This window comes from Ostrea edulis, chromosome 5 (assembly GCF_947568905.1).
Source record: "Ostrea edulis chromosome 5, xbOstEdul1.1, whole genome shotgun sequence".
Lineage (NCBI taxonomy): Eukaryota > Metazoa > Mollusca > Bivalvia > Ostreida > Ostreidae > Ostrea > Ostrea edulis.
The window spans coordinates 27,294,302-27,366,390 of NC_079168.1; the positions used below are offsets into that span (position 1 = coordinate 27,294,302).

Below are 72,089 nucleotides of genomic sequence, written 5' to 3' on the forward strand. Positions count from 1 at the left end.
TGTGTGTTATTTATCTTTGAACTGTACCATTTATGATGTCCTTGAATGACTTTTTCATTTGTTCCAGACCTTCACCCGACATACTAGTTGACGTATCGAGCAAGAAGACGGTTGTGACGTAATTTGCACATGTGGCGCCATATTGGATAAGACTTTGTCGGTCTACAAAATAGTCGCCAATGAGCATTTGCAGCAATTAAAACAGATTCATGGTGCTCTAATGTGTATCCATATTTCTTATTAAAAGTGCAAATGAAGTTATAATATGTACCTGTCCATTTCGATAAAAATTAGGAAATATTTGATAATTCATACGAAAATGTAAGTTTGTTACATAAGTAATTTTGATATGTTATTCAGGTTAAGGTAATATATACTATTCAATTACATCCTTAAACATTTTTCCAATGCATAATCAACATTAACATTTTTTTTTTCATTTTGTATAGTATGATATGATTTGACAGGAGCGTAATTGTAAACCTCTTGTAAAATTTATACCATCCTTAGATTGATTGATTGTACGTTGTTTAATGTCCGTCTCGAGAATTTTTTACTCATATGGAGGTGTCACCATAATTCTTCGAAGTATCTACATCGTACAATATGTAACCCGTTTATCTAACCTAAAGATTTTAACAATTAAGCCATTCAATGAATATACAAGAAGACGACTTACTTTTTTCTGCTTCTTCACGCGCATTATTTAACAGTTGATTTCGCGAGGACGCCGATGCCATGCCGTTTAGAGTGATGGTAAACTGTTGTTTAGCTATTTTTTTCCCTTTTTATTTTTGTCGGCACTATTTTAATCACATACCACCAAAATATGTTTTCAGATGACACAGCAAGATTTTCCGTGTAATGGAAACTACAAATCTCACGTTTCCTTGTCGGATATCATATATACATTCATTACATATCCGATTAGCATGAATGTTATCTACAAAAAATGTTTTCTTCAATGCAAAGCATTCGTAGAACTTCACATTCTTATCAATTGTAACAGAGGACAATTCTCGTAAAGCTTCTAAACTCGTTGGCATGATGTATATGATTGTTGTCCCTGATCACAATGAAATTACTGTAAAGCATTTTGTTTCAAACTACGGTTTTGAACCAGTTTGAAAACCAACTTTATTTCAGTTTGATATATATTATTGAAGTATAAAGTACTCATTCCTTTCCCATATAACAAGTGAAGATAACAAACAGTAATCAATCAAAGGTGAAGATAACGAACAGTGATCAATGAAAGGTGAAGATAACAAACATTGATCAATGAAAGGTGAAGATAACAAACAGTGATCAATGAAAGGTGAAGATAGCGAACAGTGATCAATCTCATAACTCCTGTAAAGGTGAAGAAAACGAACAGTGATCAATCTCATAACTCCTATAAAGGTGAAGATAACGAACAGCAATCAATCTCATAAATCCAATAATGAATACAAAAATTAAGAGCTTGGCAAACACGGGCCCTAAAACATTTAAGAGACGGGATCAGGTGTCTAGAGGGAGTAAGCATCCCTTGTTTGCCGGTAACACCGATTTTGAGCTATTTACTTTGATGAGGAAACCGGAGTAATCCGCAGTCAAAATCAATGTGTAACGAACAGCTTAACAATTCATGTGAAACATATCAGACAGCACTCGATCTAACGGCAGGTTGTATTTTCAAACTAGAATAGCCATATAAATTGCAAGAAATGGGGATGTTTTATCCGTGCTTTCAAACGTAACAGTAACTAGAATCTTTAAGTAAAATTATAGTAAAATTATTGGCAGTAGATACACCCCTGTATCCATGACACCCCAAATCTATTTTAGCTCTCGGTCATTGAATAATTGTTGTTGAAAATTAGCACTTTTATTGACTTCCAATATCACATGCATTTTCATTCTTGTGTCGATTCGATATATCCCTGTGAACTCGAAAGAAAGGACACCACAGAATCGTCAACTTCTGCTTCATACTTAGATATTTTATTTGTAAATACATATTAACGGCAAACTAGCAACTCTACTTTGTGACAATCGGAATGATTTCAGCTTCTCCATCGTCAACTTCCCATCTTTATGTAGCAATGTTCCATTTTCCCTGATTCAATACGCAAGAGCTTGTTTTGCGTATGATCAGTTTTTAAATCGAGGCAGGCTAGTGACAAACACGTTGATGGTGCATGGGTTTCAACAGTCTCGTTTAAAGTCAGCATTTCGCAAATTCGATCATCGTTACAACGATCTAGTTTCCCAATACAACCCATGATTGTGTCAAATGTTGTTTCATACCGATTGTTAGACCGTTCATGGCACACTGATTGAAATATAGGGCTCATAGCAGGTGTGACCGGTTGACAGGGGATGCTCACTCCCCCAAGGTACATGATTCCACCTCTGGTATATCCAGGGGTCTGTGTTTGCCCAACTCTCTATTTTGTATTGCTTATAGGAGTTATGAGATTTATCACTATTCGTTATCTTCGCCTTTCATTTAACCATCGAACATGTATTTCTGATGGTGGACAGACTGTACCCGAGGATACTTGTTGCTAGATATATGTGCTTTAATGAATAAAAACAATAAGGATAAAACACTGACACGTCGCCCAGTATCAAAAGGTGTCATTCTGTAGAGTCTAAAAGGAGCGCAAGCTCTAACACATTGATTGATGTCCTTCAGATTATCCTTCGAGATATCACAGATTTGTCATATGTACAGTCATCTAATAATCAGCTTTGGTACACAAATGAAAATTCGTATACCCGAAACAAAATGAGTGTCATGTTCCTTTTCAGATCTCATGTGCTCGATCTCAAAATGCTCTGTAAAAAGATGTAAAACTTGTGATATATTGATCACCAGAAATTCGTGTAGTAATAATCTCACCGGACGTAGTTTCTATGCCAAAAACTTTTGATATTTGACTTGTAAATCTTCTAACGTTGTCTACTCTATAAAGTATAACATGCAAGGTGAAGATAACGAACAGTGATCAATCTCATAACTCCTACAAGCAATACAAAATAGATAGTTGGGCAAACACGGACCCCTGGACACACCAGAGATGGGATCAGGTGCCTAGTAGGAGTAAGCATCCCCTGTCGATCGGTCACACCCGCCGTGAGCCCCATATCTTGATCAGGTAAACCGAGTTATCCGCAGTCAAAATCAATGTGCCTAAATTTATGTGAGAGAAACTAAGGGTTCACCTAATAAAAGAATATCGGGACAAAGACTTGAAATAAGTAATGGTGGTAACCAACTTTTCTATAAACACTTTAATTCCACAGACCACTCCATTTTGTCCATGAGGGTCAGGATTGTAGAGGGGGGAAATACCATCATACAAACAATTCAACATTAAGTACCCCTTTTCGTAGACAACGAGAAGATCACTGGATCAAGACTCTGGGTACTGCATTTCCACATGGATGCAATGATAATGTACATGTACGTGATGTAGGAAATTTGCCTAGTCCACAAGGAAATACGTGAATGTGATGGGATTCTTTTCAAAGACGGAAACGCAGTCGTGGGCATAGTTCATATACCGGTAAGACCAAGTATACATGATGTCACGCTTAGTTCACTTTAGCCAAGTATGTCAACAGATAATTAGGTCCACATCATATTCGCACACAACTTTACTCTGTTTCATTAAGGGTTTCAAAGGTCTAGTATATTTGGATTTTTTCAACACCTGGATATAGATTGAACTCTATGATTATGGTTGTTACCAATCACAGGCTCTTTAAACCACCGCGGGTCATGGATGATATTCCTTCCGAACCATGCCGCCAGTTCCTTAAGCTCAAATTTACAAACAAAGGAATAGATGTCGTCAACATAAGCAACATTCGTCATAAAAAAAATTTAGTCTTGTATTCCAACATATTTCAAGTTCAAGTCTACACCCTGCATTTCCTACAGATATACTTCTACTATTGCATCCAAACTATTCAATCATGAACAAACTTTGCAGTGCCTAGATATAAACCATTTTATACTTAATCCAACTACATGTTCGTCTTCTTGTGTGTGGAATCAGAGTGGTGTTTCACAAAGAATTTTTTAGATGACTGATCTCTAGATACGAATATTTCCTTTCTCCATTTTTGTTGAAAGAGCAACTGTCTACGATGTCAAAATCCTAGTCTTTAATTCATCATAAGGAATGGTTCTGTAAAGTGTTCAAAGGTCATACGTTTTGATGTTGCTGATTTGAGGGAAGTTTTGCGATTTAAAATTTACTGATTCGATTTTTTTTTTGAATCCACATTTCATTAACACTGCTTCTGACATATGCAGTGCCACAGCTATTAATATTTCGTGAGGAACAATAAAAAAAAAAAAGAATTTCTGTAACTTTGGTATATATCAATGAATCCATGACTAACAAATATGTCCGTGATTCTTCCGGGTTTTGTATGTAATTTCCGTGATCTCGTGTTTCCGTGATTGTCTGTGTCTTGTCAACAACAACTCGCGCATGTCACGATTCAAACTGACATAATTATGTACAACGAAATAAAAAAAATCATCTTCTCTCTTTGTTATCAAAAGTTTGCTTCTAAATATAGTTGATCTAAAAATTCTTATTTACGATTTACGACATGTACTATAGAATATATATCCCAAAACCCGACGATAATATCTGTTCACAAGCAAAAGAAGGTAAAATTAATTATGTTTAAAAACTTTCGATCATTCAGGAAAACGACACAAAAATATTACTAAAATCCGTATCAATCATCAACAACCGCAGAATATTGATTTTGAGCATTTTTATTGTAAATCAAGTATGATTTTTAATCGATGGGTGCGCATGCGCCAGCAATTGTTAAGAGGGTACTGGTTGCATCACTCTATTTATGTGGAGGTTCACGTCGAATCATGGCTGAAAGAAAATAATTCCTGGAACTTTGCATGTTTTATGGGACTTTCCTTATGAGGTAGGCTCTCCAATTTTTTATGAGATGTAAATTCAAGTATTGTGTTTGAAATTTTGTGAGTAAAAACCATGAAAAAAGGATTTAAATATTTTTTTGAATTTTTGTTGTAGAGGTGGGTGATTTGGCTTTTGACCAGCTGATTTTGCACGTGCTTGACTTCGATGTAAACAAACTCTCACGCCTTGCTGGATGGGTATGTATTTTTTGGTATGAAAATGCTCATTAAGAACTGTACTACATGATGTGAAAGTACAACTTCTGAAAAGTTTACTTTAAGGCAGCAGGGTCAGGTCAAAGGTGAGTAATTTTGGTAAGAACATATAGGCAAAATTAATAGAGTGGCGCAACCTGCAGCGAGGCAATCCGGGAGGTAAATGTTTACATATACACGTGTTTGGTGTACTTTTTTAAATCGAGATGGGGAGTCTGGGTAATTACATAGACATATTTAAAAAAAAAACAATGGATGCCACGTGGCGAGAAGAGAAATTAGCAGTTTTATTAGAGAAGGTAGATAGGGGTAGGGTCAATGGGTTGGGGTGTAATTTTTATGATGTTAACTTGGCTACAAACAGACGGGGTAGGGGGAATATCTATGGCAGAGTTAAAATAACATTTCCAGAGGGTACACGTAAAGTTTTATTGGCACACAGGCTCATGTACATGTTACATACAAATGCATTACACATTCCACATAATAAACATGTATCACACATATGTCACAACAGTCTTTGCATTAATCCACTTCATTTAAGTTTAGAAGCACCACACATAAATAACGAAAGGCAAATATGTACACATTTAGTACCTAAAGTCTGTCTGAAGCACCCGGGATATCCAGATTGTCTTTTTGAAAGTTAAATCGAGGTAAGTCAAATTTCACTCGACACTATTTTTTTTCTGCTTACTGTAGGAGTGTTCGTTACTTGTCCTTGGGCTACACTGTGGTAAGGGGGGATCACTCATGCCCTTCAGATATCCTGTTTGAGTCTCGGTCCCTCTCTGGAAATATAGATTGAATTTTTCTCTCACAAGGACTTGTCTCCTGGTACGATAGGTCTTAGATCTTTTCCTCTGTTTGCTGTGTTCGTACAACTCTTGCTTTCTTTTCAGTTGCCGCGTAAGACGAGTGCCTTCAGGAATTGATGAACCGAGTGCAGCACACTTGAGGGCAGTCGATTTTCCGAGTCCATGATTCATCCGGTGTATAGAGGAGAAGATCTGAGGCTCAAAGTTCCGAGAACAGGTAACATTCTTTGGGTTGGATTTTGAATACCCGCGATGTAGTCCCTCAGACTTCTGAGTGTTGGTCCCATATCTGGTGGCTATGAGTGTTGTCCGGCTGAATCGGAAGTTGATGAGCTGGCGTAAGGTTTCCTCATCGTCATCAGTCGGGTTCAGTGTTCTGGCATGGGTTGGGAGGTAGTCTTTGGCCCAGTGTCTTTCGGGTGTGCCGCCACAGACGAGAGAGTGTTCGGCACAGGTCTTGCCACATCTGCCCGAGTAGCAGTGTATTATGGAATCCGTGGCATAACTCAGGGTGTTGACCAGCTTTCCTGCGTCTCTTCGGAACTTCTTGACTGCTACGTCGTACTCTGCGGTGCATCTCTTCATGAAGTCCACCGAGAATTTTCTTTTGACGGCCAGTTTTTGGGCAGCTGTACGTCCAGGAAACATTTCCTCGCTGAACTTGGCCTTGTCAACTGCTTTTTTCTGGGACTGGGCTAGATGACGGGTGTCCCTCAAGGATTCTACCGCTTGACCAGACTCGGCCATGGCCCTCTCGACGCCCCGGAAAGCAGCACTATCCCTGTCTGTGGTGAAGTGGCTGATTAGTGTGGGCTCTTGATCGTTGAGAAATTCCCGGCAGATTTCCTCTGTTGCCTTGTCCTCCCTCCCTATGGGATCCTGTAGTTGTAGGTTGGCTGTGCATTTTCCAGGGTGTTCCGGGCATGGGATTTCCTGTGATCTTCTCTTGCAGAGCTTGTTTTTGGTGATGCAGCCAATAATTTTTTTCTCTTCCGTTACATTTTCAGACATGGTATATGTTGCCTGGGTTGCTGGCTGAAAAGGATTTCTGTCTCGAGACCAGTACAGAGGATTATTGTACCGCCCATCACCTTCCACAGGTATTGGTGTCTCCCGTGGGAACCCACAGTTCTCGATGAGGTCTTCGAGGTGAGCCCTTTTTTCTTCGTAAGTCCTCCTGAACCATTTCCACAATCATGGGCCCAACCTTGTTTGCATTTTGTTGTAAACAATTGGCTGAGGGTGCTGGACAGTTGAGGGCATGGAAAATTTCCTGCAGTCCAGTTCCCATGATGGGATTGTCCAGGAGGGCTACCCACACAGATAGGTTTGGCTTTGCTGGCTTGGGTCCACGTTTTCCGGTGTCGACTTCCTCGTAGAGTTTGGTACTCTGGCTGTGGTAAGTGCAGTACTTGCACTTTAGGCTCTCTACCCAGCAGACTCCCTTTTGTTGTTCAGCTGGGTAGTCAAATTGAAGGTTGGTTGGGCAGTTTGGGCTCTCTAGTTTGTGCTGGTGGTAAGCTAAGTTGAACATTTCACACAGTTTTCCCATGTGAAAAAGTCTGTATGTGTTCTTCTCGTTGTCGGGGATGCAGGGAGTTTTGGTCTCGTCACAGGTGCCCCTTGGCCGCAGTTGCATGATGGTGCTTAAAGGCTGCCCACTGTCTGCATGGTCTTGTAATATGCATGCTCCCGTTTTACTGACTTCCTCCAGAGTCTGTTTCCTGGTGTATTTAATCTCTTTTCCCCTTCTCTCCCATCCTCCATGGGCTGACCCCCTGCGGCGGCCATCTTTTACTCTGAAATATCCACTTTTTGCCTTACTTTTTCCCTTCATTTTTACCAATTTTTGACTGTAATGCTAGTTTTGTCTTTCTCTTTCTGTTATCTGAAGTCTAATGATTGAGTTTGATGTTTGGATGCTTAACATCTCCCAAAGTGACAATATGTATTATCTTGTTTCTACAGGACCCCCTTGACAGCTCAACTTGACCATGTCCAGGAAAATCAGAATGCCTTGCTGGGTGCAGTGAGTAATGTTCTCCATCTTCCCATTACAATTAAAGATAAGATAATTCCACATGATACCAACTATATTTCAAAGGAATTGAACAACACATTAATTAAATTTGATAAGTTTAATCAAGAACATCATCACATTTCAATTGCAATTTTACACATCAAATCTCAATAAAATATAAGTATACCACACAAAATCACCAACAATTTTCCTATATACAAGGTAAGGCCTTCCACAACACTATAAAAAAAAATCACTGTCATCCATTTCAAACAAATAGGTGAAAAATCCTAATTTCACACACACACATTTTCTATCAGAATTGCTCAAAATGGACTCAATTTCATCCAAACACACCTCATTTACCCAAGGCCTGTTTCACATCATAAAGATCAGAAATCAAAAAAATGAATGTACAGTCACACACACATATCATTCAACTTCTTTTTTATGAAGTTTATTGAAATTTAAAGAAACCATATTTTTATTGCAGGTTGCATCACTCTATTTATGTGGAGGTTCACGTCGAATCATGGCTGAAAGAAAATAATTCCTGGAACTTTGCATGTTTATGGGACTTTCCTTATGAGGTAGGCTCTCCAATTTTTTATGAGATGTAAATTCAAGTATTGTGTTTGAAATTTTGTGAGTAAAAACCATGAAAAAAGGATTTAAATATTTTTTTGAATTTTTGTTGTAGAGGTGGGTGATTTGGCTTTTGACCAGCTGATTTTGCACGTGCTTGACTTCGATGTAAACAAACTCTCACGCCTTGCTGGATGGGTATGTATTTTTTGGTATGAAAATGCTCATTAAGAACTGTACTACATGATGTGAAAGTACAACTTCTGAAAAGTTTACTTTAAGGCAACAGGGTCAGGTCAAAGGTGAGTAATTTTGGTAAGAACATATAGGCAAAATTAATAGAGTGGTGCAACCTACTCAAGTCCTCCCATCAACGGCACCTATCGGCAAATTTATAAAGTATTAAGAACAAATAGTGTAAGGAACAATAACTCTGGGTAGACATTAAAAATGTCCTCATACAATGCGCTTCTGTCAAAATACCGACGCAGTGTCATATATTTACTAAAGTACTTGGAATAATCTTGTTCTGCAATAGTAAACAAATGTTTTATGACACGTTTTGAAACGCGTAGCGTAGGATATGAAAGAAAGAGATCACATGGTTTTGGCTGTTTGTAAACAATCATCGGGTGCTGCTAAAACGTGGAATGGAAAATGGAACGGATCGAACGTAAAATTCTTAGCTGACATTCTGGGGGTGATCGGCAATTTGTAAAATCAAAAGGCTTATTGTATTATGTACGAGGGCAGCAGAAATGTCATTGAAAACGGGAAGTCATCCTTATGTTCCACCGTTTCATATACTTCGTAAATTAAACATACACGTACATACATGTACTTACATGGTATATGCACATATGTATTTTAAAATCGTAATAACTTACTATTTAAGCAAGCACTTGTGTATACTACCCCTTTTCCCAGAGTTGTCATTTTTTGACATCCTCTCTCCCACCGATTGTGACAATACATGTATGTTGTTTCACAAATATAAAGAAAATTGAAAATGAAAAAATAAAATACCGAAAAACAAATAACCTTTCAAATCTTATTATTTCTTCTTTGGTATTCACCTTTAGAAATGATTTTACAAACCTTTCCAATTAATAAGAGATGTTCATTCCCCTGAAAACAACATTGAAAAGATAAAGTTACAATGGCAACCTTTATTTCTATTTTTCAGCTGTTGTTTTTGCTCTCTCCCTTTTCTTGTGAAAATGTGATCGCCATTGACAACTTATTCTTTCCATTATCTGCCCACATATATTGCTCTTATAGTGCCGCAATTATTCTTATTAATTGTATTCTTGTAATTTCTTGTAATATTCTTGTGACTTTCTAACTTTTATACAAACATTTACCTAATGCCTGGTTCACACGAAGAATTTAATTCGCATTAAACGTAAGTTAATGCGAATTAAATCTGAACCGCGTTCACGCGGAAATTTTAATACGCATCCGTGTGAACGCGGCATAAACTTAATCAATCTATGTTGCAGAGTATTTTAAGAGGAATTGCTTTTACTGCTTATAAAGAAATTCCTGAAATTTTGATTTTGATGAAATTAATGTATTTGCCCGATTGGAAAAAAATCTTATCTGCATCTATCATTTTAAATCCCCATTAATTATTTTTGCTGAAAATATCTCTAATGCATATCACAATGTATTGCATACCCCTAAAGTCCAAAATAACTCAAAATAAGCCTTTTTTTATATTGAATACCATTATATCCAGTATAAGGATATTTATAAAAACGGCTTATTTTGATTGATTTTGGACTTATGGGGTATGCAAGACATTGTTGATATGCATTAAAGAGATGTTCAACAAATATACTTAAAACTCAACCATGTAGCTTATTCGGGGGGGGGGCTGAACTCAAGCACCTGTGAACTATAAATTGTTATGTAATTACCGGTATTGATTATCGTGTGTTTAACCAGACCAGTAGCCGGCCAGCAATTTCAAAAAGGGGGAGGGGATGTGAAAAGTAACTGGGAACAAACCACCCATTTTAGTGTTTGGCCAAATATCCACAGGGACATGAAGTATATAAAAATTAGGGATATAGTATAGACACCCACTATTATTATATTACAGACAAAATTACCGGTTCCTGTGATTTTACAGACATGGTATAATATTCATGAATCAGTGAGGTAAGATAATTTTTAAAACGTGGATAGATTCTGTCGTAATGACACTCCTGGAACCTAGAAAATATAGAAAGATACAACATAGATCTGAGAGAAATATTTATTCATGGTTCGAATTTCCTCCATTGTTTATATATAGATGAGTACAAGTTTCTTAATCCATAAACCCACATCCTCGTTTAACGTCCAGGGCTACGTTCCTTGTCGATCTCATAATGAAAATAGAAAAATAAAATGGATTCAGATGAAAATAAAACGTAATGAAATTAAAAGAAAAAATAGGCCTACATGAAAACATAATAAAAGTGTCGCCTCTGAAACTCTAGCGGATGGAGTATACTAGTTCCATCTCGTAAAACCGCTACAAAATCATCGCACGTATATAGTTATGAGGCTGTACGACATATCATAAATTATTTCACCTGTTTTAACCCAAATTATTTGATTTTGAATCGATGTTTACAAATAACCGCGTCACTCTGCCATTTCAAGTGACAGTCACGTGACCAGTTCAAACTTTCAGATCATCGGTGGTCTTATCTATGTAAAGCTGTGTATTTTGTTATAACAGTACCGTACCATAAGTTTAATAGAAATATCAAATACCTCTTAGTAATTCGTTGTTTTACGCTCTTTCAGCCTGAAAACTAGACAGTTGCGTATGAGTTAATACATCATGTTGGGATTCCCCTGACGCGCGTGGGTCTATTTATAGACGTCTATTACATGTACGCACTATATTTACTTTCTAAATAACATTCGCACTGTTTTCTTTTACAGTCAGATCTTTTCAAGCATGTAATTAAGGGAAAGTTAATAACTTTATAAAGTAATTAATCTGCTTTAAAGTAATTATGTACAAAAATAATACATGAAAATCGGGGCATACAGCTTTAACCTATTGATCAGTACTTAACAGGAAAAAACCAAACTAGAATCAATTGTTGGAGGGGTATCATCGGTTAATAAGCTTCATATACTATTTCAATTTAGGTACATTATGAGGTGTATTCGTCATTATTTGACCTGGTTACCACACAATACGGAGTCAAATTAGTGGAAGCTGTAACAAGTTTTCTGCCCCCTCCCTTCCCACTTTCTACGGACCTGTCTGTGCATGCTAAGCATACATCATAACAAGAAATGCTTCGTTGTTTGGTAAACATATAAGAAGAATAAGCTTTCTGTCATATTTTAAGTTTATATGCATGCACCCTCTAACCTTTAATCTATTGTGAACTACATTTTCATTGGTTAATTTGGATTTTAAATTTCGAAATTCGAATCTCGTATTTAGAATTTAGAATCTCGTATCTTGAATTTCGAATCTCGAATGAGCCTTCTGCGCTTTCGTAGATTTGTATGAAATACACTACTGAAGAGAGATTAACAATATCAACTGTTGACTGTGCATGAAATGAATTTACCTCTGTTGATATGTTACATTATCATACATCATACATGTATTCACTGTATTGATAAGAAAATGAAAACAGTGATGAGGCCTGTGGACGTTGTTGTGTATTACACTTTTGTGCAAAGTGTGTTCTGAAGCTAAAACAAATTTACCGGTATTATACTATAATACCATGCAAACATATATAGACTCTAACTTTTAATTTAGAGATAACGTTATGTTATTTTCAAATTTAATACAATGATCCTACAAAGCCAATATTAAATTTAATTTTTTTCTTTGTTCTAGTAAATTGAGAAGAATGGAGTTTTATGTGAAAATTAAAGAAAATCACAATATTGTTTGGAATCATTTGAAAAACATTCAAAATTATATAGATCTGGGCCTAATTTTCTTTCTCTTACATATGTATTATTAAGTACCCCATTTTAATCCTCGCCTAGAGTGCCAGGGGCTCCTGGATTGGACACATCTATAGCACAGTAATTACAAAATCATATACAGGTGTCAATTATGACATGTATTAAAGAAAATAATGTTATATAGTACATTATTTTCTATAAATAGAAACAGGGAAAGATATTGGCTGCGATAATATTGTTAAATTCAGAAAGTTGATTCAATGTTTTATATAAGCAAAAAAATTCCCATAGCTCAAGGTATTTTAATTCTACACAGGAGAATTCATCGTTTACCCTGTGCTACGCTACTTGAGGCAATACACCTCAAATAATGGGTTTCTAGGTCATATAAAGGCGTTATTGTTACATAATATTATATAACATATATGAATATTCGCAGACGCATGTACAGTGGATGCAAAAAGAGGCTTAATCCTCACATAGGGCACCATGGATTGGATACTTAAAATATAATAGGCATAATTAAAAAATTGCTTGAGAAAAGGAAATTTACTTTCACATGTTTTAAGAAGTGTGATACTACTTCTTGCTTCATACTTAGATATTTTATTGAAAGTAGACATTAACGGCAAACTGACAACTCAACTGTACGACAAACGGGATGATTTCAGCTTCTCCATCGTCAACTTCCCATATTTATGTAGCAATATTCCATTATCACCTGCATATGGTGTTTATATGTCTCAACTGATTCGATATGCGAGAGCTTGTTCTGCGTATAGTCAGTTTTTAAATCGAGGTAAGCTACTGACAAACAAGTTGATGGTACAGGGGTTTCAACAGTCTCGATTGAGGTCAGCATTTCGCAAATTCTATGTTCGTTATAACGATCTAGTTCGTCAATACAACCTCGCATTGGGTCAAATGCTGTCTGACGTGTTTCATACCGATTGTTAAGCCGTTCTTGGCACACTGATTTTGACTGCGGATAACTCCGTTTACCTGATCAGGATATAGGGCTCACGGCGGGTGTAACCGGTCAACAGGGGATGCTTACTCCTCCTAGGCACCTGATCCCACCACTAGTGTGTCCAGGGGTCCATGTTTGCCTAGCTATCTATTTTGTATTGCTTATGGGGGTTATGAGATTGATCACTGTTCGTTATCTTTGCCTTGCATGTAACAAATTAAAAATTATAAACCATTTTTTTTAAAATACAGGATACATTATGTAAAAATCTAAGTGGAATTAATTCGATTTAACATTTCTTTAGAATGTGAGATATATTGAGATTATACACTTAGATTTGATTTAGATCATGAGGTATACTTTTGAGATTTCATCTGGCGAATGAAAATACCTTAGGAATCATTTAAGAACATTGGAATGCGATGCGGCAAATATGTCAGAATTTATCAAATGATTTAAAATTGTTTTCGAATCATTTGAAAACATTCTTGAGGTTGTCGAGAAATACAATTACATTTGATCGAGATGAAATGATGAAACATATTTCTAACATTTTATCAGAGGAATGAAAATTCTGTTGGGTTAATGGTTTTAATGTTTCTCTGAGTGGTATTGTGTGGTGACATTGTGTTGAGGAAAACCCAAATACTACTCTTCTTAGATGTCATTTAATAAAAAGGCGCACTCTTCACATATCAAAACGAGTTTGTAATTTATTCCAGCAAACGTTTTATGCATTGCTATTTCACTGCAAAATGCGTTCATTTCATTAATTTAACAGTCCCATTACGTTATAAATCATTTTTTTTAATAAGGATCGAACTAAATCGAACAACAATATGGATTACTACAAAACACTTTCATTTTTCCATTTCATGAAAAATATTTCATAAGGAAATCCTCATCTTATATACTAGTATAGCATGCATTTATAATTGTTTAGAAAAGTGTTCCAAACTTCCAATATTTTATTCTTTCCTTTACTTAGCAATTGCAGTAAATTATTGAACATTTTGTTTTGATGTGTTAATAGTATTATCATAACTTGTATATCCATACAGCGTCATTACAAGCCAAACCTAGCGATTCTCAGTACTTTCAGTACTTTGACTTTTATACCCTACTGTAACCAGGCTAAGTAATTGGATGGATCCTGAGGGATTGGTACAGAGTTGTAACTCCTTTTGTTTTAGTAAAAAGGGAGAGAGCATGCAACATAGCTTTTTCAAATTCTCGGGACGCCCCTAATGCACTACGTATACAGCTGCATGAGACAGAGACGTTCACAGTACAAACGAAAGGTTTTTATGATAAGCTGTATACATACATATCATAGAGAGTAACTATATCTTGGTCTCCACTGGCCCAACCTTCCCTTTTGAAAATGTTGTGACCAATTTAGTATATATATACCTATGCAATGGCTAGGAGCGAGATAGCGTGTTTATTGTCAACCGAGAAAGAAACTATTCCCAAGACAAAGGAAGAGCCGGTGGAGTAGTAAAAGGCGAACATAATAAGACTCTCTTATGAGTAACCATGAAATATAAGGTGATTCCACCCGAGGGTTGCAAAAGAGCTGTGAAACCCGAGGCTTTGCCGAGGACTTTGCCGCTTTTTTGCAATCCCGACGGTGGAATCACCTTAATATTTCATGGCAACTCATAAGAGAATATTTTTCTCTCATATTTCTAGAGTTTTCCGTTTTCCTTGTGCCTAGCGACGCCATTTTGAGAATTTTCCAATGAATTAATTTTTCGCTGTACATTAAAAATAACACCAGAATCGAATTCTACGACCTTCTTTCCTTCAAATCGGTCGACGAGTGTATAATTGAATTGTATTAAAGTTATTCCTCTTTGAATAAATCAATAATCAGGGTGATGCGTGACGACACGGCATGGCTAGACTTTCGTTTTCCACGGGTGCAAGGACTCGAGTCTCATGGACATTGTGGACACTTATTTGACCTGAGACACGGACAGTAGACATTGACAGAGTGAATGTGGAGGTAAGCCTAGAACTAATAGACCGTGTGGGCTGGGTTTCTGTGAACTGGCATAATGCACCGGATGACATAGATGTACTCGACAGCATTTGTATGAGGAATTTGTGACTGTTGTTGAGTGTGTAGTAATTGTTCAAGGAATGTGTATTTTTGTGTCCGGTCACATACACCTGGAGATTATCAGGGACATTACAATCTGTCATTTTTTGTACAAGAGCTTTGCAGACGCTAGTGTTCGTCAATCGAGGTAAGTTGCAGGATAGTTGTGTATTGATTATTACATCATGTGATATGAAAGATAAACGTCACGTGATATGAAAGATAGAAATATCTTTCATACCTTTCTTCCATAGAATATCTGTATCTTACATACGTAGATATGAGAGAGAAAGTCTCTCTCCGGTGACAATAAACACGCTATCGTCCTCCTAGCCATTGGATATATGAAGGAGTTTTATCCCGAAGCAGAATAAACTATCTTCCAACAACGAAGAAACTAGTTCCAGCTTATAGAAAATAAAAAGAAAAGTATTTCCTATAAATACACTTATATTATTGCCTCCGTTACCGAGTGGTTAGAGCATCACGCTCAAAATCACACGACCTCTCACTTCTTTCGGCGCGGGTTTGAATCCCGCTCGCGCTGGTAAGTGAGAAAGTTTCCCAGTTTACTTTCGGAAGGTCGGTGGTCTCTTCCCAGATACATTGTAACTGGGTTCTCTCTTCCACCAATAAAAACTGGGCGCCACCAGATAACTGAAAAAAATGTTGAGTGTGGCAGAAAACATCAATAAATCAACCAACCAATCAATCAATCAATCCATCCAAACTTCTTAATTGTAAACAAACTTTGCAGTGCCTAGATATATACCATCTTTTATTTTGAGTTCACAGGGATATACAACGAATCGACATATGCGGAATGAAAATTATTTTTGTTAATGGATAAAACGTTGTCGATATATCTAACTGTTGAATTGAAGGTCACATCAAAATATTTGTAATTCTAGTTTTTTGTTAAATTCTGCTTCATAAGATTATAAAAACAGTTTCCTCGCAATACAACTAGAAGTTGTACGCTGTGACGTATTTGTTCACCATGACGTCGTATTGTGCGAAGTACACAGAGGTACATTCATAACAGCACTGGGTTTTTTCGGACAGCCTTAGCTGTGTTTAAGATTGTGATTTTAATGGAATAGTCTGCCTCTCAACAGCCATCCAGAAGCGACAGCGTTTGAATGACAATGATATTCGATGTCCTATACTTTAGATATTGTCACTTATTTGTTTCTTTGCGCTCGAGTTTTCACCTTTAAACAGATAGTTTTTTGTGTGTGCTTTTATTAACATTAGCTCGTACATTAAATGAGGATTGGTGACGCATATAAAATACTTATGATTTCTGTTATCATTGAGATATCAGGAAGTTCAAAACAGGGAAATTCCATCTCAAAATTAAATTTGGGAAGTAAAATTAATCTATATTAAACCTGTCTCCACACACAGGATGTGACAATAAGGTTTGTTTTGTAAATTCTATTTACTTTATAACATGAATATTGATGGCATGCTCCAGTGAATTTTCTACGCATTAACATGACGTTAACGTCAACGTTTATGCTCATCACATCCAGAGTTTCCCTTTGCAGGAAAGATAGACCTAAAATCAATTGTTTATGTTCATTAATGTTCACTTGTAATGACCAATTGCATTTTAGGCTCAATAATTTGGTTAGTTTATATGCAGTGAAACATTTTGCTATCACCACGAATTGAGACCAAAGTATCAATTGAATAAAAGATTTGTCCTTAAAAAACCTAAATGGAAAAGTTTAAGGTTTTTGGACTGAATCATTTAATATGCATAGCAGCTATTTATTGGGCTTTTCTGTTATGTTTGTGTCGTTGTTTTTGAAGGAAATAACAGTTCCTTGTTGAAATACTCACAAGTAATATAGATTCCTCTCTACTTAAACATAAATAAATCATGCATCATGGTAAATGAATAAATCAAGACAAGGACAAGAGAACAACATAAATACGTTCCTGTTCGAATTGTTTAGGAATGATTACGCCCCAGGAATTTAAAGCGGGCATTTTCTGAAAATTGCGATACCGTGTCACATATGCTTACATTGAGAAATACAATTGATGCTGCAGCAGACATCTGACCAAATATGTTTTGGTTAAAGCCAAATAGTACTTCTCTATTTTCTGTAATTATTTCCTTTGTACAAGGTTTTAGGTGGAGCTTAGATGGCACTAGATTTCCAAAGAGCGCAGAAACTTTGGAATGCACAAGCCCAGATTGAAGCTGCAAATAGTAAGGTGTAATTATAGACATATACATAGTAGCATTTTTAACATCCATGAGAAACAATCACTATAGTCTTAAAAAGTGAAGATAAAGAGCAATGATCAATCTCATCGATCTCATAAATCCTAGGAAGGGGCCTCTGTGGCTGAGTGGTTAGAGCATCGCGCTCAAAATCACACGATCTCTCACCTCTGTCGGCGTGGGTTCGAATCCCGCTCGTGCTGGTAAGTGAGAAAGTTTCCCAGTTTACTTTCGGAAGGTCGGTGGTCTCTTCCCAGGTACATTGTATCTGGGTTGTCTCTTCCACAACTAAAAACTGGGCGCCACCAGATAACTGAAAAAATGTTGAGTGTGGCGGAAAACATCAATCAATCATAAATCCTAGCAGGAATACAAATTGAGCAGAAGGCAACGCCTATTCCAGGGTATAATAGAAATATAGAATGAAGTGAAAGAGTGTTTATTTTATAAGCATGCTATTTCATTAAGAAATCTTATAATTTTATCATCCGTTTATAACATATTTTCATTTGCATAAAGTTTGCTTTCTATATCGTCTACTTTTAATTCCCCTCGTTCACTTTATGACGGAAAAAAATATATATATTGAGATTGATCCTTGTTTATGATATTCACCTTTTCATAGCTGTTTTGTTGGGGGTTTTTTGGGGGGGTGCAATGTTTACAATATAAATAATCTAATGAAATCTGATCGAACTTTATCCTTCTTTCTCAAGATTGTAGGCGACGGTATCAACACGGAAGAGGCCCCTGTAATGTCTTTATATTGGACACATCATCAAGTCTTGGGGAAGACGGCTTCACTCAGATGAAAGATGTATTTAAGACTATACTAGACGGTAAGATATCTAATTTTTCTGATATGATATACTCATATACAATATGATGATAGGATATGATTCGGGCATTGATATCATTACAGAGTATGCGTGTCATCCAGAAATTGATGAAAACGTAAGTGTCATCGTTTGTGGAAGAAACACCAGATTTCAACATTATTATTCAAATCAATACGCTGATATCAAAAGATGTGTTGGTAAGTCAAATCCAAATCAACATTTAAACTTTGATGATTTCGATGGTACCCTTCTATCCGTATTTATACTGTATGAATACGTTGGTTTTTAATTTTACCCATATCGAAATTGAGAATATCAACAAGTGCATTTGTCACTCTGATTTTGACTGCGGATAACTCCGTTTACCTGATCAGGATATAAGGCTCATGGCGGGTGTGACCGGTCAACAGGGGATGCTTACTCCTCCTAGGCACCTGATCCCACCTCTGGTGTGTCCAGGGGTCCGTGTTTGCCCAACTATCTATTTTGTATTGCTTGTAGGAGTTATGAGATTGATCACTGTTCGTTATCTTCACCTTGCATTGATAAGGTGACATTTTGAAAACATGCAACGGTTGTTCAGGTTTGGTTTCACACAATTAGGCTTCAAAGTTTAGCCATAAGACTTTGTAGTTCTCTTTTTAACTTCACAGAGAATATATACTGGTGTGAAGAACAAACAATTGTCACAGAGAATAAATACTGGTGTGAAGAACATAAATTTGTCATCTAGAGTGAATGTTATAGCAATATAGGGTGTTGTTATCGAATGTTCTCCATCACTAAGTCACAAACGATAAACTTGTCGGTAAGGTATTCAAATCATAACGGGTCAAGAGGATTCCATGGTATATTTTTACGTTTTACAGAGAAATATATATATATTGTGTTCTAAACAAATGCAAGCATAGTAAAAATTCGATTTTGTTTAAATTGTGTGCGCCACGAAGGATGACGATGCGTACATTCCTAAGGAGTCTCACCTTTTAATGTATTGATTTATTTGTCTAGGTTTGGGTGAGACGCCCTTTTAATGTATTGATTTATTTCTCTAGGTTTGGGTGAGTCTGACCTTTTAATGTATTGATTTATTTGTCTAGGTTTGGGTGAGACGCCCTTTTAATGTATTGATTTATTTCTCTAGGTTTGGGTGAGTCTGACCTTTTAATGTATTGATTTATTTGTCTAGGTTTGGGTGAGATGCCCTTTTAATGTGTTGATTTATTTCTTTAGGTTTGGGTGAAATGTCTTTTTAATGTATTGATTTATTTCCCTAGGTTTGGGTGAGATGCCCTTTTAACACAGTTGTAATATGTTGAATCTGATTTGTCTGTAGACTGTACTGTTATTGCCAATTTATTCTCTATTTTGTACAAGATGGTCTTGAGTTTGGCGGATTAACTCCTTTAACCGCGGCGTTTATCCTTTCCCTTGGAAGTCTTCAAAATAGAGCTGGTGAGAAGAATATATGAATGTTTAGTGTACATGGGAGTATCAAAATTAATGATCTGTTAAATTGCATTCTTTCACACAACATATATGCCTGCAAATAATGTTTGTCAGAATCTGATATACTTGTTTAAATGTCATACCTTGAATATCTTCAAAACGTAGTCCAATTTATTCCTCAGATCTGCGAGACAGACATACAGATTCACAGCTAATAAATTATCTATAATTACACTAATACGAGATGAAATCGGCAATGTATATTTTGTTTTAAATATTTTTAATGGGTAGCACATGTTTTTCATTGCTTTTCATCTCTAATTCATTTAAGCTCATTCAAGAATGATGAATGACTTCCATATTCATCCTCGAATAATTCTAATTTCGGATGGAAAACCGACAGATTTTACAAGTACCAATGACGTTGAAGACTCGCCTCAATGTGAACGAGACGAGGTATGCCAATAATGCAACGTTAAAAGTCTAGCGGGGATCGAAATTCATTTATTTAGCACTCTCTCCATATAAGAATACAAATACATGGACTTGCTACACAGAAAGTTGTTTAATTGTTGGCTTATTTGTTTATTTTATATTTAACACTTAGGATAAAGACCATCTACTTCAACTGACAAGAAATATCGGAAGGTGCTATCCTATATTTTGTATTCCAATAGGAAAAGACCCAGATGTTGTTAGTATAGTGATCAATCTCATATCATCTCACATATTTACACTACTTGCAACATTTGCCTAAATGTAACTGTCTTTATCTATATTTAAGGTACTTTTGGAATTTATCAGCGCTCAGTCAAGAGGAGGAAAGATAGTGTATCCATCCGAGGCTAAACAATTTGCAAAATATTCAACAAATATAGTAGGGACACTAATTATCTACTGAAAATTATCTAAAATGCAAACGTCACTTCTTAAGTTATAGTTTGTCTTAATTATATATCATTCGCCTATTAATAACTTTTGGGAATTATATCATTTACAGCGAGCAGCCTCTCTTTTGCATTTTACGATGAAGAATGATGGCAATGACAGAGAAATGATATTAACGTTACTAGCATGCACAATGCCCTACAAAGAGTTCACAGAAATGGATCAGGTAGTGCCACAGGGACATTAATATTTCTTGATATATCCTATACAATGATCAGGGTCATCCACTTCTTAGAATTTAACCACTGAGGAGAATGAGCACAGCTTTGTTCGACAACAAAAAAATTGATTTGTATATTTATTATTAGCAAAGTACACTATGAAAAGGTGATCATAACGAACAGTGATCAATCTTATAATTACTATAAAGAATGTACTACTAAGAGTATGATAAACACGGACCGATGCACACGCCAGGTATCTGTAGTAAGCATCCACTGTCGACCGGCTACACCCACTGTGAGCCCTGGATCTTGCTTGGGCAAACGGAGTAATCCGTAGTCAAAATTATCATGTAAAGATGGACATAACAATTGACATGGTGGACTGTTAGTCCCCGAGGGTCTCCACAGCCCAGTAGCTAAGTACTTCGTTACTAGCTTGAAAATACGGATGTATATTTAATTACTGTGATAAAATTTAGAAATTCATTTCAAAGTTAAGGATTATCTCCCTCATGCATAGTTCTTATCCTTAGACGAATTTGACTCCACTATTTGCCACTCTGTTTTTCCCTAAAATAACTCTAGTTTATTTTTATTTCGGATTTCAAATTTCAATCATTTCGGTTGAGTATTACTGAAGAGACATTATTTGTCGAAATGCGCATCTGGTGCATCAAAATTGGTACCGTATAAGTTTTACATGAAACACATCAGTCAGCATTTGACACAAAAACAGTTCATGACTATATAACTAAGTGTGAAGGTATCTAATTTCACAACAGCTCTGCAGAAATCAGAATATTGTGAAGAAAGAGTTTTCAATGCACAATTCAATCACCGATCTATCTATATTAAGTAGCGCAAATCCTGATTAGTTGTATTTCAAATATATATAAATTACACTTTGAACGGACATTACTTATCACTGGGGCAATTATATTCATCTTTAGTTTCTCAACCCAAGATATTCAATTTATTGAGGCAGGCAGAGGTTGTTTTCATTGCTATCGATCGTATTATCATTAACTGTTGCATGAGTAACCTTTCCTTTTCACAGGAACATTTTATATAGAATACCAATTGAAGGTTAATTTAAACGCTTGCTTCAAATGACGCACTATAAAGAGTAGGCAAATTGTTTATGAACTTCTTTATTAAAGATTATTCTTACTGTTATTCTATCAAAATAAACTAATAGATTGAAAGAGAAAAATTGAGTAATTCCTCTTTTAACATGTTGATAACATTTATCAATGCGGTAGCTTTCAGTCTAATGCGACAGTGTCTGAAAAACTAAAGATTCATTCTTTTTTCCCTGGTAACAACACCTCCTTTAAATAAACGAATATTAGACTTGTGGTATTTTATAGACCATCATCGATGTTTTATTGTTTATGCCCTAAAACACACTTTTGTCATTTTTGTAAAAACTTACGATCTTTTTAAACACCATTTAAGAATATGAATACTTAAAAATAGGACCATTTCAAAAATTCCGTATCTTCTTGTTTGATAAAAACATTTATGCAGTTTACCTGATATGGCAGATGCGTCCGGTCAAGAGGGGATGCTGACTCCTCCTCCCAGGCACGTAATTCTACCTCCTGTGGTCTGTGTTTGTCCTACTCCTAATTTTGTAATCCTTTGTGGGAATTACACAATTGATCGCTGTTTCTTATCTTTACCTTTTCATGCCCTTAAAAACTTACAATGTTTTCTAAGAAATTTGAGTAGTTATCACATTATTTACTGACTAAAAATTCTCCATTTTGCAAGCAAGGAAAACTTATATGTCTAAATCAATATTTGTAATGTTCCCAATAAAAAAAAGCATTGATTACCACAGGAATGTGTGTGAAATCGTCATTTGTTTATCCTTCAGACAAGTGTGAAGTCAACATACATTTAATAATTTTGGTCGCCAATTTTGACTATGACCCTATTCTAAAAATAGCGCACATAAATTAAATCATAGCGGGTCCCCATGGTAAAATCCCTTGTGGATAACTCTGATTACAGCCTTCTCATTTTTCATGAATTTATGAGCTACGAGTATGTGTTCCCTTCAGGATGATATATTTGATATATGCACGAAAAAATCATTGTACAATCCTTGGGATGATGTAAGTGATGATGATGTTGACGACATGGACCACGAATGTAAAGAAAGGTACTCCTCTATGCCCGCCCTAGGGACCAGAGTTAGAAGAGGGTTAGACTGGGCGTATGATGACCAAGACAATTATGGGCCTGGAACCGTCGTTGGACATTCGGATAATGGTAAATGCAGAATTAAAAAAGTTCCTTTTGAGGAAAGTTCGAGAAAAATCCTAATTGCAATTCTTAGAAGATTAATCGTATTTTGTATATTTCGCTAGTCACTGATTTTGCTATCTCATTTGTTTAATCCCTGCTCTCGGAAAAGAATTAAATTTTATTTAATAAAACTACAACGTCTTTGATTTATGTGTAATTTGAACCCTCCACAGTCGGGTGGCTTTTGGTGAAGTGGGATACCAGTTTGACATTCGACTACAGATACGGATCATCAAGCTTCGAAAAAGACAAATATGACGTCATTGTATGTGATGAACCACGGCTACTAGAGAATGAATTGATTGCTGTTGGTTGTTTAGTCAAAAGAGGTGATGATTATGATGAATCCAAAATTTAAAAATAAAATCATTCTTCTATTCTGTAAAAAAAATATAGAAACAACTTAAATGATAAAATTGTATTTTCTGTAGGTCCAGATTGGGAGTGGGGAAACCAAGATGGCGGTAACGGAGCAATCGGTTCTGTGTATTGTGTCAGAAACAACGGAACTGTTTGTGTACGAATTCGTTTTTCATGAAATTCTATAAAACAACATTTTTTTTTAAATTCAACCTTCAGTATTGATTACCCGACCTCAATTTACTCTTTATAGGTGCGATGGTCAAACGGACAGAGCAGTCATTATAGGTTTGGATATCACGGAAAATTCGATCTTCAGATATGGTATATCATTGTTTCATGAAACAACAAGTCGCACAAAATATTACTATTATTAGAGAGTTTGCAAATATCTATATATCGACATACATGAAATGATTCATTTTATTTTTGGTATCATTTTAGTGATCCTTTTTCATCTGAATCAATAGACTATTTACAAGATAAGAAAAGGAAAGATACTTTGAATAGAATACACAAAACACCAGGTCAATTTCCTGTATTAACAGAAGGTATTCTAGTATATAAACTGATAAAAATGGAAAATCATGTCTTTTTGCATTATCATGATATAATGGTTTTATCAATTATGAAGTAAGGTTTCGTTTTAAGCAGCTCACTCTGCTTCATTAGCACCTCCTCAGGACCATGATTCAAGTGAAATACAATGTGACTCTCGGTTACCTAGTCCTCAACGATTAAAGGTAATAAAAGGGCGTTATTTCAAAAACGACAGAACGAATGATGAATTAGCATCAGATAAAGAATCTGATGAACCAGGAGAATCGTCATTATCCATCGCTGTAAATCAATGGATGTGGGAAGATGACGATGGAAAATGGAATCCGTACCCCAGAAAGATAAATGACAGAATTAACCAGTGTTACAGGAGAAACCCAAATTCTACTGTAGTTGTGACAATTAACGAACACTCGTAAGTGCTAAATCTTAATTAATCCTAACTATCATATAAAACCACTCTTTTTTGAAATTGTTGATTTCAATGGTATATTGTTTTCTAAGTTTCAGAGTGGTGATGTCCAAAAATTTACAGATAGACTTAATGACTAGAGAGACGTCCGAGGTGAAATGTGTGATAAATGACTAAAATCTTTTAATGTGCATTTGTTGTCAGCATCAAATCTATGAAGCAGTGGTCGTTACATCAGAAAGTACTATTGTATACCGGTATTGTTGCAAGTAGCAAACACTATTCAAAATCATACATGTAGACCATGAAGGGATGGAGACTACCATGCTTTAGTGACCCCTCATGTACTATTTGTATATCTGTAGATCAGCACAATTTCTACGCTTTGGATTAGAGATCGAACTTCTTAAAAAATGTCCGATCAGTCGGACATACAGCTTGCAATGTTTATTATAGACACTAGTTTAGTTCGTTGTTTGTTTCATACCCGTCTAGAATTTAGACCTATGTCAGGGTCAGAGCTTTGAGGGTTCTTGTACATGCCAACTCCCGTTTTATTGCCATATCTGAAGGATACGTGATCCTCACTTCTAAATGCCAAAGGAGCAATCTCGATCTACATTAATCTTTTAGGTTTGACATGGTCATGGCACGCACTGGGCTCGGATTTACGACCTCCCAATATATTTCACATATTCTATCTCTGTGTTCATTTTCGAAAGACGTACACACACAAGTCTTTATGTGGAATTTTATTTTATTTTATATGCATGTATGAAAGGTGAAGATAACGAACATTGATCAATTTCATAACTCCTATAAGCAATACACAATAGATAGTTGGGCAAACATGGACCCCTGGACACACCAGGTAGGATCAGGTACCCAGGAGGAGTAAGCATCCCCTGTCGACCGGTCACACCCGCCGTGAACCCTATATCCTTGTCAGGTAAAAGGAGTAATCCGTGATCAAAATCAGTTTGCCAAGAACAACCTAAAAAATTATATGAAACACGCCAGACAGCATTTGACCCAATGATAGGTTGTATTGAAGAACTAGATCGTTACAACAACCATAGAATTTGCGAAATGCTGACTTTAATCCAGACTGTTGAAACCCCTGTACCATCAACGTGTTTGTTAGGAGCCTGGCTCGGTTTAAAAACTTATCATACGCAGAAAAAACTCTTGCGTATCGAATCAGTTGCGATATAGACACCATATTAAAGTGAGAATGGAATATTGGTATATAAATATGGGAAGTTGACGATGGAGAAGTTGAAATCATCCCGTTTGTCATACAGTTGAGTTGTTAGTTTGCCGTTAATTTCTACTTTGAATAAAATATCTAAGTATGAGGCAGAAGTGGACCACTTTGTGGTGTCTTTTATTTCGAGCTCACAGGGATATATCGAATTGACATGTATATGAATGTTCTCTTTCATACCGTTTAATGAAGCCAGAAGTAATGTTTACAGTATAGATTTTAGTCTTAATGATAATAAAAGAAACTTATTACATGGTTTTCTCTAAAATTAGTATTATTTGAATTCCATACACTACAACTACAAATGTCTAAAGAGGAAGGAAACCAATGTGCGTCTATAGCAAAGAAAAGAAAATTTATTCCTCATTCACTTTAAAAAGAAAGAAAATGTATCTGTCAAATTTCTTCTAGAATATGAAACCAATAAAATGCGAACAACATTTTTATACCCGAAAGTGTTATTTGAAATATATGTCTTATTAGGAATGGCTCTATCAATAAAAAGCCCTTTGCAGGTCAATGACAAATACATTTCATGTATATGCAAATGAACTTATGCTCTTAAAAATTCGATCGGCAGGAAATTCAAAATAAGGAAGTTATACATTGAAATAAAAGTAAGGAAACACAATACTGACTTATCACCATAACACGCCTGTCTACTTCAGCGTCGGGTAAGATATCTGCATGACAAATGATTTTGCATAACATTTGCATGCTTAATTTCCTTCCTTAAAATTAATATCATTGCAGGATTTATTTCAGTATGCCTTAGCAATTCACAAAGTTTCGTGCAACATGTAAAGTCATACGTTCACTTCTGGAAGATATCTCAACTTGATCATTGCTACAACAGTATGCTTACATACAAATTTAGCTATACACTGTACACCATTTTGCTGTTAGAAAGAAAGGAATGTTTCAATGAATTTCGCAAACATGTCTATTGCATCCATACTTGGTCATATAAGAGCTGTGATTTGTGCACTAATGCAAATCTCTGTAATGTTTTCAATTTTTTCAGTTTAATTCTTATCTTAACTCCTTCGAAGGAATGGTAGCATCACATTCCGAACAAAAATCCCTATTTTCTCGATGTTAATCTGTTTCCATATATCAATCTGATGGTATCCGGTTCAATGCATCTAAATTTGATTAAATTGTCAATTGATTGATATGAAACTGGTTTCGATTACAAAGATTTAGCATTGTCCAGTTTGATTGGCGGTGACGAGATAATAGAAGCTCAGATTTAAATTGAAGAAAATGGTGCCCTTGGTTTAAACCACGTTCACAGCACCTGTTACATGTAGTGTTGTGGATTATTCCTAGACCTAACATTGGTATGAATACATCAGAAAACATTCAACCCAGTGATATTTTTTATTTGTAAATTGAATCATTATAGAAATGCTGACTTTATACGAGACTGATGAAACCTCTGTGATATTAACTTATTTGTCAGTAGCCTGCCTTGATTAAAAAAAATAATCATACGTATAACAAGCTCTAGCGTATTGAATAAGTTAAGAGACACCATATGCCGGTAATGATGGAAATACTGATCCACAAATATTGGTAGTTAATGATAAAGAAATCGAAGACATATTGTGGTTTCGACAGCTTCGATTGCAGTCAGCATTTCGAAAGTTATATGGTCATTGATGCGATCAACTTTGTAGGTGCAGCCTGTTCAGTGTTGTATGCATGTTTCGTGCCGGTTGATGGGCCGTTCTTTGCATGATGATTTTGACTGCTCTTTTCGTGATCGAAATATGAGGCGCATGTGGTCGGCAGAGGATGATTACCCACCATTGATACTTAATCTCACCTCTGGTGTATCAATGGTTCCGTCTTTGTCTAACTCTTACTTTTGTATCCTTTATTGGAATTATGAGATTGATTGCTATTGGTTATCATCAATTTTTCATGAAATCATGTTGTTAGTTTGCCGTTGACATTATGTTCACAACGTATTCAAAATTTTATGCATATGCGGAAGACTCTATAGTGCCTTTTATTTTGAGTTCATTGTGATGAAAGGTGAAGATAACAAACAGTGATCAATATCATAACTCCTACATATCTAAATAAAGTATGACTCAAAGTGAGTATTGTTAATAGATAACACGTCGTCGAAATATCTGAATGTTGTTTTGAAGATCACAAGATATTTTCCTTCTCGTGTAGAATCTTGTGAATGTAAAACTTATACGGTACCAATTTTGATGCAGCAGATGCGCATTTCGACAAATAATGTCTCTTCAGTGATGCTCAACCGAAATGTTTGAAATCCGAAATAACAATGAAGTTTTAGAGCTATTATAGCCAAAAACAGCGTGTCAAAAAAATAGTGCAGTCAAATTTGTCTAAGGATAATGAATTCTGCCACAAAAGAATGCAAAAAAGCAAGTTCAGCTAATAGTCTGTACCCATGGCATTCTAACAGGTTGTTGTAAGAAGATATTTCTATGAATTTCCGTGGGGTGGAATGCCATATACAGAAAGATTTGTATACTTTGCATAACTGATATTCAGAAATCTAAATTTTCAAATTGAAATATTAAACGGATCTAACGATCAAAATAAAACCACTGATTTATGATTTAAAGAAATTTGAATTTTGAAATTGCGAGCAAGTTAACCCTTTATTACCCATTTTGTTTTAAATGGAGCTAGATCTGCGCATGTATTCTATTCAACTAGCCATTTCCCCACGTAAAAGGTTGATCTCCAAAATGTTATGGGTGACTAAAAATCTTATAAATGCTATCATTCTACCTTTAAAGTAAATCCGACGGATTCGATCATGGTTTGACATCGTCTTATCTACAGAGATTTAGATTTTGCTTTCGTTCACAGGCATAGTGTATTGTGTTACTTTGCGTGCTGATATATTCAATGCTGTTTATGAGGACCAATATTTCATATGGCCTTAGGATTCGATAGAGCACAGGAATTTTGGCAGGAACAAGGACACTTTGAAGCTGAAAATAGTAAGTTACCAATGACTTATACGGAAACTTGAGTTCAAGTTTCAATACGTTTCACTCACACGGACATACATTTTGTACAATAGAGTTATTCAAAGGTAAAAATGTATAGACATGTTTTAACTTGCCTTTTCCTGTAATACTCAAAACCACTACTCATAATATTGAAACATCACTATGTATGTAGTGCCATCTAGTGCATCAGTGTCCGTGTTTGCACAACTCTCTATTTTATATTGCTTATAGCAGTTATGAGATTGATCACTGTTCGCTATATTCACCTTTCATTGTGTACATGTCGCTAAATAGTAAGTGAACATTGGATAGAGGTACAGTGGGGATAGTATAGCTACAACAAAGGAAAACATTCTAATGTGTAAAAATCTTGCTCAACTCAAATATCTGTTCCACAGCTTATTGATGAAAGAAAATAGTAATCAATGGCATGGATTTTTAATAGGACCACATCATGGAACACTTGTTCTGGTGAATATAATGAGTGAGTTTACTTCTTTTATTTTATTGTTATACTCTTAACACCACATTACATCTTAAAAGCTAGAAGTTCAAACCATGATTTTGGAATAAGAGGCCAGTGTAGCAGACGACAAGCAGTTTGGGTCCACTAAAGAGGCATAATGGGAGCGTTGCGTTTGAGGGGGGGGTAGAAAGTTGTAGGACTGGTTTTCTGATGGAAATATCTACCTAATTATCATGACTATCCCTTCGGTGTTAATATTGAACAAGTGTTAAATGTAATTGCAATATTTTATTTACCTGATCGCGATATAGGACCCATAGTCAACAGGGGATACCATCTCCTCCTAGGCACCTGATCCCACCTCTTAAGTGTCCGAGGTCTGTGTTTGTCTGATCCCAACTCTGAAGTGTCCGGAGTCTGTGTTTGCCCAACTCTTAATTTTGTTTTCTTTATAGGAATTATGCGATTGACCATTGCTCGTTATTTCTACCTTTTCATTATATAAATTATATACATTAACGGAAAACGGAAAACTCAACTGTTTGACAAACGGGATGATTTCAGCTTCCCCATCTTTAATTTTCCATATTTATGTAGCAATATTCCATTATCACCTGCATATGGTGTTTATATATCTCAACTGATTCGGTTTGCAAGAGCTTGTTCAGCGTATAGTCAGTTTTTTTAAATCGGCATCATCTACTCACAAACAAGTTGATGGTACAGGGGTTTCAAGAGTCTCGATTGAATTCTATGGTCGTTATAACGATCTAGTTCGTCAATACAATCTATTAATGGTTCAAATGTTATCTGGTGTGTTTCATACCGATTATTAAGCTGTTCTTGGCACACTGATTTTGACTGCGGATAACTCCGTTTACCTGATCAGGATATAGGGCTCACGGCGGGTGTGACCGGTTAACAGGGGATGTTTACTCTTCTTAGTCACCTGATCCCACCTCTGGTGTGTCCAGGGGTCCGTGTTTGCCAAACTATCTATTTCGTATTGCTTGTAGGAGTTATGTGATTGATTGATCACTGTTCATTATCTTCACCTTGCATAAATGACACGTAAAACATGGGTCCTAAGGAAAGGAGGAAACACTCTTAAATAAAGCTTGCTAATATACTAACTGTTAGATAAATTTGACATTGAAATTCTAATTATTTGCATATTTACAAATACATTTATACCGTAGATCCTTATCACGCGCTAGAAATTCATATTAGCGTTAAATTGTGAAAAGCCTATTGCATACAATCCATAATTATATTTATCATTTAGAACACTTTTTACATGATATATTCCATATTTCAAATGATATCTACCCTTTTGAAAGTCAATGAAATTCACTGTTTGTATTGGTTTTTTAATATTTAGATAGTAGACGACGGTATCAACACGGAAGAGGCCCCTGTAATGTCTTTATATTGGACACATCATCAAGTCTTGGGGAAGACGGCTTCACTCAGATGAAAGATGTATTTAAGACTATACTAGATGGTAAGATTTTCTTTAGATGAAGTTACCGTTATAGAGTATATAATTATATTGATACGTGTCTTGATAGTATGAGCTGATTATAAAATATACCCCCATTGTTTCATTCTTGTTAAATCCCCGTGATACACAATAAGAAATTTAACTATATATACCTGTAATTTTTTAAACATGCAGATTATTCACTAACAGAATTGATTACAGAGTATGCCTGTTACCCAGACATAGACGAGAACGTGTCTGTCATTATTTGTGGAAAGAACACCAGATTTCAGCATTATTATTCAAATCAATACTCTGATATCAAAAACTGTATAGGTAAGTATAAACAACTACATTGAACCATTGAATAATTATCGTATCATAGATCTAATAACAAGGAAGACATATTGTTTAATGCACTTATAACATTTTCATAGATGTTATTTGCATAAAAGCTGTCAAAAATATTCATTTAATGTTTATATCTACATGTAAGGTAAAGATAACGAACAGTGATCAATCTCATAATTCCTACAAGCAATACAAAATAGATAGTTGGGCAAACACGGACCCCTGGACACACCAGAGGTGGGATCAGGTGCCTAGGAGGAGTAAGCATCCCCTGTTGACCGGTCACACCCGCCGTGAGCCCCATATCCTGATCAGGTAAACGGAGTTATCCGCAGTCAAAATCAGTGTGCCAAGAACGGCTTAACAATCGGTATGAAACATGTCAGACAGCATTTGGCCCAATGACATGTATATTTTTTCAATGAATTCCTTTGACATTTTGGAAATGAACCACGTGGGCAGCTGGTGCATCAAAATTGGTACCGTATAAGTTTTACATTACGACCCCTGGGTCGAGGCCTCTGCAGGTTGACTGTTAGTCCCTGGGGGGGGGGGGTCTCTGAAGCCCAGTAGCTAAGTACTTCGTTACTAGCTTGGAAATACCAATGTATATTTAATTGCTGTGATAAAATTTAGAAATTCATTTCAAAATTAAGGATTATCTCCCTCATGCATAGCTCTTATCCTTAGACGAATTTGGCTCCAGTCTTTGGCCCTATGTTTTTCCTTTTAGTTCTTACAAGTTTATTGTTATTTCGGATTTCCAAAAAATTTGGCTTGAGAGACATTATTTGTGGAAATGTGCATCTGGTGCATCAAAATTCGTACCGTATAAATTTTACATTACTCCATACAAATATCTATAATTGACAAAACAGCAACAGCCTCCAACGGTTCTATAACACGAAGACCTATGGGTTTTCAGGTTATGTCCACTGACGGATGGCTGATATTCTCCTAAATATTCTTAGTTTTACTGTGAAATAAATAAAATATTTACAGTGTAATGTAATGGGAAAATACAGCAAAATGTAAGTTATCCTTAAGGAATATATCTATTAATACGATAAATGCATTAAGCAAAGGGAAATCATCGGTAGAAAATGGGTCCATTAATCATTTTTTTCGTATAATTTTTAAGGCGACAGTAATATGTTAAGCATCTACAGCCAGTTACTTCTTAAAATGCTCTTCATTTGCGCCAATACTAAGATCGGAAAATGGGTAGTCATTGACCTTTTGGTAAACGTTAGGCTGGTAACTAAGAGGTACATGCTAGTAACTAACAACTACTTCCAAACACTTAGCGTTTGAAAGTGAGAGTCGTGGGTCATTCAGGTATTACCTTTATATCGGGGATCCGAAATACGACATATGTTGATGTTTAGTCACCCTTCCTGTTCCGTCCCTCGGCGCCAAGCATAGGTTAAATCGTGTGGTACTTCACTAAAATCTGGTGACGTTTAAATAAAAGGTAAAGATAACAAACAGTGATCAATCTCCTAGCTCCAAGCAATATAGAATAGATAGATGGGCAAACACTGACCTCCAGCGGTGGGATCAGGTGCCTTGGACGAGTAGTCATCCCCTGTCGACCAGTCCCACCCACCGTGAACCCTATATCTTGACCAGGCAACTAGTGTTTTCCGTAGTCAAAATCAGTGTGCCAAGAACGACCTAACAATCGGTATGAAACACGTCAGACAGCATTTGGCCCAATGATATGTTGAAATGGCAAACAAGATCGTTATAACGACCATAGAAATTGCGAAATACTGACTTTAAACGAGGCTGTAGGAACCCCTGTAACATCAAATTGTTTGTTAGTAGCTTGCCTCGATTTGAAAACTGATCATACGCAGAAAAAGCTCTTGTGTGTCGAATCAGTTGAGATATATAAACACCAGATGCAGGTTATACTGCAACATTGCTATATAAATATGGGAAGTTGACGATGGAAAAGCTTAATTCACCCCGTTTTTCATAAAGTTGAGTTGTTAGTTTGCCGTTGTTATCTACTTTCAATAAAACATCTAAGTATGAAGCAGAAGTGGAAGACTCTTTGATGTCTTTTATTTCGAGTTCACATCGATATATCAAATCGACAAATGAATGAAAGATATAATTGTTAATAGATAATACGTCGTCGATATATCTAAATGTCAAATTGAAGGCCGGAGATTTTTTTTCTTCTCACGTAGAACTTTTTGAATAAATTCTGCTTCATATGAATATAAAAACAGATCAGCTAACAAAGGAACACAATTCGTACCCATGAACATTCCAACAGACTGTTGGAAGACCTGATCATCAAAGACCACGAAGATACATGTATTGTCAATGAGGAATTCTAGCACATTTGTATTTCAACTTCAGAGTACTTGTGCGTGGAATCAGAGTGGTGTTTAACAAAATAATTTTTGTATGACTGATTACTAGATACGAATATTTGCGTTTTCCATTTTTGTTGAAGAAGCAACAGTCTATGATGTCAAGAAGTCTGGTCTTTAATCTATCGTGAGGAATGGTCTTTTAAAGTGTTGAAAAGTCATACGTTTTGATGTTATTGATTTGAGAAAAGTTTTGCAATTTCAAGCTTACTAAACGTTCGTTAGAATTTTTCAGAATCAACATTTGATTAACACCACTTCTGGCATATGTAGTCGCACAGTAAATTTGAAGTTTCTCCTTCACAACTGTTAATAGTTTCGTGAGGAGCAAAGATAGGGGCTGGACAGAGTACTTACTGGGTCCAGCAAAGTATCTTTGTAAGGGATTTTATGTAGTTTGAGAATCCATTATGGGTACATTAACTTATATTCACCCAACCCATTTGTCTGGGATATTAAATGTGTCGAAAACTGAAGCATGGTTTTGAACAATTTCATCTTTTGAAAGGGTAGTTGGAGTACAAGTACGATTGTTGTAGCTGAATATTTTGCGAAGAGAAGTAAACAAACTATAATTTGTCCACGGAATATGTACTTGGGAATTCAATGACTATCTGCAATCTATTTTATATAAGATGCTGTCGAGTTTGGATGATTAAGTCCCTTGACTGCGGCATTTTTCCTTTCACAAGGAGCAAGACATGACGGTGAGCTATATTTAATTTTGAACATCATTTCAATTTCTTGGACCAGGTGAGGCATTCATGTGTTGCTGGGTTTTCCACAGCATACACTAGGTAGGTATTGCGGTCCATGATAGAATCATGCAATACTGCAACTAATCATCTCCAATACTTTTAAAATGCATAATATACTGTTGTCTGGGAATTTGTTTTTGTGAATATACAATTTTTTACCCGTTTGCAATACGACTAATCAAACCAAAATTAACCAAAAATGTAGTATTCTAAATTATGATTGTATCGTGCTTAACGTCTCTCTCTCGAGAATTGTTTACTCATATGGAGACGTCACCAAGACCAGTGAAGGGTTTCAAATTTAGGCCTTTCTCGGCGCTTACGGCCTTTGAGCAGTGAGGGTTCTTTAGCGTGCCACACCTACTGCGACACGGGACTTCCGTTTTTAAGGTCATCTCCGAGGACCCGTCACATTCACACCTGATGCCGAGCTTTTTGCGGTACAACTAACACTACCTGTTTTAACGACTTAGGTCTGTCGCGGGCGGAATTCAAACCCCAGCCTTCCGCATGCGGGGCGAACGCTCTAACCACTAGGCCACCGCGGCAGTAAAGTACTCTAAATTAAAATATTAAATCCTCGTCTAAGACAAAATAATATCATAATCTTTACCATGCAGGTTTCTATACCCAAATGTAATGCAATTCAAGTGATTCAGATTTAGTCTGTGTAACCGTCCGACAGGGGACGCCTCCTTCTCCTAGTAATTTTACCCCACCCCTATTATGTCCAGTGTCAATGTTTGCCCAACTCGTAATACATTGAATTACATTTTTGTGGGAGTTGTAAGATTGTATATTGTTCTTTATTTTCACCTTTTCCTCAAGACATTTTTTCTCTTCGTGTAGAAGCTTTTGAATTCATTCCACCTCTCATCTGAATACAAAACCAGGTCAACCAATAATGGTGTACAATTTATACCCATGGGAATTCAAACACATTGTATATGAAAGTTCAAGATAACGAACAGTGATCGATCTAATAGATCCCATAAGCAAAACAAAATAGATAGTTGGGCAAACACGGACCCCTGGACACAACAGAGGTAGGATCAGGTGACTAGGAGGAGTCAACATCCCCTGTCGACCTGTCACACCCGCCGTGAGCCCTATATCTATATAATATTTGAATACAACATTAATCTTACATCTGATATAGAACATATATATTCAATAAATGAAAGGGTAATTACATGTAAAAATCAAAATATAGGTACCATAACAAATGTCGAAGTAGTTTGTGTTTGGGGGATGTGAAAAGAATGGAAGCTATGCTAATTTTAGGATAACTATCTTCACCGATTATTTTAATATTCTTCATGTATCCAAGATTTGTAAAGCCATATGAGCTATAACACACGATAAAAATTTTTATCTGATCTGTCCATAAACTTTTACCTACTTGTAAATCTAAGATAATACCAAGGTTCTGATAAGAAAAGCAGCCCAATAAACAAAAGAAAGCTGTTAATTGCATTCCTGCTGTGCACTTTTTCGAACTGAGCAGTGCCTTCATTATCTCTCGGCACAAGAAAAGATTATTCCCGAGTGAAAGGGAGATGCTTATAACGAGGTCAAACGAAGATGGAATCAGAAGTAAACACCATTGCTTTTTCTTTGTCTGTGAATTATTTTTGCATTTGATGAATACAAATAAAGTTTAAACAATGTAATATTGTAAATTAAAATGAGACTTTAACAATAAACAGCCTGTGCACATAAGAACCGGTCAGAATCTTGTAGCTTTCCTGACATTGTTATGGTTTACAACATTGACACATGCGCAATTAGAGCATTCCGAAGTAGTGACCCCTGGGGTCACTGAATATCGAGATAACAGCTAGGAATTAGTGGCTGGCAGCCAGGCAATTCAGATCTTAGATTTTATTACTAATTTAATGGTTTTAGAGGCCAAATATTACGAAGAAAATTGGATACAACAGAAAATATAATGAATGCATGTTACTAACTGTATTTTCTCATTTATTTTTTGGGGGCCGTCAGTTATACCTCATATCGCTTTAAATCCCCATCATGATTTCTGACGTGTTTTATACCGATTGTTATGTCGTTCTTGGCATACTGATTTGACTACGGATGACTGTTGACCTGATCAAGATATAATCTCACAGCGGCTAAGACCAGTGGAACCTGATACCACCTCTGGTATAGTCAGGCGTCCGTGTTTGCCCAGCTCTGTATTTTGTATTCTTTATAAGATAGTTTGTTATCTTCATCTTCCATCATTCAAACAACTTACACCTTCATCACAATATCATTACATTACAAGTTCATGGTGCAAGGGTTTCAACAGTCTCGATTAAAGTCAGCATTTCGCAAATTCTCTGGTCGTTATAACGATCTAGTTCGTCAATACAACCTCGCATTGGATCTAATGCTGTCTGATGTGTTTCATGTCGATTATTAAGCCGTTCTTGGCACACTGATTTTGACTGCGGATAACTCCGTTTACCTGATCAGGATATAGGGCTCACGGCGGGTGAGACCGGTCAACAGGGGATGTTTACTCCTCCTAGGCACCTGATCCCACCTCTGGTGTGTCCAGGGGTCCGTGTTTGCCCAACTATCTATTTTGTATTGCTTATAGGAGTTATGAGATTGATCACTGTTCGTTATCTTCACCTTGCATTTACATAAACTTTTTCACAATGCTAATGTTTTTCATAATTCTCCATTTCCATTTTTCCATTTGAAGGCTTATCCAGAAGAATGGGTGAGTTCCATATTCATCCACGGATAATTCTAATTTCGGATGGACGCCCTTCAGATTTTACGTGTACTGGTGATGGTGAAGATTCCCCTCTTTTTGAGCGTGAAGAGGTATTTAATGATTGCTCTGTAAAATATTGAGAAAAAATATATTAGTGGAGTACATGTATATACAAGTGTATTTAAACTCATTTCTCGTGCATTAATTCCGGTCACTTGATTTCAAAGTAGATATGTCTTTATGATTTACTTTCAGGATAAACATCACCTGTTGCAACTGACGAGGATAATCGGCAGGCGTCATCCTATATTTTGTATACCTATAGGAAAGGACCCGGATGTGGTCAGTACAGTTGTCACTCTATATATCATTCTTAAATGTTCACACAGCCTAGCTATAAATGTTCTTCACACTCCATCGTACAATAACCTACATGAAGCTACTGTAATCTCTCGTTTAAGGTACTTTTGGAATTTATCAGCGCTCAGTCAAGAGGAGGAAAGATAGTGTATCCGTCCGAGGCTAAACAATTTGCAAAATACTCTAAGAATATGGTAGGAGCATTGCATAATCAAAGCTTTCCTGTATATCATTGTCTCTACGATCTTGAAACAAAATGTCTACGATATCATGTTCTCGTTTTAAAGCGAACGGCGTCTATGTTGTCTTTCACATTGAAGAATGATAATAATGACAGAGACATGGTATTAATGTCGTTGGCATGCACATTTCCTGACGAAGACTTCACAGAAATGGATCAGGTAATGTGACAACAAAATCTAAACTATTGAAGGGATACGATAATAAACCTTGTGTAGAATCTTATCATAATGAATAACAATGATTTCATGAAATAGGAATAAGATAGCATACAAAGTAACAAATATCACTCAAATGATAACGCATAAGTGAAATATTTAGACTATATATCTTCTGCAGGCCGATATTTTTGATATGTGTTCAAAGAAACGATTATATAATTCATGGTTTGAAATTATGGATGAAATAATGGAAGAGGAACTTATTGAAGACGACCATGCATATAAACTAAGAGACCCACGCATGCCTTCCTTGGGAACTAGAGTTAGAAGAGGGCCGGATTGGAAATGGGGTAATCAAGACAGATATGAACCCGGCACAGTCGTAGGATACTCGAAAGACTGTAAATATATAATGAGTGGAAGTCACTAATTACATGTCTTGTACTCCTAAGAATGACGAATGTTATTGGTTCATGTAGAAATCATATATGCCGAAGTATAAATCATAATACTGTGATCTGGTGACATCTATCTGCTCTCTGAACGACAATTACCTTGCTTGCTGTATAATTACTTTGAAATTTTCTACAGGTGGGTTGCTAAATGTGGAATGGGATACTGGTTTGAAAAATAGGTATAGATACGGATCAACTCTTCCCGAAAAAGACAAATATGACATCACAGTATGTGACGAACCAAGGATATTACAAGATGAATTTATTGCTGTCGGTTGTTTGGTCAAACGAGGTAAATGTTAGGAACCGTGATGAAAGTTCATCCTATCATTCAGATTAAAGAAAAGAAAATATCTACCGGCACAGCTAAGTTAAGGCTTTCGAAAAATCACTGTTGTACATAAATGTAAATCAGCGCACTTCACACCATATGACGTTATATTTAAAACATAGTTCTGACGAACAATTCTATAGTCGTATTTCTGGGGAAATCTCATAACATTTTGTGTTTACTTATCGCCGCTATCATATGATAAGCTATATACCTGTGAAATTTCCTGTCAAATGATCATGATCATACATGATTGTCGTTGGTATTATATCATTCTCTAATTTTATAGTATGCTCAAACATTATATTCATATTATATTGTGACGTTGAAATCGCTTTTAACCTACATGTGTGTTGCGTTGTAAAATGGGGCTCGTGTGCCTAAATAAGATCTTTCTATGTAAACAGTGCGAAAGTTCAAATGACCTGTTTTTTTATATTAATGTGAAGCAGAATTTATTCAAAAAACATCTACATAAGAAGAACAAATCTCTTGCTGTGACCTTCAATTCGACATTTAGATATATCGACGACGTTTTGTCTATTAACAATGATAACTTTCATTCATATTTCGATTCGATATATCCCTGTGGGCTCGAAATAAAAGACACCACAGAGTTGTCCACTTCTGCTTAATACTTAGATATTCTATTGAAATTAGATATTAACGGCAAACTAATATCTCTCAAGTGATTCGATATGCAAGAGCTTGTTCTACGTGTAGTCACTTTTTTAAATCGAGGCAGACTACTAACAAACAAGTTTATGTTAAAGGGGTTTCAACAGTCTCGTTTAAAGTCAGCATTTCGCAAATTCTATAATCGATATAATGATGTTATTCACCAATACAACTATTGTTAGGTCAAATACTGTCTGACGTTCTTTATACACTGAGTTTTTACTAAGAAATACTGCGATTACCTGATTGACTTTAGCGAATTACCAATAATATATAAATCAAACGCTTCTTCCTGCACTATCAACTCGCTTGTCAGTAGACTCCCTCAATTCAAAATCTTATCATACACAGAAAACGTTCTTGCATATGGAGTCAGTTTAGACATCTAAACACTATATGCAGGTGATAATGAAGTATTACTATATAAATATCGTGATTTGACGATAGAGAAACTGAAATCATCCCGTTTGTCATAACATTGAGTCGTTGGTTTGTCGTTAATATTTATTTTCAATAAGATATCCAAGTACGAAACAGATATGGAGGACTCTGTGATATATTCGCATGTAAGCATTGCGAAAATTCAGATGTATCTGATATAACCAGTAGTACAAGTATCAATACGTTTGAAAAGTGCTTGAAACAACGTCTGACTTATAAATTTAGAGCAATTCGCTGAAGACTGTCGATATGATATCAAAATATAGCATATTTAGCTGGATTATGGAATTGCTCCTCCAAGCACTTTTCATATAAAGGATTTTTAAGTCTTTTTGATTACCTCATTAAAAGTTCAGCTGGTAACCCGCATATTCTGTTTGCTTATCAGTAGGATATCTTCTTGTTTTCCAAAACATAAAGTGTAACGTTATCAAAAGACATCGTTAGAGCGATGAGATTACTAGAAAAGTAATTTCTAGTGAGCCAACTTCACGGGAATTTCACAATACGGAAACTGCATGGTTGCTGGGTCGCAGTCAAATATCAGTAGTGATGTTTCGGTGTTTAATCATAACTTGTGAATTTGATTTGTAATTTCACATCAAAATTATTGTACATTTTGCTATGAAAGCCCTTTACCTAACTGAGGATTCAGATCTGAATTACTTCATTAGGTCTAGATTGGATGTGGGGAGATCAAGATGGCGGTGAAGGGACCCTTGGTTCGGTGTACATTGTAAAACGCAATGGAATTGTTTGGGTAAGACCTGGTATTTGATGAGATATTTAATAATACGAATACACATACACATAAGATTTGATTGATTAAATATCTAACATTTCACTTTATTATGTTGATTGTCCGTCTTTAGGTATGCTGGTCAAATGGTCAGACCAGTCATTACAGGTTTGGATATCAGGGGAAATTCGATCTTCAGATATGGTATATACTTTATTTATTGAACATGTATATTTGCAAAATCATTTCCTTCCTTGATTTATATTCGAGGGTATATTCCGTTTCTTAAGAGCTTGTCTACGAGAAAACCATGCAAATATATAAAAATGAAGGAAATGGTGGTCATCAATATCATTTCTAATCATTTATATCATTGGAGTTTATGGTTGGAATAATTATAATTTGAGGTCAATTTATTGATAGGTCATTTCTATTTTTAGTAACAACGCATTCTGTATTTACACGTGGATTAGTCTTTGAACACAAGAAAAATCCTTAAATATTAGGGTTTTGTTTTTTCAAAAATGCAAATCAATTCTGAAGGCTTATGAAAAGAATGGATTTTTTTAATGATATTTCCATGTAAACCACTTATGGAGAAATCATGTTTGACATCATAAGTGTCCATATAGAGATAACATGGAGCCTGTAATTTGGCATTGTGCCAAACTTTTTTCATTTTGTGTTATATGGTCAATTTTGAAATAGGTGTTGTTGTAAAAGTAACGCTTAAATTTCTTTAAAAGTGTATAATACTTTGATATCAAATCCTTGTCTGTAAAATATAAAAAATTGTACTTTGGACTTTTGGCCGTTCATTTGCAATTAAAATTTTAAAACTGATAAAAATGAATATTTTTAAGCATTTAAAATTATCTTTTAAAAGATTAAAGATTTAAAATTTGTGATATTAGATGCATAAATTGTTTGGAAATTTAATTTTATTTATAGATTTATCATTTTCTAATAAATAAATCCCAGTAATCTACTATTTTATATGAAAAAGGGGGTATTTTAATGAAATAGACCTGTTGCTGGAATTACCTCCCCTTTGATGCACTCTTCATACGTAGAAGGTACAAAATGATAGCAATATTATGGAATGTTATGACTCCAACTTGAAATGGGATTTGAGAATTTGTACATCATGTTTATGTGATATCAGTGAAAGACATAACAGTATCTGCGAATGTAATCCAGAAATTTCTAAATATTGGCAGGGTTTTAAAAGTATCCGGTTTTCGTCCTGTTATACTGTAAACTAGTGCCAGTGGTCAGGCAATTTGTCATTGAAGAATTGAAAGCATTCTTTCCTTGATAATTCATGCATTAACCGAGAATGCTTAGATGTTATATGGAGGAAATCAAAGAAAATATGCATCTATAGTCAGTCCAGATGGAGCATGTGAGGATCTAGTGCAGCCCCCCCCCCCCTCCTCCCCGAATTTGCAAAATGTGTTTACCATCATGATTGATGACAAAAATGTGTTATTAGTTTACATATATGCACTAAGTAATGAGGACAGGACAAAATAGGAAAAGTGTGAAATAAAAATGCATAAAGTGAACTCAAAGAATGTATGATGTAACAGTTTGCTCGGTATCTTTCTTCTTCAGTGCTCAATGTGACAATATGACATACGTGATGCTTAATCATAGGTTACGATTCAACATGCGAAAATTTACACCTTTCTCTATTTTACCAACAACAAATATATAGATATTGTAAACTGATATGGTATTACGTATATGTATATGCTAATGTAGTTTCTTAAAGTCATTGATGTAGGTAGAGTTTGGATCGTCACTATACTTTGTTCATCATGAGAAATTGATCGGGAAAAAATTTGGAAAAATCATTTATCTGACAGGGAAACCGAAGATTATTTCGATCAGGTCTCTTTAGCTAAATCAGCCACCCCCTCTACTTTTTTATGGCAATCAATAAACAATTGAAATGGAAGCTTGAACTGATGAATTAAATCCTTGGACTCCCCATTATTATCATTATCAAGGATTTTGAGCTTCGGGTTGTGTTAAAAGTAATTTTTAGGGAGGTTGGGGGTTCTATAAAAAAAATTGCCACCCGCCCACACCCTCCACCCTGGTGATGAGTGCCAACTACGGGGCCTCTCCACCTACACTGTACGTGTTTAGACAGGACAGACTATACCAGCCGGGTCAGGTATAAACAATACATTTCATTACAAATTATATTACAAACGAACTTCTTTACTTTTGTGCGAATTCGGACGTTATTATTATCTGACCTTCATCTTCGGTGCAATTTATGTGATTACTGTCAGTTGGTATTTAAGCTATATTTCATTTGTACGTGTAATAGTGTTGGGAGTGGAGTGCGAATGCAAAGAATATTTCTGTATTTAGATATATTCAACATTATTGATTATTTTATGATTTTAACAAGATCATTCACTATCTAAGAGCATTTTACCATTACCACCCCTCTCCTCTCAATATAATGTTTATAATCATTAATTTCCGGTATTGAATATGGCTGCTTCGAACCCTTTCGCATGGATTTAGAATGTAGAATAATACGCTACATGTAAGAATAAAAAACAAAAGAAAGACAAGATAAGAACATGCACATTCCTTTTAGTTTACCGGGACGACTATCCGGAGAGCTGCATGTATTGTAATGACCCCAGTGTTGGCGTCGGTGCTACTTTAAGGAAACATTTTAACCTGGGTTATATCTTCTAACCCAAGGGGGTAGGATTTTGATATATTCCTTATTGATTCCCCATGAAGAGACCTTTGATGTGATACCAAGACTTTCGACCTAGTGACCTTGACCTATTTTTTAAAAAAAAAACTTCAACCTGGGCTATGTCTTTTGAACCAATAGGGATAAGGCTTTGATATTTTACATATATAGATGCCTCATGAAAAGACCTTTGTTTTGGTTTGACCTAACGACCTTTGCCTTGAACTTTGACGTACTGTTCAAAAACTTTATCTTGGTTATATCTTTTGAACCAAGAGTGATAGATCTTTGATGTTTCAAACATAAATGCCATTTCTTTTGTTACCAGAACTGTCAACGTCGACCTTGGACTTTGACCTATTTTTCAAAAACTTTTAACCTTTTGAACAAACGGTTAGGTACAGTCATCTGGCAACTCTTATTTATATGTACGTATTAAGCATGTTATTTAATTGTTTAAGGGTTGCTGCTCAATTTTTTTCTGGGTACTTCATTTGTTAAAGTTTGATGACATCTAAAAATTCCTAACCACTAAGTACTTTTTATCTAATATATTGTACCTGACAACTTCATATGACGTGTTAACTGTCCCGAGGAAAAGATAAAGATTTGGGGTATTATACTGTGGATATTTATTAAGTTCTGTCTTCATACAAGTTTTACCTTTGAACTTAAAGCACGTCAGTCTTTAAATTGGTCTAAATGTTACTATGGCAACAATTTTATTTGTTTTAGAATATCAATATTGTGACTCTCATACAACTTTTCAAAAGTTACATTGCTATCTGGCTTAGTATTTGCGATTAAGTTTGATTATTTCAGAATGTTTTCAATAACCAGTCAGAATTTTTTTTTAAAAAAATAGATTTATCCTTATTGTATCCATGGGAAAAGCAAATCTATGAAGAAATATGATCCAATTGCTTGTGATATATTTAAGTCTCTGTAGGACCACAATGTAAACTAGTCATTTGTACTAATCGTGCTATCCTGTCTAAATAAAGAATTTATTATATATAGCATAATATAAATTGGCATTAAAATTTGTTTTTAAAAATTGCATTTTAAAAGTACACAAATATCAATTTTGTTAAATTACAACTATTCATACGATGCATATTATTTTTTTTAGAAACGTTATTTTTTCAAATTTTGCAATTTGTCACCATGGCAACCAGGACCCATAGCAACAAAAAATGATTGATACATACTTCTGGTCATCTGATGTGAAATCATAAAATTATATAAGACTTCATAAGATAACAAGGACCATGCATGGCAAACAGGTTTAGGTGGCTACCAGAATAAAAGCTCTACAAGCAGCAAAAAATGCCCAACTTGAAGTGTTCATATATTTACTATAATCGAGAGTCCAAAGACAGATTTTTGATATATCGTAAATATACTTCTTCTCTATAAGATGAAAGTAATTTTGAATAAATCAAAGCGTTACTTTTTGACTACTAGTTGATTCAAAAGTTATCATTTTCTGCAATTTATCAAAATCTGGAATCGTGCCAAATTTGTGACCTTTGTGCACTTAAACGGAAGTGAAATTTTAGATTCCCACTAAACAATATGAATATGTATATCCAGTTGTTTTATAAACTGTGCTAATTTTTAAAAATCCATTTTCAATAACCTGTTAGAATTTTTAGATAGAAAGGGTAAAATATACATAATTTTACCCTTTTTTCAGAGCAAAAGTGCTATTTTTAGTAATATGGCTGCAAATCCCTATCCAATGACTACACCCCTGAAAAAAATATGCCAAAGTATTTGATATTGATGTACTTTATTACACTCAAAATATGTTGTTGATCCGACAACCTTGCTTCCATCACATTTTGCATGGTTTTCTCGTAGACAAGCTCTTAAAACATGATGTATTGCATTCAAGAATTCAGAAATGCCAAAAAACGTTCTTTTCACCTTGTGAATAATTCAAAGGCATGTGGTTTTTACTTGTTTTTCCTTAGCGATCCCTTCTCATCAGAATCGAGAGAATATCTCAAAGATCAGAAAAGAAACGCTAGTTTGAATCGCTCTCAGGAATTTTCCTATACTCCGGAAAATGGTATGCAGTACACTGAGAGAAAAATGAAAAAATCATTATATCTAAATCGTCCTGCTGTAATATTTTACAACTATTCATTACGTTTTCCTTTATAGAAAGCTAGTAACACTTATTAACTATTGAGTATGTTTTCGTTTATAGAAAGCTATTAATATTTGCCATCTATTGTATAATTTCTTTATAGAAAGCTGGTAACACTTATCAACTATTGAATATGTTTTCATTTATAGAAAGCTGGTAATAGTCACCAACTATTGAATACGTTTTTATTTATAGAAAGCTGGTAATATTCATCAACTATTGAATGCGTTTACATTTATAGAAAGCTAGTAATATCTATCAACGATTGAATGAGTTTTCATTTATAGAAAGCTAGTAATATTTGCCAATTTGAATACGTTTTCATTTATAGAAAGCTACTCTGCTTCAAGTGCATCTCCTCAGGACCATGATTTAAAGTCTGGATGGAAACCATGTGATTCTCCTTTGGTTAGTCCTCAACGACTACATGTATTAAAGGGGTGCTATTTCAAAAACGACAGAAAGTATGATGAACCGTCGTCAGACATAGAATCTGATGGTGCAAAAGAGTTCTCATCGTCCAGTGCTGTAAATCAATGGATGTGGAAAGATGGTGATGGAAAATGGAATCCGTACCCCAGAAAGATAAATGACAGAATCAACAAGTGTTACAGGAGAAACCCAAACTCTACTGTAGTTGTGACAATTAAAAAACACTCGTAAGTGCAAAATATTAATGAATTCTAACTATCATATACAACCACTCTTTTGTGAAATTGTTGATTTCAGTGGTATATTGTTTTCTAAGTTTCAGAGTGGTGATGTCCAAAAATATACAGATAGACTTAATGACCAGAGAGACGTCCGATGTAAAATTTGTCAAAAATGAATAAACCTATTAAGCTGTGTTCGTCTCCAGTTACAAACATCTGTGGTGTTGTTGTTAGTCGTCCGTTACAAAAAAGATGTTAACACCATTGCCAATACAACCTGGCACTGGCCAAAGACTGTCTGACGAGTTTCAAATTGTAACACCGTTCTGTACCCAATGGTTTTGACTCTGGATTACTCTATTTACCTGATCAGAATATGGGGTTCACGGTGAGTGTGACCGGTTGACATGGGAGTGCTTAGTCTTTCTCGGCACCTGATTCCACCTTTGGTATGTCCAGGAGTCCTTGTCTTTCCACTTCTTCATTTTGTATTCCTTATAGGAGTTATCAGATTGATCATAGATTGTTACAGTATATGTTGACCTTTTTCTTTTAACTGGATTACCAGTTACAATTTTACCAATGCTGTATTAATCTACAATCATAAAACAATAGATGTAAGGATGAGTTAAGCTTTTCTTAGTATTTTTCAATTTTTATTTATGTTAGCAAACAAAGTATGGTGACCCATAGCAGAACACAAATCGAAATTACTTTTACAATAGCCGTTAGAGACGAATATAAGCTCTTCCCGACATATTAACCATGCAAATCTTTGCAATGAAAAGCTGATGATAACGAACAGTTATCAATCTCAAGAGTTCTAATAAAGATTACAACTAGAAATACCAGAGGTAGCATCAAGGAGGAGTAACCATTCCCTGTCGATGGTTATACACGCCGTTGGCCCTATACGTTTACCAGGTGAACGGGGTAATCCGTAGTCAGAATCAGTGTGTAAAGAATGTATCTGAAATTTGTTACGGATAGACCTTTGACTTCTCACTCGCAAATTAGTAAAATATATATTATCCATTTACATTTCAACAACAGTAATGAAAGGTGAAGATAAAGAATAGTGATCAATCTCATAATTCCTATAAGCAATACAAAATAGAGAGTTAGGCAAACACGAATCCCTGGATATACCAGAGGTGGGATCAGGTGCCTAGGGGGAGTAAGCAAAATACGTAAGAAGAAATGTGAAGATCACGAACAGAGCTCAATCTCATAACTCCTATAAGCAATACAAAATAAATAATTGGGCAAACACTGACACACTAGAGGAGGGATCGGGTGTCTAGAAGGAGTAAGCATCCCCTGTCGACCGGTCACACCCGCCGTGATCCCTATATCCTGATCAGGTAAACGGCGTCATCCTTAGTCAAAATTAGTGTGCCAATAACGGCCTAACAATATCTATGAAACACGTCAGACAGCATTTGACCTAATGATAGAATGTATTGGCAAACTACATTGTTATACCGACCATAGAATTTCCGAAATATTGACTTTAAACGAGACTGTTGAAACCCATACATCATCAACATTTTTGTCGATTCAAAAACTGATCATACGCAGAACAAGCTCTTGTGTATTGAATAAGGTGAGAGATATAAACACCATATGCAGGTGATAACGGAATATTGCTACATAAATATAGAAAGTTGACGATAGAGAAGCTGAAATAATCCCGTTTATCATAAAGTTGAGTTGTTAGTTTGCCGTTAATATCTGTTTTTAATAAAATATATAAGTATCAAGTAGACGTGGACGACTCTGTGCTGTCTTTTATTTCGGGTTCACTGGGATATATCGAATCGACAAATGAAAATATGTTATAATGCTCTATTTTCCTTGTTAGTGGACCGAATTGTATTGTATTTCTTTATCATATACATATTCATGATCGATCCCGGACTTGGAAACTCGCAAAATAGAGTTTTACCGTATTTCAACAGCAGTGATATATAACGGCAGTTGTTATATCTAGTAACTTTCATTTTATTGATCTTCGTTATAGCGATCTAATTTACCATTTAATTATGGATTACTCCGTTTACCCGATCAAGATATATGGCTCACGGTGGGTGTGACTTGTTAGCAGAAGAGACGTACTCCCACTAAATCAACCCATTCCACCTCTGATGTATCCAGGGATCCGTGTTTACTCTACCCTAATGTTTGCTTTCAATATAGGATTCATAAGATTAATCAATATTCGTTATCTTCACTTTTGATTGTTTTTTGTATTCATAATCTAATCTAGTCTTAATCTCTTTTGTATTGTGAAATCTGAGAAAGATGAATTTGCTTTCACTAATCTTAATAAGAATGAAATAAAGAATATCTGTCTATGTCGATGAATCTAAATATCAAGAAGGCCACATGAAGATATTTTGTTTTCTCATGTAGAAGCTTTTGAATAAATTTTGTCTCATCAGAATACATACATGTAAGCGTGTCACCTAATTATAAATAAACACAACTCATGTCTATGGTAATTCATCATTGATTACTTTTCTCCTGTTTATTTGAATATGTTCAGTAACGCTTCCGTGCAATTTGTAGGTAAGAAGTAGAGACATTTTCTATAGTCATCTGGCCCAGAAAATATATGATTTCAGTAGGAGTCCCAAAATCTGGCATTCAAATAAGGAATATATAAGGAAATCCAAACTACATTTAATTTGATCCAAAATTGCTTTGTGTTGTATGATAGGAGCGTGAAGTTGGCATAAAATTGCCAAAAAATGCAAAAATCGATGAAAATTTTCATAAATTCAGGGCGTTTTCCTTTCAGAAAACATACAGCCCATGCGTCGAGCAAATTTATATTCAAACACATTTTTCATCTTAATACACAATATATATTAATTTCATTTTGCTCAACGGATGGGCACACCTTTTCCTAAGAAATAATCTGGATGAAATTTAACAGTTATCAAGCTCTTTTTGAAAAAAGGCGGGAAGAACTCTTATTCATGACGTAATAATGCTATAAAATAAGAAATAACTTTGATTTAAGTTGAGATAGTATACTTGGCATGTATTTAACTTATTCAAAACACAGATCAAGCTTGATTCAAGACACATTTAAATCGGAGAATTTTTTGGGGCCTTTATATGTACACAATCATATCTTGTTCTTTACCTTTTAAAAATCTATTATCGGGAGATGATCGAACAAGTTATATAATGGTCGTCAATTGATTCAATTGAGAAAGTATTGCGACACTAACGTATGATCTATCAGGGATTACATGTATATGCTGAAAAGGTGTACTTTGAACCAATAGAACTATATAGATTGGCCACAGATACATGTAATGAGTGAACATCCACATGCCTATGTTTTTACGACATATGTTTTTAATAAATACGCGTTGATATCACCAATTATTACAATCAGATCATTATTTCGATATGCAACTAGCATTCTTCCACATATTAGAGGGTGTTTTGCATTTCATTTTGCTTTTCGTGATAATAAGCAATTCGAAAAATAAAGAAATAGATTTAATTTGCTTTAGATTCATAAACTTTAACTGGAATGCCCTGAGGTCCGTGTTTGTCCTACTATTAATTATGTATTCTCTACAGGAGATTGATCACTGTTCGTTATCTTCACTTTTTCAAATAGGCTACACACCTGATAACCCACATGTTAAACGCGTCAAACAGGAGTTAGTTGTAGTGGATCGAATTCGAGTAATATTCATTTTAAAAAAGAATTTATAATCATTTTCTATTATTCTATGCAAGACTAAAAACTTTTACTGCGAACATTAATCTGAAAACAAGAAGAAAGAACACCCGGTGTGTTAAATAACATGTGAAATAGGATTCTAGTAACAAAGCGTCCTTTCGAGTTCAGCATCTAATGGTTGTGCAAACGGAATTGTTCTCTTAAGGATGTATGCTACACCAGAGAAATTTGATATGGATGAAAAGTGGAGAATATGTACAACAATATTTTGAAATTGAAAACTTTCAAATCTAATTTATCTAGTCCAAACATGCGATTTTAGTATAAAGTAATCTAAAAAAAAAGTCGAACCCTTAATCTACAGTTCAGCAGTCGACCTGCTATCCTACTGAGCTACTCAGCTAGGCGATACGTTTTGTTGATATTTATATTTTCATTCATGTTTTAAAAGGAGGTCAGCCATTATGACGATGTAGAGTACCGCCTTAAATATATTGACAGGAAATTAACAACAGGGAAGTTATACATTAAAATGAAAGCAGGGAAATACAATACTGATATACCACAACATTAAGGTTGAGCTTGTATGTCTGGTAAGCCAGATGCATGACATGATTTTACATAATGCTTGCACGATTAATTGTGTTCTTTAGAAATTTAATGTTCTCTTACAGTGTGTACCACTTTTTCGCAACATTTATACTTATTCAAACCATTTCTGCTTAGATATCCCAATGCGTTTTCACGACTTACGCATACATTCGGGAGAGGAGGGTCTCGTCGTTCGAGACTATAGGCATTATAAAAATACCAAACATTTCAGATTTTCCTATGAAAAAAGGTTATATTTTTTCGCAGGAAGAGTCTCATTCTTTTCAAAACTCTTTCACATATATCAAAGTGAGGAAATAAAGAGAATGGGAATTCAAAGTTAAACAAACGATTGATGACTTAAAGGAATTAAATTTTTATAGGGAAGGAGGTAAAATAAAAACAGAAAGGGAATCAAGACAAAAAAGGTGATGCCACAGAGGTTACAACAGTCTCGTTTCAAGTCAGCATTTCGCTAATCCAATGGTCGTTATAATGAGATAGTTTTGTCAATACCCCCAACCATTTGCTCAAATGATGTCTGACGTGTTTCATGCCGATTGTTAGCCCGTTCTTGGCATATTGATTTGACTACAAATTGCTTCGTTTAAAATATCAAAACATAGGGTACATAGCAAGTGTGACCGGTCGACAGGGGATGCTTATTTCTCTTAGGTACCTGATCACACTTCTGGTATATCCAGGGGTTAGTGTTTACCCAACTCTCTATTTTGTATCTCTTATAGGAGTTAAGTGAAGATAATGAAAAGAGATCAATCTCATAACTCCTTTAAACAATACAAACTAAAGAGTTGGGCAAACAAGGACCCCTAGATACACCAGAAGTGGGATCAAGTTCCTTGGAGGAGTATGCATCCCTTGTCGACAAGTCACACCCGTCGTGAGCCTTATTTCATTCTTTTATTTATCTATCAACAGATGTTAAAAAGATTCACCAAACCTGTTTTTCTGGTGGCTCATCATGTATGTCCTGACACGATATGGTAATGAACAGTGATCAAACTCCTAAATCCTGCTTTTCCTTATTTTCCACTGTACAAGCTTCTGCACAGTTTCATGAAAGTCGAAGATAACGAACAGCGATCAATCTCATAACTCATATAAGCAATACAAAATAGAAATTTTGGCAAACACGGACCCCTGAACATAGCAGGTGCCTAAGAGGAGTAAGCATCCCCTGTCGACCGGTCACATCCGCCGTCATTTCAAAACAATTGCAACACATACCAATCTTCTACGTTAAATATTTTTTATATTAGATGCAAAAAAGTTTAATATATCAGACACTCAAAAGCCTTAGAGATTTTAAAAGTATTTTGCTGCATTGATGAAACGCTAGCGTTGTCAACATCAACAAGTGAAGATAACGAACAGTGGTCAATCCCATAAATCCTACACAGAATAAAAAATTAAGGCAAGGGCAAATAGAGACCCATGGAAATACCAGAAGTGGGATCAGGTGCCTAGGTTGAGCAAGCATTCCCTGTTGGCCGGTCATCCTCACTTTTCACTTTGTTTTAGGTGTAAATGTAACACATCAGAAAAACTCGTGGTGCATGGAAAGTATAATATTGTGAGATTTAAAACTTAACCATTTAACTGATGTAAAATATGATATTAATTAAAAATCACCTGGAAAAATGAAACTGCGAAATTTGCACTTTTAAACACCTACCGAGTGGCCATCTTTTAAACACGTTTATCCAAGGAGTTAATCTAATAGGCAGTGCAAATGCAAATGTATTCAAAATGACAGAGAAAATATCACTGGTATCCATTTTTTCGTTTGTGATTGTGACGAAATCTAATATTCACTCAGCTAAGAAATTTGGTCATCATCTTCATTAAGATCATCTCTAACTTTAATGTGTCTCAAATGAATCGTTACGATTGATGTCCAAATGAAAAAGTGAGAGAAAAAACGAACAGTGATCAAATTTCAGTTTTTCAATATTTCAACTCAAGGAAATTATCATTTATTGTAACTTATTGTATTTTTGTACCTCATCTTTATTTCTTATTCAATATCTTAATACGCACGGATATATTTTGCCAATTAAAAATTTTCAAAATCATGGAAGAATGCAAGAACACATCGAACTTTTCTATTTCCGGATACCAGGTAGGACAAATTGAAACAAATATTTCAATCGTTTCTTTCTTTCTCTTTCTCGTGTCATTCCAGGCAGCTTTCTTGACATGCTTTGGACACTAACTAGTTAAACTCGTATATTCACTTTGCTTACAAACTACAGTAGTTCTATATTCAGTCCCTTATCACGTCAAATGTCTGGGAGGTCGATTTAAATGCTCGCTTACGCATTTCCCCTGATAAAGATTTAACCTTCAAAGCTTTGCGAGCGGCTTAGGTATCTTATAAAATTACAACATTCTGATTTTTGCAAAATAAAGCAAGTGAATCCGATGAAATAGATTATGGTTTGGTTTAGCATTATCTGCTGAGACTGAAATTTTACTTTTGTTTACAGGCATTGCGCCATCGATTTCCACACTGATATATCCAATGAAGATCTATTCTAAATGGCCTTAGAATTCCATAAAGCACAGGAGCTTTGGCAAGAACAAGCACATATTGAAGCTGAAAATAGTAAGTTACCATCAATGAGACATAGGGAAACTTGAGGTTTTAATTGCTTCGACATGACACTTATCGAATGAGTTTTCTTTCCCAACACCTTCGTGGGGGTATGGAAACGCACATCGTGTTGAATAAAAATCAAAACCAGCATCGTTATACATTGTGTATATTATTAATGGCACCTTTTATTCATCTCCTGCTTGTGTTTATATGACATCACGTGTCAACGAATGGTGATCGATCCAGGATTCTGGAATGAGTGGTCAGTGAAACACACGGCAAACAGTTCTGTTTAAATGCAAGGTGAAGATAACGAACAGTGATCAATCTCATAACTCCTACAAGCAATACAAAATAGATAGTTGGGCAAACACGGACCCCTGGACACACCAGAGGTGGGATCAGGTGCCTAGGAGGAGTAACCATCCCCGGTTGACCGGTCACACCCGTCGTGAGCCCCATATCCTGATCAGGTAAACGGAGTTATCCGCAGTCAAAATCAGTGTGCCAAGAACGTCTTAACAATCGGTATGAACAAGGCTTAGGTATCTTATAAAACATCTTATTAAAATCCTGTAAACAAATCCTACTTCGTCCAAATGAAAGCCTGCTTGGGGTCCAGTGTTGTTGTGCAAAGCATTATAAAGTAGTAGGACTTATTCTCCTTATTCAATTCTCATGGCCCGTTTTATGACATTTTCCTATTCAAAGTTTATTTTAAATACATTGTTCCTCAAGTGTAAATTTGGATCCAGCGTATCATGTATAGTATTTATATTTTAGTATGTAAAATGACAGGTGATACAAACTTCTAGATCTGCACTGAATTTGAAATTTGATAGTTATTTTTTATACAAAGTCTATTTGGAGTTTCATAAAACTAACATCGAAATTGTACGCCCTTGCATATCTAAAAATATACCTATACTGTATATCTTCATTTTCTCTGCCATGTATCTATCCTTCCATAAATCAATATAGTGCACTCTGTATCCAGAATTTTATAAAAGGGTTGAATTTGTATTGGTCTTTTAACATTGAGATTTTAGATTACGGTATCAACATGGCCGAGGACCTTGTAATGTCTTTATATTGGACACATCGTCAAGTCTTGGGGAAGACGGCTTCACTCAGATGAAAGATGTATTTAAAACTATACTAGATGGTATGATTTTCTTTAGATGAGGTTGCCGTTATAGAGTACATACTTACATTGAAATGTGTCTTGTTAGTAATAAAGTACACCGAATCTCCTACGTATCTATCAAAAGAAACAATATAAAGTACAAAGAAACAGATAAAGGTAATACATGTTTTTCGGCTTTGTAATATGGAGACTTAAAAGCAATAATAGTATGAGCTGATTATAAAATTTACCCCCCCCCCCCTGTTTCATTGTTGTTAAATCCACATGATACACAATAAGAAATTTGATATTTATTCCTTATATATACCTGTAATTCGTAAACATGCAAAAACTATTCCCTAACATAATTTATTACAGAGTATGCCTGTTACCCAGACATAGACGAGAACGTGTGTGTCATTGTTTGTGGAAAGAACACCAGATTTCAGCATTACTATTCAAATCAATACTCTGATATCAAAAATTGTATCGGTGAGTGAAAACAAGTACAAATAACCATTACATGATAACGGTTATTCATAGACGTAGTGTGCTACATGTAATAACGAGGAAGGTTATGCAGGGAAATTGTATAAAGCTCTCTATTTTGTTGTAACATTTCGTGAGGTGATACTTGTATAATAGATTTCCAAAAATATTCATTCCATGAAGGGTGAAGATAACGAACAGTGATCAATCTCATAACTCCTTTAAGGAATACAATATAGATAGTTGGGCAAACACGGACGTAGCTCATAATATTATTTACATTTTCTCAATACAAAATTTCATTATTTTGTAATTTACAGAACGTCAACCGCTGGCTCATTAGGTGTCAGAATACTCTCAAGAGGGCTTGTGCGTTCAGGGATCCGTGTTTGCCCTATTCTTAATTTTGAATTCTTTAAAGGAATTGTGATTTTGAACACTATTCGTTATCTTAAACTTTTCAGTTTTAATGAAGAAAAGGCAGTGAAAAGTAAATATCCTTTAATGAATCAGGTAGGGGTAATGTATGGTTCTAAGATTAAAAAGCATTAAACTGAATCAAAGGGGCATCACTGGTATGAAGCCTGTCCTTATTTTCTCGAATAAACATTAAAAGGACAGTAATAAGTTCATTCACAACAATTTACTGCTAATATGTGCTGTACGTAATTTCGAATTGCTCAGGGACTATGTGATTGACAGTTCTATGACAATTTATGGTCTATTTTACATAAGATGACGTGGACTTTGGAGGATTATCTCCCTTGACTGCAGCATTTTTCCTTTCAATTGGAGGATTAAAGGGCGGTAAGCTATTTATAACTTTGAACAACATTTGAACTTTTGGAGCATATTAGGCATATATATTTTATTGGTTTTTATTTTACACCGTAATCCTGCTGTTAATGACCACGTTAATGAAATTTCGAAATGTTTTTTTTCTTCTAATTCTTATATTTTGGTTTATCAAGGTTTAAGAGAAAATATTTAATATACATAGTTCTTACAGATACCTAAATTCCAAACTTTAAATTTTTAGCCTCAGAAGAGAAAAATTATTGCACCTTCGTATCTAATGCAAGGTGAAGATAACGAACAGTGATCAATCTCATAACTCCTATAAACAATACAAAATAGATAATTGGGCAAACACGGACCCCTGCACACACCAAAGGTGGGATCGGGTGCCTAGGAAGAGTTAACACCCCCTGTCGACCGGTCACACCCGCCGTGAGCCCTATATCCTGATCAGGTTAACGGAGTTATCCGCAGTTAAAATCAGTGCCAAGAACGGCTTAACAATCGGTATGAAACACGTCCGACAGCATTTGACCCAATGATAGGATGTATATAATACATAACGGTAGTTATTGACCTTTACAAAAAATAAAATAAAATGCGTGTTTCTCCCTTTAAAAGAAAACGTGTTTGCTACCACTGTACATAGTAAATATTATCGCTACCGTTTGTCAATGCCTTCTGCACGTACATCTATAAAGTACAACATCTGAAATTGAGATGATTAATGTAAATTCTGGTAATATAGCTGTGTATTTTATGCTATATAACTATTCTGACTTCTTTTCTAATTACAGACGTATGACGCAGGGTATATTGAAAAGCAAACACTTGCTTGCAGTATTACTTTTCATGACTTCTAGTTTTATGTTTTATTTTATCTTTTTTTATATTTTTTTTTTTTGACAATTGTTTTTATTTTTCCCTTTCAAGCCACCAAAGTAATGGGTGAATTTCATATTCATCCACGAATAATTCTAATTTCGGATGGAAAACCGACAAATTTCAGGTGTACTCGTGATGGTGAGGACTCCCCTCTTTCTGGGGGAGATGAGGTATATTAGGATTGTTGAGTTGAAATTTCTAGTAAAACCAATTTCTGATATGGATTTATATACACGTTTACTGTTTCCTTTTAGGATAAAGATCACCTGTTGCAACTGACTAGGAAACTCGGCAGGCGCCATCCCATATTTTGTATACCTATTGGAAAGGACCCGGATGTGGTCAGTGGTTTCTCTAAGTATCACTCTAAAATGTTCATGCAGTCCAAATGTTCTTCACATTCTATAGTCCAATAACCTGCATGAAACTACTGTAATCTCTCGTTTAAGGTACTTTTGGAATTTATCAGCGCTCAGTCAAGAGGAGGAAAGATGGTGTATCCATCTGAGGCTAAACAATTTGCAAAATACTCTAAGAATATGGTAGGAGCATTATATTATCTAAGCTGTTTTAAAATTCTTCTTAACTGCAGATATGTCTCATTGGGTAAAACTGATAAAATACTGCCCATTTCTATTACAGTCAAACACGCTTATAGCGAAGAGTTGGGGACGAACACTTTTGATTCATTAAAAACATAATTCTTTATCTCCAATATAATTGTAAATGCGATTTAAAAGTACAGGGAATGAACATCACTTTCCTGTATTGAATTGTGAATGCATTCTATGTGTTCCCTGTAACCGTGTTCAACTGTCATTATCTCTTCAAACCTGAAGCAATATGTTTACGATATCCTATTCTCGTTTTAAAGCAAACAGCGGCTATGTTGTCCTTCACGATGAAAAATGATGGTAATGACAGAGACATGATATTAATGTCGTTGGCATGCACATTTCCTGACGAAGAATTCACCGAAATGGATCAGGTAATGTGAAACAAAAATCTAAAACTATTCTAAGGATATGATAGCATTTCAAGTAACAAACCTTCTATAGAATCACTTCATGATCAAATAATTCTGATTCAGTGAAATCTTTTGACTGCGTGTCTTCTGCAGGATGATATTCTTGATATATGTTCAAAGAAAGGATTATATAATTCGTGGGATGAAATAATCGAAGAGGAACTCGATGTAGCTGATCATGTGTTTAAAGAAAGAGACCCACGCATGCCCTCCCTGGGTGCAAGAGTTAGAAGAGGGCCTGATTGGAAATGGAATAATCAAGACAGTTATGGACCCGGCACAGTCGTCGGACACTTGGAAGACTGTAAATATATAATGAGTGGACGTCACTAATTGCATGCCTTGTATTCCTAAGAATGACGAATGCTATTGCTTCATGACAAATCATATATGCCGAAGTATAAATCATAATGTTGTGATCTGTTGGCCTTTTTCTGCTCTCTGAAGGACAATTGCCTTGCTGAATGATTAGTTTGAAATTTTCTACAGGTGGGTGGCTAAATGTGGAATGGGATACTGGTATGATATATGGTTATAGATACGGATCAACACAAATCGAAAAAGACAAATTTGACATCTCAGTATGTGACGAACCACGGATATTACAAGATGAAATGATAGCTGTCGGTTGTTTGGTCAAACGAGGTAAATGTTATAAACGGTGATGATTGATTGATTGATTGTATGTTGTTTAACGTTCCACTTGAGAATTTGTCACTCATATGGAGACGTCACCATTGCCGGTGAAGGGCTGCAAAACTTTGGCTTGTGTTCGGCTCTTATAGCCTTTGAGCAGGCAGGGATCTTTATCGTACTACACCTGCTGTGACACGGGGCTTCGGGTTTTGCGGTCTCATCCGAAAGACCACCCCATTTATTCGCCTCTTACGACAAGCAAGGGGTACCCAGGACCTATTCTAAATATGATCCCCACAGGACTGAACGGTGATGAAAGTTCACCATCTGTTTGTTTGTTTGTTTGTTTTACGCCCCGTTGAGAATTTTTCACTCATATTGAGTCGTCACCAGTAGCAGAAGATATATCACAAATTTAGATCTATGGTTAGCGCTTACGGTCGTAGCATTTAAATTGTTTAACGTGCCAACTCCTGTCGCCACACAGGACATCTGTGTTTAAGGTCATATCCGAAAAATACCGGTACGTGATTCTCACTTCTAAATGACGAGTGTTTGGCGAAGGAGCAATCACTACCTATTTTAGCGTCTTCAGTATGACGCGGACATGGCACGAGCGAAGCTCAAACTTACGACCTCCCGGCTACGAAGCGAACCTCTACCACTGCGCTACCGCGACCGATAGTTAACTCTCTGATTCAGATTCCTAAAAACAATCACAGTGCTACATACATAAATGTACATCAGCATTTATTTGCAAAAGCAAGCTGAGAAGGTGAAGATAACGATCAGTGACTAATCTCATAACTCCTATAAGGTATACAGAATTCCGATTTGGGCAAACACGGACACCTTGAAATACAAAAAATGAGATCAGGTCCCTATGAGGAATATACATCCCTTGTCACACGCACCGTGAGCTCTATATCTTGATCATGTAAACAGAGTAATCCGTAGTCAGAATATGTGTATAAAGAACGGTATAACAATATACATGAAACATATCACACAGTAATTAACCCGAAGATAAGTTGTATTGGTAAACTAGATCGTTATAACGACCAAAGAATTTGCGAAATGATGACGTTAAACGAGACTGTTGAAACCCCCTGAAACATCAACTTATTTGTCAGTTTCCTGCCTCGATTCAAAAACCCATGACACGCAGAACACGCTCTTGCGTATCCAATCAGTTGAAAAACATAAACACTATATGCAGGTTATAAAGGAATATTGGGACGTTGACGTTAGATAAGCTAAAATCATCCCTTTTATCAAAAAGCTGAATTATTAGTTGCCGTTAGCATGCAAGGTGAAGATAACGAACAGTGATCAATCTCATAACTCCTATAAGGAATACAAAGTAGATAGTTGGGCAAACACGGACCCCTGGACACACCGGAGGTGGGATCAGGTGTCTAGGAGGAGTAAGCATCCCCTGTTGACCGGTCACACCCGCCGTGAGCCCTATATCCTGATCAGGTAAACGGAGTTATCCGCAGTCAAAATCAGTGTGCCAAGAACGGCTTAACAATCGGTATGAAACACGTCAGACAGCATTTGACCCAATGTGAGGTTGTATTGACGAACTAGATCGTTTTAACGACCATAGAATTTGCGAAATGCTGACTTCAATCTAGACTGTTGAAATCCCTCTACCATCAACTTGTTTGTCAGTAGCTTACCTCGATTTAAAAACTGACTATACCCAGAACAAGCTCTTGCATATCGAATCAGTTGAGATATATAAACACCATTTGCAGGTGATAATGGAATATTGCTACACAAATATGGGAAGTTGACGATGGAGAAGCTGAAATCATCCCGTTTTTCATACAGTTGAGTTGTCAGTTTGACGTTAATGTCTACTTTCAATAAAATATCTAAGTATGAAGCAGAAGTGGACGACTCTGTGGTGTCCTTTATTTCGAGCTCAGAGGGATATATCAAATCGACATATGAATGAAAGCTATCATTGTTAATAGACAAAACGTCGTCGATATATATAAATGTCGAAGTGAAGGCCACAACAAGATATTTTTTCTTCTCACGTAGAAGTTTTCTAATTGAAGTAAAAAATATGCTAGAGTTCCTCATTGACAATATCTTCGTGGTCTTTGGTGATCGGGTCTTCCAACAGTCTGTTGGAATTCTCATGGGCACAAATTGTGCTCATTTATTAGCCAACCTGTTGCTATATTTTGATGAAGCAGAGTCTATTTAGCAATGAGATTACTAGTGAATGAATTTCTAGTGAGCCGACGTCACTGGAAATTCCCATACGGGAAATGTATGGTAGCTGGGTCGCAGTCAACATATGAGTAGTATTGTTTCGGCGTATAAACTTAACAATTATGATTACACTTGTAAATTTAAGGTGTAATTTCATATTAAAATTATACTATATTTTGTTATGGAAGCCCTTAACCTAATTGCGGGTTAAGATCTTTATTATATTTCTTAGGTCCAGACTGGATGTGGGGAGATCAAGATGGCGGTGAAGGGACCCTCGGTTCGGTGTACAGAGTAAAACGCAATGGAACGGCTTATGTATGACTTGATATTTGATGAATTTAACTGAAAGAGAGTTCATAATACAAACAATACAAATCGAGGCAAGCTACTAACAAACAAGTTGATGGTACAGGGGTTTCAACAGTCTCGATTAAAGTCGGCATTTCGCAAATTCTATGGTCGTTATAACGATCTAGTTTGTCAATACAACCTATCATTGGGTCAAATGCGGTCTGACGTGTTTCATACCGATTTTTAGACTGTTCTTGGCACACTGATTTTGACTGCGGATAGCTCCGTTTACCTGATCAGGATATAGGGCTCACGGTGGCTGTGACCGGTCGATAGGGGATGCTTGCTCCTCTTGGGCACCTTGTTAGACCGTTCTTGGCACACTGAGTTCGACTACGGATAAATCCGTTTACCTGATCAGGATATAGGGCTCACGGCGAGGGTGACCGGTCAACAGGGAATGCTTACTCCTCCTAGGATCCTGATCCCACCTCTGGTGTTTCCAGGGGTCCGTGTTTGCCTAACTATGTATTTTGTATCGCTTATAGGAGTCATGAAATTTATCACTGTTCCTTATATTCACCTTTCATACACATAAGATTCGATTCATCAAATATTTAATATTTTACTTTCTTAAGTTTATTTCTCCGTCTACAGATCCGATGGTTAAACGGTCAGACCAGTCATTACAGGTTTGGATACCAGGGAAAATTCGATCTTCAGATATGGTATATCTATCTTTTATTCATCGAACAAGTATTTGCAAAACTATTTACCTACCTCGATTAATCTTAGATTGTTTTCAACTTGTGGATAATTTAAAGGCATGTCGTTTAACTTGTTTCTCCTTAGCGATCCCTTCTCATCAGAATCGAGAGAATACCTCCAAGATCAGAAAAGGAAAGCTATTTTGAATCGCTCTCAAGATTTCTCCTGTACTCCGAAAAATGGTATGCAGTACACTGATAGAATGTTTGAATGTTTTGATGTTTTTCACCACACTCAACAATTTTTCAGTTATATAGTGGCGTCCAGTTTTTATTGGTGGAAGAGAGAACCCAGATACAATGTACCTGGGAAAAGACCTTCCAAAAGTAAACTGGGAAACTTTCTCACTTACCGGCGCGAGCGGGATTCGAACCCGCGCCGACAGAAGTGAGAGGCCCTGTGATTTTGAGCGCAATGCTCTAACCACTTGGCCACGGAGGCCCCCTACACTAATAGAAAAATGAAAAACCAATGATATCTACATCGTCCTATTGTAACATTTTACAGCTATTGAATAAGTTTTCCTTTATAGAAAGCTAGTAACACTTACCAACCATTGATAATGTTTTCCTTCATATCAAGCTAGTAATTTAATACGTTTCCTCTAAACTAGCAATATTGATCAGCTATGGAATACGTTTTCCCTTACGCTAGTATCTACTACTGAATTCGTTTTCTTTTAGACTAGTAATATTCATCACCTATGAAATAAGTTTTCCTTTATTGAAATCTAGTAATATTTATCAACTATTGAATACGTTTTCCTTTGAATAAAGCTAGTAATATTAATCAGATATCGAATACGTTTTCCTTTAGGCTAGTAATATTCATCAATTTTTGAATACGTTTTCATTTATAGGAGGCTACTCCGCTTCAAGTGCATCTCCTCGAGACCATGATTTAAAATCTGGAGGGAAACCATGTGATTCTTTATTGGTTAGTCATCAAAGAATACAAGTATTAAAGGGGTGTTATTTCAAAAATGACAGAAATTATGATGAACCGTCGTCAGACATTGAATCTGATGGTGCAATAGAGGTATCATCAGCCAATGCTATAAATCAATGGATGTGGAAAGATTGTGATGGAAGATGGAATCCGTACCCCAGAAAGATAAATGACAGAATTAACCAGTGTTACAGGAGAAACCCAAATTCTACTGTAGTTGTGACAATTAAAGAACATTCGTAAGTGCAAAATGGTCATGAATCCTTGTAATACAGCTACTTGCTTGTTAAACAAACCTTTGATTTCAGTGATCTATTTCTTTTGTAGTTTCAGAGTGGTGATGTCCAAAAATATTCAGATAGATTTAATGACCAGAGAGACTTTCGAGGTGAAATTTGTCAAAAATGAATAAATCTAGCTGTGTTCATCTCCAGTTACAAAAATCTGTGTAGTTGTTGTTAGTCGTCAGTTACGGTGGGTGTGACTGGTTGAGAGGGAATGCTTACTCCTTCTAGGTACATGGTCCCATCTTTGGTATGCTCAGTAGCCCGTGTCTGTCCACTTCTAAATTTTGTATTCCTTATAGGGTTTATGAGATTGATCATTGTTTTTTATTTATTTAAGCAAACCAAGCATGGAGATTCATAGCAGAACACAATCGGAATCGAAATCCATGTATTTACTTTTACAATAGATGTTATAGACGAATATAAGCTCTTCTCGCCAACATATTAGCCTTGCAAATCTTTGCAATGAAAAGCTGAAGATAACGAACAGTTATCAATCTCAGAGTTTTTATAAAGAATACGAAATTAATAGTAGGGCAAATACGGACACCTGGGTATACCAGAGGTGGTATCAGGTGCCTAGGAGGAGAAACCATTCCATGTTGATGGCCATACCTGCCGTGGGCCCTATATCTTGACCAGGTTAATGGGGTAATCCGTAGTCAAAATCAATGTATAAAGAATGGCCTAACAATTGGTATGAAACATGTTAGACAACATTTGACCTAATGATAGGTTACATTGGTAATGAATTCGTAATAAATTAGGTAAAGAATTGATATCATATATATCTCTTATCTTCGCATGAAATAACATTTGAGGTAAAAAAAAAAAAAAAAAAAAAAAAAACATCTCATAGTAGCAATTTCAGCATTAAATATTCTTTCAGTTTTCGGTTTTCCATTTATCTGTAATGTATTACGGATAAACATCTGACTTCTTAGTGGGAAAGTAAGGATGACATTATTATCATATTTTAAAAACAATGATATATTAGTATGGCAATGATATCCTTTATATCTCAATTCTCCGCTACGGGGCTTTCAATCTTTCCGAATTCGATCTCGTTTTATTGTATCTGAAATTTATTAAGGGTAGACCTTTGGTTTCTCACTCGCAAATTAGTGAAACATATATTATCCATTTACATTTCAACAACAGTAATGAAAGGTGAAGATAACGAACAGTGATCAATCTCATCACTTCTATAAGCAATACAAAATAGAGAGTTGGACAAACACGGACCCCTGGACACACTAGAGGTGGTATCAGGTGCCTAAGAGAAGTAAGCATCCCCTGTCAACCAGTCACACCCTATATCTTGATCAGGTAAACGGAGTTATCCGTAGTCAAAATCAGTGTGCCAAGAACGGTCTAACAATCTGTATGAAAAAATTAAATTTGACCCAATGATAGGTTCTATTGGCAAACTACATTGTATTAACGACCATAAAATTGCGAAATGCTGACTTTAAACAAGACTGCTGAAACCCCTGCACCATGAACTTTTTTTCAGTAGCCTGTCTCGATTTAAAAACTGATCATACGCAGAACAAGCTCTTGTGTATCGAGTCAGTTGAGAGATATAAACACAATGTGCAGGTGATAGTTATATCAGGAATATTGCTACATTAATATGGGAAGATGACAATGGAGAAGCTGAAATCCTCCCGTTTATCATAAAGTTGAGTGTTAGTTTGCCGTCAATATCTACTTTCAATAAAATATCTGAGTATGAAGCAGAAGTGGACGACTCTGTGGTGTCTTTTATTTGGAGTTCACTGGGATATATCGAATCGACATATGAATGAAAATGTGTTATAATGCTATATTTACCTTGTTAGTGGACCGAATTTTATTGTATTTCTTTATCATATATTCATGATCGATCTCGGAATTGTGAACTCCCAAAATAGAGTTGTACCATATTTCAAGAGCAATGATATATAACGGCAGTTGTGATATCTAGTAACTTTCATTTCATTGATCTTTGTTATAGCGATCTAATTTACCATTTTAATTATGGATTACTCCGTTTATTCGATCAAGATATATGGCTCATGGTGGATGTGACTTGTTAGCAGGAGAGGCTTGCTCCCCCTAAGCAACAGATTCCACCTCTGATGTATCCAGGGATCTGTGTCTATCCTACTCTAATGTTTGCATTCTTTATAGGATTCATAAGATTAATCAATATTCGTTATCTTCATTTCTCATTTTAGATATTTCCATTAAGTTGGGGGTGTTTGTTGGGTTCGGTTGGGTTTTTTGTTGTTTTTTTTTAAGGGGTGTCTTTTGTTATGTTTTTTTGGAGGTTTCTTTTTTGGGGGTTGTTGGGTTGTTGGGGGGGGGGTTGTATTTATAATCTACTCTAGTCTTAATCTCTTTTTGTATTGTGAAATGTGAAGAAGAGTAATTTGCTTTCACTAATCTTGATAAGAATGATATAAAGAATACCTGTCTATGTCGACGGTTCTAAATGTCAAGAAGATCCCATGAAGATATTTCTTTTCATGTAGAATCTTTTGAATACATTTGGTCTCATCAGAATACAATCATAACCGTGTCACGTAATTATAAAGAAGCACAACTCATGTCCATAGTAATTCATCATTGCTGACTTTTCTTCTGTTTATTTGAATATGTTCAATAATATTTCCGTGCAATTGGTTGGTAATTTACCTTTTAAAAACACTTATATCGGGAGATGATCGAACAAGTTAGATAAAGATCGACAATTGATTCAATTGAGAAAGTATTGCGACACCAACATATGATCTATGAGAGATTGTGTGCTGAAAAGGGGTACTTTGGACCAATAGAACTATATAGATTATGCCAGACGATGGGCTAAATATGAAAAAGAAGAACTTGATACATTGTCAGAATGGGTTGAAAGCATAAGAGGAATATTAAAATCCCGCATTAGACATATGAAAACAACAGTACGTACCACCTACCCTTCTATGTTTAGTAAACCAGAAAGGATAAAAAAATTAGTTACATGAGGGATATGTTTTGGTTCCAGCTGACAAAGCTAGCAACAACATTGTCTTTGTTCTGTATTTTAAACGAACTTGGCATTAATTCCACTTTTGGTAATCATACTTATACTCCAACTGCCCTTTCAAAGGATGAAATTCTTCAAAACCATGCTTCAGTTTTAGACACATTTAATATCCCAGTCAATGGGACAAATGAATATGAATTACCGTACTTATACTGGATTCCTAACCTATATAAAAACCCTTAAAAACAAAGATACATTGCTGGATCCAGTAAGTGCTCTACCAACTCCCTATCTTTGCTCCTCACGAAAATATTAACAGCTGTGAAGGAGAAACTTCAAACATACTGTACCACTACATATCCCAGAAGTGGTGTTAATCAAATGTGGATTCTAAAAAATTCTAAAGAACTTTTAGTAAACTTGAAATCACAGAACTTTTCCCAAATCAATAACACTAAAACCTATGACTTTTCAACACTATACAACACCAATCCTCACGATAAATTAAAGACTAGACTTTTTCACATCATAGACAGTTGCTTCTCCAACAAAAATGGAAAACGGAAATATTCATATCTAGTGATCAGTCATTCAAAACCTCCCTTTGTTAAACACCATTCTGATTCCACGCACAAATACTCTGAAGTAAAAAATAACAAAAAATAGAGTTCCTCATTCACAATATCTTCGTGGTCTTTGGTGATCAGGTCTTCCAACAGTCTTTTGGAATTCCCGTGGGCACGAATTGTGCTCCTTTGTTAGCTGGCCTGTTTCTATATTCATATGAAGCAGAATTTATTCAAAAACTTTTACGTGAGAAGAAACAATCTCTCGCTGGGGCCTTCAATTCGACATTTAGATATATCGATGACGTTTTTTCTATTAACAATAATAACTTTCATTCATATGTCGATTTGATATCTCCCTGTGAACTCGAAAAAAAGGACACCACAAAGTCATCCACTTCTGCTTCATACTTATATATTTTATTGAAAGTAGACATTAACGGCAAATTGACAACTCGACTGTATGACAAACGGGATGATTTCAGCTTCTCCATATCTCAACTGATTCGATATGCAAGAGCTTGTTCTGCGTATGATCAGTTTTGAAATCGAGGTAAGCTGCTGACAAACAAGTTGATGATACAGGGGTTTCAACAATATCGATTGAAGTCAGTATTTCGCAAATTCTATTGTCGTTATAACGATCTAGATCGTCAATACAACCTATCATTGGATCAAATGCTGTCTGACGTGTTTCATACCATTGTTAAGCCGTTCTTGGTATACTGAGTTTGACTACAGATAAATCCATTTACCTATTCAGGATATAGGGCTCACGGCAGGTGTGACCAGTTGACAGGGGATGCTTACTCCTCCTAGGCAACTGATCCTACCTCTGATGTGTCCAGGGGTCCGTCTTTGCCCAACTATCGATTTTGTATTGCTTGTAGGAGTTATGAGACTCATCACTGTTCGTTATCTTCACCTTTCATTGACCACAGATGCATGTAATGAATGACCATTCACATACCTATGTTTTTACGAAATATGTTTTAATGAATAGGCGTCGATATCACCGATTATTACAATCAGATCGTTCATTCGATATGCAACTATCATCCTTCCACATATTAGAGGGTGTTTTGCATTTCATTTTGCTTTTCATGATAATAAGCAATTGGAAAAATAAAGAAGTAGATTTAATTTGCTTTAGATTCATAAATTCTTCCTGGCATGTGTTAAGGTCCGTGTTTGTCCTACTATTAATTATGTATTCTCTACAGAAAATTCATCACTGTTCGTTTTTTTCACTTTTTCAAATAGGCTACACACCTGATAACCCACATGTTAAACGCGTCAAACAGGAGTTAGTTGTAGTGGATCGAATTCGAGTAATATTCATTTTAAAAAAGAACTTAAAATCATTTTCTTTTATTTTTATGCAAGACTAAAACTTTTACTGCGAACAATAATCTGAAAACAAGAAGAAAGAATACCCAGTGTGTAGGGCTGCAACGGGTACCCGAAATAACCGAAAACCGCGGGTCGTATTGTTCGGGTCGGGTTCGGTTCCATTTTTCCGTATTTCGGTTCGGGTTTGGTTTTTCAAATAGAATCATTATGTCGCCAAAATCCTCAAAGGTGGCGGTATTTTGATCAATTGTTAAATGATGGCATTGTCGACAAAACTGTAAATAATGACAGTACATGTAAGATATGTCGGACGCATTGAAAATACGCCACAGGAGCAACATCGTCAATGACAAAACATTGAAAGCATGGATGGAAACGAGTAGAAGTGACAATGCTGTTTCTAGTACCATGGATGTCGAGTCTAAACCTCAGTCCACGTCCCCGAGTAATTATTGTGACTAAATACATTATAAAGGTTTTTGATTTTAACTGTATATTAGATTCTTAAAATAGTTATATAGACCCGAACCGAAATACCCGAACTCGAAGTAAAAAAAAAAATTAGAACCGACCCGACCCGAAATTTTTTGGAACCGTGACAGCCCTACCAGTGTGTTAAGTAATATGTGAACTAGGATTCTAGTGACAAACTGTCCTTTCCAGTTCAGCATCAATATTTCTAATGTATATGCAAAAAGAATTATTCTTTTAAAGAGGTATGCTACACCGGATTTGATATGGATGAAAAGTGGAGGATATGTACAACAATATTTTGAAATTCAAAACTTCCAAGTTTACTTTGTCTAGTCAAAAAATGTAAAAAGTACTCTGGAAAACAATCTTAACCCTGCTGGAGTCTAACCCGCGATCTAGAGTTCAGCAATCGATATACTAACCTACCAACCTACTCAGCTAGGCGATGATTTTGAAATGAATAGACAAATATTGATGATATTTATATTTTCATCCATGTCTTAAAAGGCACTCAGCCATTATGACGATGTAGAGTACCTCCTAACAATGTTGACAGGAAATTAACAACAGGGAAGTTATACATTAAAATGAAAATAGGGAAATACGATACTGATATACCACAACATGAAGGCTGAGCTTGTATGTCGGGTAAGCCAGATGCATGACATGATTTTACATAATGCTTGCACGATTAATTGTGTTGTTTAGTAATTGAAATCAACTTAATGTTCTGTTACAGTGCGTCCCCTTTTTCGCAACATTTATACTTATTCAAACCATTTCTACTTAGATATCCCAATGCGTTTTCACGACTTACCCATACATTCGAGGGAGGGGTGTCTCGTCTTTCGAGACCATAATCATTATAAAAATACCAAACATTTCAGATTTTCTTGTAAAAAAGGTCATATTTTTTCGCAGAAAGAGTCGCATTCTTTTCAAAATTATTTCACAAATATCAAAATGAGAAAATAAAAAGGATGGGGATTCACAGTAAAAAAAATACTGATTGATGACTTAAAGAAAGTTGACTTTTCATAGAAGTGGAAGTAAAATAAAACAAAAAGGAAAATCAAGGCAAAAAAGTTTGTGTCACAAGGCTTTCAATAGTCTTGTTTCAAGTCAGCATTTCGCAAATCCTATGGTCGTTATAATGATCTAGTTTGTCGATACAACCTACCATTTGGTCATATGATGTCTGACGTGTTTCATGCCGATTGTTATCCCCTTCTTGGCACATTCATTTGACTACAAATTACTTCGTTTACCTGATCAAAATATAGGGTTCACAGTTAGTGTGACCAGTCGACAGGAGATGCTTACTCCTCCCAGGTACATGTACCTGATTCTATCTCTGCTATATCCAGGGATCCATGTTTGCCCATCTCTTCATTTTGTATTACTTATAGGAGTTATGAGATTGATCACTGTTCGTTATCTTGACCTTTCATTAAAAAAAATCAATGATATATGAAAGGTGAAGGTAATGAACAGTGATCAATCTCATAACTCCTTTAAGCAATACAAAATAAAGAATTCGGCAAACACGGACCCCTGAATATACAAAAGGTGGGTGCCTAGGATGGGTATGCATCCCTTTTCGACCGGTCACACCCACCATGAGTCCTATTTCATTCTTTTATTTACCTATCAAAAGATGTTTTAAAAATCGTCAAACCTGTTTTTTCTGGTGACTCATCATATATGTCCTGACACAGTATGGTAACGAACAGTGATTAGTCTCCTAAATCCTACTTTCCCTTATTTTCCATTGCACAAGCTTCTGCAGTTTCATTTCATACAATTGCAACACTTATCAATCTTCTACTCGAGAATATTTATATATTAGATACAAAAAAGTTTAATATATCAGACACACAAAAGCCTTAAAGATTTTAAAAGTATTTTGCTGCATTCATCAAATGCTAGCGTTGTCAACATCAACAAGTGAAGATAACGAACAGTGGTCAATCCCATAAATCCTGCACAGAATAAAAATTTAAGGCAAGGGCAAACAGAGACCCTTGAAAATATCAGAAGTGGGATCAGGTGGGATCAGGTGCCTAGGCGGAGCAAACATTCCCTGTTGACCGATCATCCCCGCCTTTTGACTTTGGGATAGGTGTAAATGTAACACATCAGAGAAAATCGTTATGCATGGAAAATATAATATTGTGAAATTTAAAACTAAACCATTTAACTGATGTAAAAATATCATATCGATTGAAAAGCACTTGGAAAAATGAAACCTCTGCGAAATTTGTACTTTTAAAGTAGACTTATACTTGGCCTACGTAACAATCAAATGTAAATGCGGAACCACGCTTCCGTTTTCCGAAATGTTATATTTTAACGATATCCATTTGATTTTTACATGGCGATACGAGATATGAGTATCCGATATCAATTCCTTCCTGGGTGTTCTAATCTTCCTATCAGTCAAATCTTAAGTTGAGATTTTGTGGTGCGTTTTTAAAAGTGGGAGATAGAGATGATTATAGCTTTAGAAAAAAATCGGTTGGAGAACAAACAATATTTTGGTGGATGAGGGTGTGTCATTTACATTGTACATTTCCGTGAGGCATTCAGTGTACATTAACTATTTATGTATGTAAAAGGTTTACTATGATCCAAATGTTCAACCTATGGAATTGCGGGACATCAGAAAGTGGGGGAGACAGATGGGAAAGGGGGGGGGGGGGGGGGTCGGGCCAATTCAGATTTCCACGAGCATCATGATAATATTTCTTTTGTGATGATCCGGGTTAGAATAGGTTCCAAATTATCATCAACAAATACATGGTACGCTCGTGTAAAAAAGAAAGGTTTACATTTTGCTGCTTCAGTGACCATAGATATCGTAGTTGTGTTCGCTGCTACAATGTTACAGATATTGACGCAAGATTCAAAGATCAGCTGCAAATAATTTGTTTTATTTCACCGACCGTCATGATTGTCTATTTTTTTCCTCATCCTCTCTCCTTTTTCAAAATTATTGGGGCGTCATATATTAGTCCCTTATTGAGATTGCATCTACTTAGACCGGCGTAAGTAGTGTGCGTGTACATGTACATACATGTTGTATATCCAATTTCAAAAATTTTGGTTGAGCATCACATTATTTGTAGAAATGTAAATGATTTCATGACCTGTAGAGATTCATATAAAATTTTGTTTTAGGATATAAGATATATCACACATTACACGTATACATTAATCATTTAAGCAAAATCATCAAAATTCAGTTTGTTACTTTCGTTTTACATTTACATTGTGCAAAGCCTCTCTAGAATATTTTTTTCAGATAAAATGTAAAATTTAATTGTAAACCACATGTATCTTATAATAGATATAGTTTAGGATAGTTCAAATTATTATTCAAGTTTGTAAATATGCTCAAACTTCACATGTCTTACGAAAATATGATAATGTATAATTTTTCAAGATTTTAAGGGGGTGTACTTGTTGTAGAGCTGATAGCTTCTAAAATAATACGTCAGCATATGATTTTCTTACTCAAATCCTTATTCTAAGATAAGAATCTGTAAATCAAAAACATAAAAATTAGGTAAAAGACCAATATTAACGTCAAATGGAATTTCCTACAGTATTTCCTTAAACATGTTTGGGCTCATAAAGTATACATTTTGAAAATATTTATTCCTATTTATTAGAATGAATTATTACATACCATTTAATAAAGGGTATATAGTCTATGTTGCTTATTACAGCCCATTTGTTTGGGAAAATAATAATTAATAAAAAAAAAAACATAAAGAAGGAGGATTGCATTTTCCTTAATGTTGATGGGGTGCATATATACTTTTGAGAAGCAATAACAATGAAAATAGCATGTCAACATATGAAAGGTGAAGATAACGAACAGTGATCAATCATATATGATTTTCAATGTCTATCTATTACTGGAATGTATATTTATCTTGTAAAGGCAATTTTTTAATGATTGAGTCCATTTTA

At 35.6% G+C, this 72,089-nt stretch overlaps 4 protein-coding genes across 24 annotated transcripts in view; 3 read left to right on the forward strand and 1 right to left on the reverse strand.

The window, feature by feature from the left end:
• The window catches only part of LOC125652129 (uncharacterized), a 15,087-nt gene extending 14,118 nt beyond the window's left edge, over nt 1-969 (reverse strand). The window contains exons 1-2 of the mRNA XM_048881107.1: nt 680-969; nt 28-162 (exon numbers count right to left, since the gene is read on the reverse strand). Coding sequence (XP_048737064.1) covers nt 28-162; nt 680-740 — 196 coding nt within the window. The 5' untranslated portion in view covers nt 741-969. The remainder of the gene's footprint in view (nt 1-27; nt 163-679) is intronic.
• A 7,736-nt stretch (nt 970-8,705) lies between these two features.
• Nucleotides 8,706-46,515, forward strand: LOC125652124 (uncharacterized). Of its 15 annotated transcripts, none has more exons than XM_048881092.2 (17): nt 8,706-8,788; nt 17,752-17,836; nt 18,568-18,690; nt 18,774-18,887; nt 20,068-20,145; nt 20,471-20,595; nt 20,747-20,833; nt 20,924-21,016; nt 21,140-21,253; nt 23,321-23,531; nt 23,741-23,896; nt 23,999-24,084; nt 24,181-24,251; nt 24,372-24,478; nt 24,579-24,900; nt 24,990-25,050; nt 27,847-29,160. In XM_048881092.2, exons 2-17 carry the CDS (start codon nt 17,770-17,772, stop codon nt 28,120-28,122), a joined length of 2,091 nt encoding a protein of 696 aa, XP_048737049.1. In that variant the 5' UTR covers nt 8,706-8,788; nt 17,752-17,769; the 3' UTR covers nt 28,123-29,160. The 15 variants fall into 15 exon arrangements, with proteins under 15 accessions (XP_048737049.1, XP_056021583.1, XP_056021580.1 ...); XM_056165605.1 differs by lacking the exon at nt 8,706-8,788 and adding an exon at nt 15,328-15,757 and having other exon boundaries at nt 24,582-24,900; XM_056165606.1 differs by lacking the exon at nt 8,706-8,788 and adding an exon at nt 15,329-15,757 and having other exon boundaries at nt 24,600-24,900.
• Nucleotides 46,516-50,444: 3,929 nt separating this feature from the next.
• Nucleotides 50,445-62,864, forward strand: LOC130046250 (uncharacterized). Of its 6 annotated transcripts, XM_056165618.1 has the most exons (17): nt 50,533-50,600; nt 51,538-51,602; nt 53,109-53,227; nt 54,261-54,383; nt 54,723-54,836; nt 55,569-55,640; nt 56,565-56,686; nt 56,771-56,857; nt 56,966-57,058; nt 57,391-57,504; nt 57,637-57,847; nt 58,033-58,188; nt 60,644-60,729; nt 61,363-61,433; nt 61,558-61,655; nt 62,333-62,660; nt 62,749-62,864. In XM_056165618.1, exons 3-17 carry the CDS (start codon nt 53,161-53,163, stop codon nt 62,831-62,833), a joined length of 1,827 nt encoding a protein of 608 aa, XP_056021593.1. In that variant the 5' UTR covers nt 50,533-50,600; nt 51,538-51,602; nt 53,109-53,160; the 3' UTR covers nt 62,834-62,864. The 6 variants fall into 6 exon arrangements, with proteins under 6 accessions (XP_048737058.1, XP_056021594.1, XP_056021593.1 ...); XM_048881101.2 differs by lacking the exon at nt 51,538-51,602 and having other exon boundaries at nt 50,445-50,600; XM_056165617.1 differs by lacking the exon at nt 50,533-50,600 and having other exon boundaries at nt 51,353-52,741.
• Nucleotides 62,865-68,653: 5,789 nt separating this feature from the next.
• The window catches only part of LOC125652127 (uncharacterized), a 16,432-nt gene continuing 12,996 nt past the window's right edge, over nt 68,654-72,089 (forward strand). The window contains exon 1 of one of the 2 annotated variants that reach the window (XM_048881098.2): nt 68,654-68,759. The gene's annotated coding sequence lies outside the window, so the exon portion shown is untranslated. The remainder of the gene's footprint in view (nt 68,760-72,089) is intronic. The other variant, XM_048881099.2, reaches the window with a different exon arrangement.

Bases quoted from the DNA above. Each gene is read 5' to 3' on its own strand.
- LOC125652124 (XM_048881092.2), top strand. From the start codon at position 17,770: ATGGCACTAGATTTCCAAAGAGCGCAGAAACTTTGGAATGCACAAGCC. The intron at 21,017-21,139 runs GTAGGGACACTA...TATCATTTACAG, and splicing joins CAAAATATTCAACAAATATA to CGAGCAGCCTCTCTTTTGCA. The intron at 24,252-24,371 runs GTATATCATTGT...GTATCATTTTAG, and splicing joins AAATTCGATCTTCAGATATG to TGATCCTTTTTCATCTGAAT.
- LOC130046250 (XM_048881101.2), top strand. From the start codon at position 53,161: ATGGCCTTAGAATTCCATAAAGCACAGGAGCTTTGGCAAGAACAAGCA. The intron at 56,687-56,770 runs GTATATTAGGAT...GTTTCCTTTTAG, and splicing joins CTCTTTCTGGGGGAGATGAG to GATAAAGATCACCTGTTGCA. The intron at 61,434-61,557 runs GTATATCTATCT...GTTTCTCCTTAG, and splicing joins AAATTCGATCTTCAGATATG to CGATCCCTTCTCATCAGAAT.